Source organism: Marmota marmota, unplaced genomic scaffold (assembly GCF_001458135.2).
Source record: "Marmota marmota marmota unplaced genomic scaffold, marMar, whole genome shotgun sequence".
NCBI lineage: Eukaryota > Metazoa > Chordata > Mammalia > Rodentia > Sciuridae > Marmota > Marmota marmota.
The window spans coordinates 39,665,980-39,731,421 of NW_025999968.1; the positions used below are offsets into that span (position 1 = coordinate 39,665,980).

The 65,442-nt window shown below is 37.2% G+C and overlaps 1 pseudogene; it reads left to right on the forward strand.

The window, feature by feature from the left end:
* Positions 1-3,370: 3,370 nt before the first annotated feature.
* On the forward strand, positions 3,371-35,083 carry LOC107136105 (annotated as a pseudogene).
* Positions 35,084-65,442: the final 30,359 nt, after the last annotated feature.

Consider the following 65,442-nt stretch of genomic DNA (forward strand, 5'->3'; position numbering starts at 1 on the left):
TATATATATATTTGCTTTATAAACAATTCTTGATTATTAAAACTTTAATTATGCAAATAATTAAAGTATTAAAACATAATACTTTCATAATATCTTTTTTTAAATATTTTTTAGTCATTGATGGACCTTTATTTAATTTATTTATTTGTATGTGGTGCTGAGAATTGAACCCAGGGCCTCACATGTGCCAGGCAAGCACTCTACCTCTGAGCCACCCCTCATAATATCTTGATAATAAAATGGTATATTGGGGCTGGGGTTGTGGCTCAGTGGTAGAGCACTTGCCTAGCATGTGTGAAGCACTGGGTTCAATTCTCAACACCATATATATAAAATAAAATAAATGTCCAACAACTAAAAAATAAATAAAAATAAATTTTAAAAAAATGGTTTAGTTTTGAGGGATTTGATTTTAGTTTTGGGTTTGTTGTTGTCTGCAATGGGGATAAAACCCAGGTGTTCTCTACCACTGAGCTACATCCTCAGTCCTTTTAACTTTTTATTTTGAGACAGAATCTCACAAATTTGCCAACACTGGCCTCTAGCTTGCAATTCTCCTGCCTCGGCCTCTTGAGTTGCTAGGATTTTTTTTTTTCTTTTTTTTAAGTACCAGGGATTGAACCCAGGGGCACTTAACCACTGAGCCACATCCCCAGCCCTTTTTATTTTGAGACAGAGTCTCATTAAGTTGTTTAGGGACTCACTCAGTTGCTAAGGCTGGCTTTCAACTTGGGATCTTCCAGCCTCAGCCTCCCTAGCCACTGGGATTACAAGTGTGCACCATCTCTCCAGGCACTTTAGTCATTTCAAGTTTGTTGTGGTTGTTTTGCCTGGCAGTGTTGTGAAAAGATTATTAAGAAATGAATGTTGCTATGAACCAAAAAGAGCTTGGGAATCCCTGAACTTGCACAAAGTCTATTGATTTAAACTGTCATTGATAAACAATGTTATGTTTCACTCTGCACAGTGTTTGTTCATAGAAGCTTCCACTGCTCTCTCTAAAAGAATAATTTGTGAATAAAGTCAAAGGTAACAGACAAGCTGAAGTCTCCACTCCTAGGATAGGTGTCAAGTTGATGACTAGGATTTTCATAACTGAACCACCCAGCTAGAGAACACAAGGAGGTGAGTGCCCAGATAAGACAGGCAAATGATCAAAGTCCCCCAGGGGATAAGGACAGAGTCTGGAAACCTCCCAGTCTTTTGGAGAAATGGATCCTTGTGCTAATTGCCTAGCAGGATTGTGTCTCTGCTGATAAACAAACATGCTTATATAGATAAGTAGGCAGGGTTAGAAAATTATTCTGTGGAGAAAGTATTGAATGTAAGGGAGAAAATCCCAAATTTGGAGAGCAAAAACTTGGTTATTGACCTTGTAAAAATAATGCAATGTTTTTGGAAATATTACAAATTGGAATGCTTGGGGATGAGCTTCAAAAGAGAATACAGATAACAAGAAGAACCCTGTGATATTGCACAAGCCATGTAACTCAGTTTTCTCTTCCATAGAAAGCATGTGTTTACAGAGCAAGCAGCTTGCTATAAATCCTCCTCTGAACTTAGTTGAGGCCGTCCATGTCCTCAAGAGTGAATTTTGTACATAGAAAAAAAATCTAAATGGTTACTTACTGAGATTATTTAAATCTATTAAAGTTATAGGTGCAAAATACCTTCTTTTTAATATTAGGCTTTTAGGATCAACTTGTAAATATGATTTTCTTCTTTGTAAGTCTAGTGAGTCTCAAGGAACACTAAAGCATTCTTGAATTGTTTAATCCCACATATGCACTTGAATACGTAGCTTCAAATGTTTTCAACTGAATTAATAAATTTAATATATTCCCTGTCCTTTTAACATATTTCAGTAGTCTAACTTAGCAAAACTTTCCTGTTTATATTAGTTATCTGTTTATTAATAATGTAATTCTGAAGTTTCTTAAGTGTTACAATTACATAAAAATAAAAAGTGTTAGATTCTTTTTCAATACAAAATATTAATCATATGGCTTTGTTTCTCTTAAATGTTTCTATAGTTCATTTTCAAGCTTCTCAAGGCAAAGCTTCCCAATCACTAAATTTACCTACCCATTAGGGAAACATTTACAAACCCAGTTAACTGAGATTACTTGTGACTTCAAAGCTACAGTAATCTCAGCTGATCAGTAGACCTGGAGCTGCAGACAAACACAGCAAGTCTTCTCATCACATCAGTAGCATACCAACTCCCCCCCCCCTTTTTTGTAGCTGGACACAATACTATTTATTTATTTATTTTTATGTGGTGCTGAGGATCAAACCCAGGACCTCACACATGCTAGGCAAGTGCCCTACAGCTGAGCCACAACCCCAGCCCCATACCAAACCCTTTTTATATCACTGTCATGGGCTTTAGAACCTGAGGGCATGAAGCTTAAATAACACATGCCTTTAAGTATCTGTTATATCTTCCATACAGTCACCATGAAGATATTACAGTTGAAGATTTCACTGCAAAGCCCTCGGGTATAAGATTAGAAGTCTTGCTATCACCCTAGAGCACCAAATGGGAACAGGTTATGGAATCAGCCAAATTTCCAAATACCTCTCTCAGTCAGCCCGTTTCCACCTCAGCTAACCCTAGAAATCACTCTACTTCCTGCCCAATTCAGCTCCAAATTTAATTTCCAGCAAAGAAACCTGGATGGAGTAGTCTTCTGGATAACAGACAACTTTGGATCCAGCAATGCAAATCCAGGTGGGCTACCCTCTTAGAAGTGGACTAGGTAAAATCCTTTAAGCAATAAGAACTGATTACAAATTAATATCAACAAATTATTCTGCCACAGAAGCCATATATTTTGCCCAATAATGATGACTGCTCAAAACATTTCCTAGAATTGCTTTAAAATTATTTATTTATTTTTATGTGGTGCTGAGGATCAAACTCAGAACCTCATACATACTAGGCAAGTGCCCTACAGCTGAGCCACAACCCCAGCCCCATTCTTGAATTGTTTAATCCCCTAAGGGGAAGATAAGGCTCATTCCTATAAATCACACCCAGTAATGATAAGTACCCAGAATTGGCTGTGAGCCTTTTATAATAATACCTGTCAAATTAGGACAGTTTGTGGTTTATGAAGCATGTAAGTGTAAAAGTATAATGTGGTTAATATTTAGTAAATGTTACATTGGAAAGCATAGCTCATAATTATGATAGTTTAAGGTCACTTCAGTGAGTATTTAACTATAACAAAAATACTGACTAAAGCACATGAGGGGGGAATCCAGGATGGCAGGCTAGAGGGAGGCTGCATTCTGTTTTGTTCTGTGACCTGAGATTCAAGTAGTGGGAATACTGTTTCTCTGCAAGTGATTAGAGGAGCCCCCAATGCTGCTCCTGCACAGGAACAATGGCCACCTGCCTGAGCAGGTCTTCAGGCCTCAGTGGCAGAGCAAAATTTCCAGCCACTCATCCATGCAGAACTTCTGGGTGCCCGAGCAGGACCAGTGGCATCAGCACCTGCCCAGGACTCACGGCCGCCACTCCCAAGGCTGCCACTCCCATGTGGACTCCCATCTACCAAAGTGGGGATCCTCCAGTCACCTCCATCTTGGGGCACTGCCATAGTCCCCTACATATGGTAGCCTGCACCTGGGGACACTGCACTGGGTCTGGAGACAGCCACCAGCCACAACATGGCATGCCACCGAACTGAATCTCTGAACACGCCACCCAACGCCACCACCCAGCCCCATCTGACCTGATGCTCCATCGCTGAAAGCAGCTGCCTTCATCTTAGAATACCTTAGTCACCATCTTTAGTTGGGGCAACCCTCAGCTTGGAACACCAGCTGGGGCTTAGAAGTGATATCAAGGTATCTTTAGTCCCCAACTCCCCCATCTCCCAGCAGTCGCTAACCCAACACAGTGCTTGCAAATACTCAGCCAGTCTGTAGCTCACAAAACCTGGTTCTGAACTGCACAGTACAAAACAGCTCTCTGTGAAAGGTGCGTAGCCCCCAGAGTGCAGCCCACAACACCTCTGGAGGAAAAGGTTCCTGATTGGGAAAGTAGAAAGAGAGGGGGTAAGTGAGATACAGTTTAGAGATTAAATTAGAGACCAGGAACTGTGAGGTTTACAGATGATATAAGGAGATAAGTCCAGGCACCCATAATACACGAGTGGGCACCAAAGGAGGTCCCTGGGGTGCAGTCTCCCATCAGGGACCAGCAAGTGCTATACCCCACATTTAGGAGCTCTGCCCCTAAGACCAACCCTCCCACCCTAATAACCTTCACCATCCTAAGGGTGGAGATAGCAGCAAACAAGAGACACCCCCACCTATTGGATGAGAAGGGAAGCAGGAAAGCTACTGATCTCCAACAAAAACAATCCTTGTATCTTCCTTTAATTTTTGTTGTTGTTGTTGTTTTGTTTTTTCTCTCTCTCTTCTCCTGGTTTCACATCCCCAACATTTGTGAAACCAAGTACTTCTCATGAATTAGGCTACTGAGGACTGGGATGTCTGAATAGTATATTATAGTTGTGTTGTATATTCTTTTATCTCTTATTTTACATTTTTAATTTTTATTAATATTTGTTTGTTCATTTTTTGTAATCTATTGCCTTCCCACTTATTTGTCTCCCCAAAATCACTTTCTCTCTCTTCTCTTGCTACTAACCAACTCCATTAGATTCCTCTTTCACACTTTCTAAGATCTAAAAACTCTATATCCTCACCTCTTACCCCCTTAACATCTCATCCTATACCTCACCCCTGGTTCTTTGTCCACCAACAGAAACTGTAGACTCTTTTTCAAACCTACTGTTTATATTGTAGATAATAATTGAACTCAACATTTCTGTATTTTGTGACAAAACTGTAAACATCTTAATAGCAGCTATTTGGTTTAAGGTTGTATATGATTTGTATTGTGATCTGTTAATATTGTTCTCCCCCTTAAAGGAGAGGAATTGGAACCCTGCAGGGACACTATAAGCCTATATGGTAAAAACTGTAACGCCTTGGATCTGTAGTGCTAGAGGGAATACAAACAAACAACATGAAAAAACAAGGGCAGGAAGTGCCCCAAACAAACCAAGATACTACATTATTAGAATCCATGGCCAGCACAGCAGAAGAAATTACCAAGAGGGAGTTCAGGATGTACATAATTAAAATGTTCTGTGAATTAAAGGATGATATAAGACAGCAAATACAGGCAGCAAAAGATCATTTCAATAAAGATCAACATAAGCAAATACAGGAAGCAAAAGATTACTTCAATAAGGAGATAAGAGTTTTCTGAAAAAAAAGAAGAAGAAAAAGAAATCCTTGAAATGAAAGAAAAAATAAACCAAATTAAAAACTCAAAAAAAAGTGGCAAAAATTTAGTTAGATCACTTGGAAGAGAGGACCTCAGACAATGAAGACAAAATATATAATCTTGAAAGAATGTTGACCACACGGTGAAGATGGTAAGAAACCAGGAGCAGAAAATTCAAGCAGAACATTCAAGAATTATGAGATAACATCAAAAGACCAAATTTAAGAGTTACTGGGATAGAGGAAGGCATAGAGTTCCAAACCAAAGGAATGAACAATCTATTCAGTGAAATAATATCAGAAAATTTTCCAAACATGAAGAATGAATTGGAAAATCAAATACAAGAGGCTTACAAGACACCAAACATAGAAAATCACAACAGATTCACACCAAAGCACATTATAATGAAAATGCCTAGCATACAGAATAAGGAGAGAATTTTAAAAGAAAAGAGAAAGAAATCAGATTACACAGAGAGGTAAACCAATTAGGATAGCTGCAGATTTTTCAACCCAGATCCTGAGAGCTAAAAGATCCTGGAACAACACATACCAAGCTCTGAAGGAAAAATGGATACCAACCAAGAATCTTATATCCAGCAAAATTAAGTTTTAGATTTGATGATAAAATAAAAACCTTCCATGATAAATAAAAGTTAAAAGAATTTACAACTAGAAAGCCTGTACTATAGAACATCCTCAGCAAAATATTCCATAAGAAGGAAATGAAAATCAGCAAAATGAGGTATTACACTAAAGAAAAAACTAATCAAAGTAGAAATCAAGTCAAGTTAGAAACCAAAAATAAAGAAAAATGGCTGGGAATACAAATTATGTCTCAATAATAACCTTAAATGTTAATGGCCTAAACTCACCAATTAGAAGACATAGACTGGAAGGTTGAATTTTTAAAAGGACCCAACAATATGCTGCCTTCAAGAGACTCAACTCATAGGAACAGACATCCATAGACTGAAGGTGAAAGTTTGGGAAAAACATACTACTCACATGGACTGTGGAAACAAGCAGGGGTTTCCATCTTCATATCAAATAAAGTGGACTTCAAGCCAAAGTTAATCAAAAGGGATAAAGAAGGACATTCCATACTGCTCAAGGGAACCACACATCAACAGACATAACAATTATAAATATATGCCCCAAACAATGGAGCATCTATGTTCATCAAACAAACTCTTCTCAGGTTCAAGAGTCAAATAGACCACAACACAATAATTCTGGGTGACTTTAACATACCTCTTTCACCACTGGATAGATCCTCCAAAAAAAAGCAAAACAAAAACTATAAAACTCAATAATCCAAGCAATAACGTAGACTTAACAGACATATATAAAATATTTCATCCATGGATGAGTGAATACACTTTCTTCTCAGCAGCACAGGGATCCTTCTCTAAAATATACCATATGTTATGCCACAAAGCAACTCTTAGCAAATACAAAATAGTAGAGATACTACCCTGCATTTTATCAGATCATAATGGAATGAAATTAGAAATCAATGGTAAAATAAAAAATAGAAGCTACTCCAACACCTGGAGACTAAACAATATGCTACTCAATAAAAAATGAGTTGCAAAATACATCAAGGAGGAGATTAAAAAATTCTTAAAGGTAAATGAGAACACTGATACAACATATCAAAATCTCTGAGACACTATGAAGGCAGTAGGAAGAGGAAAGTTCATTGCAAGGAGTTCATTCCTTAAGAGAAGAAAAAGTCAACAAATAACCTAACATTACATCTCAAAGCCCTAGAAAAAAAAAAGAACAAGTCAACACCAAAAGCAGTACAAGAAAAAAAAAATTAAAATCAGAACTGAAATCAATAAAATTGAAACAAAAGAAACAATTTTAAAAATTAACAAAACAAAATGTCGGTTCTTTGAGGAAATAAATAAAAGTGATAAACTGTTAGCCATGTTAATAAAGAGAAGGAGAGAGAAAACTCAAATTACTGACATCCATGATGGAAAAGGAACTATCACGACGGACACTGCAGAAATACAGAAGATAATTAGAAGTTATTTTGAAAATTTGAATTCCAATAAAATAGAAAATATCAAAGGCATCAACAAATTTCTAGAGTCATATGATTTGCCCAAACTGAATCAGGATGATATACACAAGATAAACAGATCAATTTCAAGCGATGAAATAGATGCCTACCACCACAGGAAAGCCAGGACTGGATGGATACACAGCCGAGTTCTACAAGACCTTCAAAGAAAAACTAATACCAATACTCCTCCAATTATTTCATGCAATAGAAAAAGAAGAAACACTTCCAAACTCATTCTATGAGGCCAATATCACCCTAATTCCAAAACCAGACAAAGACATATCAGAGAAAGCAACCTTCAGACCAATATCTCCAATGAACATAGATGTAAAAATTCTCAATAAAATTCTGGCAAATCACATACAAAATCATATCAAAAAGATAGTGCACCATGATCAAGTAGGGTTCATCCTCGGGATGCAAGGTTGGTTCAACATACAGAAATCAATAAATGTAATTCATCGCATCAATAGACTTAAAGATTTAAGAATCATATAATCATCTCAATAGATGCAGAAAAAGCATTTTAAAAAATACAGCACCCCTTCATGTTCAAAACACTGGGAAAACAGGGACATATGCCAACATTGTAAAAGCTATCTATGCTAAGCCCCAGGCCAACATCATTCTAAATGGAGAAAAATTGAAAGCTTTCCTTCTGAAAACAGGAACAAGACAGGGAAGCCCTCTTTTACCACTTCTATTTAACACAGTTCTTGATACTCAAGCCAGAGCAATTACACAGAAGAAATAAATTAAAAGAATATAGATAGGAAAAGAAGAACTCAAACTATCACTATTTGCTGACAATATAATTCTGTACCTAGAAGATCCAAAAAATTCCACTGGAAAACTTCTAAAACTAATAAATGAATTTGGCAAAGTAGTAGGATATAAAATCAACACCAATAAATCAAAGGCATTCCTGTACATCAGTGATAAAGCCTCTGAAAGAGAAATTAGGAAAACTACCCCATTTAATAGCCTCAAAAAAAATGAAATATTTGGGAATCAATGAAAGAGGTGAAAGACCTCTACAATGAAAACTACAGAATGCCAAAGAAGGAAATTAAAGAAGACCTTAGAAGATGGAAAGATCTCCTTTGTTCTTGGATAGGCAGAATTAATATTGTTAAAATGGCTACACTACCAAAAGCACTATACAGATTTAATGCAATTCCAATCAAAATCCCAAAGACATTACTCATAGAAATAGAAAAAGCAGTCATGAAATTCATCTGGAAAAATAAGAGACCCAGAATAACTAAAGCAATCCTTAGCAAAAAAAGTAAAGCAGGTGGTATCACTATACCAGACCTTAAATTATACTACAGAGCTAAAGTAACAAAAATGGCATGTTATTGGCACCAAAATAGACTGGTAGACAAATGGTACAGAATAGAGGACACGGAGACAAACCCACATAAACACAGTTTTCTCATATTAGACAAAGTCGGCAAAAACATATATTGGAGAAAAGATAAGACTCTTCAACAAATAGTTCTGGGAAAACTGGAAATCCATATACAACAAAATGAAATTAAGTCCCTATCTCTCACCATGTACAAAAGTCAACTCAAAGTGAATTAAGGACCTAGGAATTAAACCAGAGACTCTGTACCTAATAGAAGCAAAAGTAGGCCCAAATCTTCATCATGTTGGATTAGGCCCCAATTTTCTTAATAAGACTCCTATAGTGCAAGAAATAAAATTAAGAATCAGTAAATGAGATGGATTCAAATTAAAAAATCTTCTTTTAAAAGTTTCTTTTAAAAGAAATTTAAATTTTCTTTTCTCAGGAAAAGAAACAATCTATGAGGTAAATAGAGAACCTACATAATGGGAGCAAATTTTTGCCACATGTACATGAAATAGAGCACTAATCTCTAGGATATATAAAGAACTCAAAAATCTTAACACTCCCTGTGGGAGGCCAACCTTACACGTGACTGGGTCACACTCCCCGGCTGGGTGCTGAGGCGCTCAGTCACAGAAATGTGGTCGGTGTCTCGTGCATGGGTGTGTCTTGCTTTATCCCCATGGGTGAAGCTATGCTCACCTGTCCCTTTGTAATATAACCCCTTGCCCTGTTTAGGATAGAATCTTCCATGGAAGTGCCTTGTGTGTGTCCCCTTCTCTTACTGTGCCTTTGGGTGTGGCCTACCCAGGTGTCAGTCAACCTGCTGACAGTGGACATCATGAAGATAGACTCAGCCCCCTGAAACCCCTTGCCTCATTTGAATAGCTTCCCTCAATAAAAGGGGTCAGCGTGTGCTCTTGCTCTCTCTCTCTTCCTGTGGACCGGTAAGGTCAGAGGAGCCGTCACAGCGACCCCAAAGAAAAAGGTTATTTGTGTCTCTTGTGTGGTTATTTCGTGCAGCCCAGTTAGCCCAGTTTAACTGGAGTGACCCCTGAGCCTTTCAGTCGCGAGAACAGAAACCCGGCAACCCCCCGCCCCCAAAAAACCAAATAACCCAATCAATAAATGGGCCAAGGAACTGAACAGACACTTCTCAGAAGATGATATACAATCAATCAACAAATATGTGAAAAACTGTTCACCATCTCTAGCAATTAGAGAAATGCAAATTCAAACTACTCTAAGATTTCATCTCACTCCTGTCAGAATAGCCTCAATAAAGAATACAAACAACAATAAGTGTTGGAGAGGATGTGGGGGAAAAGGCACATCATACATTGCTAGTGGGACTGAAAATTGGTGCAACCAATATGGAAAGCAGTATGGAGATTCCTTGGAAAACTTGGAATGGAACCATCATTTGACCCAGCTATCCCACTCCTCAGTTTATACCCAAAGAACTTAAAAACAGAATACTACAGTGACACAGTCACATCAATGTTTATAGCAGCACAATGCACAATAGCTAAATTGTGGAACCAACCTAGATGCCCTTCAGTAGATGAATGGATAAAGAAAATGTGGTACATATATACAATGGAATACTACTCAGCATTTAAAGAGAATAAAATCATGGCATTTGCAGGTAAATGGATGGAGCTGGAGAATATTATGCTAAATGAAGTGAGCCAATTCCAAAAGACCAAATGCTGAATGTTTTCTCTGATATGAGGAGGCTGATTCATAATGAGGATAGAGGTGGGGAGCGTGGGAGGAACGGAGGAACTTTAGATAGGGCAAAGGGGAGGGAGAGGAAGGAAGGGAACATGGGGGTAAGAAACACAGTGGAATGAGATGGACATGTATGAAGACATCATTGGTGTAACTCTACTTTGTGTACAACCAGAGACATGAAAAATTGTGCTGTATATGTGTACCATGAATTGAAATGCATTCTGCTGTCATGTATAACAAATTAGAATAAATAAATCAAGTTTTTAAAAAGCACATGATGATTTTATTATAAATGATGTTACCTTACTGTTCAGTATTAAAACTACCAAATCTATGAGTAAATTATTAGTTCAAAAGCCCAATTGCTATTGATAAAAATTTGCTAAGTTACATCGTCATTCAGTGGGAAATTCATAATAATTTTTTTATTTTATGAGGAAAATTATTAAATAAAGAAATGCGAGTATAAGAAAGAATAAACCTAAATATTATTGATTTCTAGTCTCTCTTATAGTTTTAGGAATCTTAGGTTGTTTGCTATATGATTGATCCTTTTACTTCCTAATAATTATTTAAGATAGACTGCAAAACTAAATAAATTTAATGAAGATGTCAAATTTATAAAATGAGATGGTTTAATGAAGTAAATCATTCAATATACAGTTAAATCCATGAACACTTATTGATAATAAACACAAAAATAAATAAATGAGGGTGAAAGAAAATGCTTCTTTAATCTGAATGATACCTAATAAACACTAAGGAAACATACAGACAGAAATCACTATTTTGCAACCACCATCATAATTGACTCATGTATGAATCATCTCAGAAATGATTAATGGATAAAAATTTGAGAATTCAAAGGGAGGTTATTTACAAAATTTCAAATGATTTCTCCACATACTGGATCTCTGCCCTGAGGATCCAAGAGATTAAGCCCAGGTAATTAGAACCCACAAATAGTGAGCCAGAATCTCAAAGGGGAGCAAGCTTGGGGAGACTAACCCCAATTCTGGTATGAGCCTATGCACATTGATGACTGGCCTCAAAACCACAACACACACACACACACACACACACACACACACACACACGTTCCAACTCCAAAAAGCTTACAGCTGAAGCTATGAAAAATCTCAAGACTTACTGTCAAGATTTTCACTGACAATTCCCACAGGTGGAACAGAGCTTGTATTTTGAGACCAATCAAATTAATTTCTTTTTACAACAAAAACATCAGTACTCTTTGAATGAATATAACTGAAGATAAATTCTTCATAATATAACACTCACAATGCCTGAATATAGATCAAAATTTCTTAACATGTGAAGAATCAGGATAAAATGATCACTTCTCAAGGGGAAAAAATTGAAAGCCTCAACCCTAAAATGATGTCATAATTATGAAAGACTTTAAATAACTATTACAGCTATGCTTGATGAAGTAAAGGAAAAGATACTGTAAATTGAAGAAAGGAAAGGAAATTTCAACAGAGAAATTGAAAATATTTTATAAATCAAGTGGCAATTTCAGAATTGAAAAACGTAATAATGTCTCCAATTACAAAAAAAATATATATAAATTTATTATTGAGAAATTTGGTGTTCACCACTTGAATCAAGTGATTCAATTTTACATCAAGAAGACAACAAACAAATACCATGTGAATTCTAATAAGACACACTGAGAATGACACAGTATTTGATTCCATGATATTCCTGCCAAAAATGTGTGACACAAATTTAATTCTGGGGAAATATATCAAGGAATTCTATTTATACCCTTCAATGTAATGAAAGACTAAGACAGGTTCTTTCAGATTAAAACCATGATAGACATCCTCTAAAATTGACTCAATAATCTCTGGCTCCTGATATTTTCACCCTCTCACAGTTCCCTTCCCTGAAGTGTGGGCTGGAACTAGTGACTCAATTCTGATGGAGAGACTACAGCAATAGTAATAAATGCCCCTTTCAATATTAGTTTTCAAAAAGACTCTATTTTTGTCTTGCTCAGAGTCTTACTCTCAGTCTGATGGAAGTCAGATACCATGTGCCAGCTGCTTACCATACAAGGTACCCTAGGTACATGTGGCAAGGACCTGAGAAAGGCTTCCAACCAACAGCCAAGGAAAAACTGAGGCCCTCAGGTTAGCAGCCCATAAAGAACTGAATGCTGCCAAAAGTTCCAAGTGATTTTGGAACTGGATCTTTCCCCAGTCAAGCCTTCAGATGAGACTGATCCCTACCTAACCCTTTAGTTGCAACCACTGAAGGATCTTAAACAGAGGCACCAAGGTAAACAGCATGTGGGTTCCTGTCCAACAAAAACTGTGAGTCAGGGTTAGAATTGTTGCACAGTGGTAGAGCCCTCCCCTAGCACGCATAAGACCTCGGGTTCAATTCCTAGCCTTGGGAAAAAAAAAATCTGTGAGACAACAAATGTCTGTTATTATGATCTTTAGCTTTGGAGTAATTCTGATGTCATAATAGATAACTAATACAGAGTATAACAGTGACATAAAAAACTAAATATAATATGTGACCCTGGGTTGGACATTGGAGGTAGTTGGGGGTGCTGTAAAAAAACCCAGAAGTTTGTTAGGCAATGATATTAAACTTCCTGAATGAAATATTGGATTGTGGTTATTTATATAAGACCAAGTTCTATTCATTAAGAAATACACATTGAAGAATTTAGAAATAAAAAGACATGATAACTGCAACTCTTACATGGTGCAGGAAAAATTAATAATACATATTGTAAGTGAAGGAAATGATACAAGCAGAGGTTGCAAATTGTTAGACTGTGGATCTGGAAAAATGGTAAACAAGGATTATTTCTAATATCTATAACTTTGACAGTTTTTCTTTTTTAGGTGGTTTAAAGGAGCCATTGCACATATATGGTTAAACCAAAAATAGATTGTTGTAGCATTCTAAAGTTTAATAAGATTCACATTTCTTTAGTAGGAAAGAAAAGCTTTAAAGTTTTTTTTTTTTTTTTTTTTAAGTAATGCTGATCCTTCCCTCGTGGTTGCGTTTAAAACCAAATACCAGCATAAAATATTATTGCATATTATATTTGTCAGGAAGGCAAACTTAGATTAAAATTTTACTAATAATCTTTTTCATTTAAATCCTATACTTATTCTGAAGTGGAGTATTTGATCAAGAAAGAAGACTCATGAGAACAAATTGAAGGGTTAGCCTTCATACTCTAAGGCCTATCTTGTGCAAAAGTCAACACTTGACATTTAGTGCCTTCTTGACCTTCTATATTGTCCATGCTTCCTGTTGACTTAAGTTGCCACCATCCTCATCCTCTTTTCTGTGCTACTTCAAGGATATTTTCTGGTTAAAAAGTTTCTATGTTACTTAAAATTTTTTCCACATTTTAAAGTCACGTGTTGTGAAAACTAATATATCCCTATCTCTTTCATCAATCTCCTTATCTTCTACTCCCTTGCCATTCTACTCTTTTTTTTTAACCTTCTTTGACTCTCTTGCTTCATTTTCTCTCCCATATCCTTCTTTATCTCTTTTGACACATTTTTTCCTGCTCCTCCATACTAACTCCACCTTAATCCCAGCTTTTATCATCTCATGTTTGGGTCATGGCTATCACCTCAGAACTGGCCCTCTGCCTCCAGGCTCTCCCATCCACCCTACACGTTATAGAAACCTCCACCTTTAGAAGATCAGGCTTGTCTATCATGTCCAGCTTAAACATTCCAGGTCTCTACTGGAATTTCCTGACCTCCAAGAGTCCAAGCCAGTTTGTTTAATCCTTTGACCAATTTGTGCTACTGTCCCTCTCCCCATTTGGGGCTACCTATCCCTAGTGTATTTTGGAAGAGGGCACACATGAAAAGTCATCACAGTTTGCTGTTGGGCTCCCTCTGCTACTCAATCTTCACACTTTGCTAGGGCTCATCCGGTCAGAAGGAACCTGGACCCTATTCTCTTGCATCTCATCTGTCACTCCTCTCCCACCCAACTTCATGCATTTTTGAGAGGAGAGATGATAAGGGAAAACATCAAACATAAAAAAAGAAATTTGAAACCATTCTCTACTGCATACGACTTTCCCCAGAGTCCAAGTAAATGACTTCTAAGGAATTAAGCTTTTTGTAGGGAGTTTCTCTGTGAACATAAGGAACAGCCATATTTAGAAAGAGATTACTCATAGTGGTACAACCTTAGTTACACAAAGATCTAGCCACGGGTTTTAAAAGCACTGCTTCTGAGGAAAGAGCTTGGGAATATTCTCCCAGGAATGTAGCTTTTCTTGTGGACACTTTCTCTCTATTACCAATTCAAATTTATAAATATATATATATATATATATATATATATATAATTTTATATAAATTTATTGATATAAATTTATTGATATAAAATTATATAATTTTATATATATATAATTTATTCAATATATATTGATATATATATATGTGTGTGTGTGTGTGTGTGTGTATATATATATATATATATATATATATACACATGCATGTTTATATATTTCTCAATAATGTCCTTAGTAGCAATATTTTTCCCATCCAAGACCACACATTACATTTTGTTGCCTGTCAGGTGTCCTTAGTCCTTTTTTCACCAGGAACAGTTCCCTGTTCTGTCTTTGTCTTTCATAGCGTTGTCATATTTATAAAGTATCGGTCATTTGTTTTATAGAATGGCTCTTGCCTTGGGTTTGTCTGATAATTTCCTCATGCTTAACCACAGATCATGCATTTTGGCAGGAATAGTACAGGAATAACATCGTGCCCTTTTTGGTACATGCCGTCTGGTGTCCCATGATGTTAATTTGTGCTATTGTTAGCAATGCTAAACTTCTTCACTCCTACACTTGAAAGCATCTCTTTTTACTGTTGTGATTAATTAGTAATCTGATCTGTAGCAAGTTGGCTCATAATTGTCATAAAATGGAATCAATTCCAATGTCCTTCAGTGAATGGATAAACAAAGTGGTACATCCACACACTAGAATAGACTCAGTAATAAAAAGCTGTCAATAACCTCAAAAGCATTATGCTGAGTGTACAAAGACAGTCTCAAAAGATGACATATTGAATGACTCCATTTTTATGACATTTTTGTGAAGACACAATTGCAGAAATAGAGAACAGACCAATAGTTGTTAAGAATTAGGTGAGGTATGACTATCACCAGATGGTAAGGAAGAGTCTTGAGATAACAGTAATGTTCTGTATTCTGATTTTGGTGATGATACATGAATCTATACTGTGCTAAAACTCATAAAACTATATACCAGAAATAAGTAAATTTTTAAGGTATGTTACTTTTTAAAATAAAATTTTAAATAACATCTGTAGGAGATTCTTGGAGATGTGGAAACATCCCATTTCCTTAATAAACACAACAGTTTGTATATCATCCAATTCTTCCTTTCAGTCCCCACACGAGCCCACATCTCTACTTGTACACAAACCTGACAGCAGCATGAACATTTTATAGCTCTTGTAATTTTTTTGCTGTGGTGATTCAACTCCAATTATACAGATGGAAAATTTTTGTAGACAGGGACCATGTTTTGGTCACAACCTCTAGTATAGTGTTTTCTCATCTAGGCATACTTGGGGAACTCAAGAATGAGCGTGACTTGGCATGGTACCTCTTACGTCAGCACCCATACACCTAGACACTTCCTGAAGTCCTGGCACATTTTCTTAATCATTAAATTTTTAGTGCTTAAAATATAGTTACTTTACATATTAATTTCTTTGATCTAGTTAAAGAAATTAAAGTGCACATAACACAAAACATTACACTATGGACATGGCAGAGGCATTAATAATAGAGCACATTTCTCACTATAAATGGGAACTTCCTTTCTCATGATCCATGAAATCCGTCACCTTTACATCTGTTCCTGTCATTTACTGGTCACAGAATGTGAAAGAAATATCTCATGTTACATTAATGATCTGTGATGTGCAGATTTCTTTCTATTATTTTGAAATTTGATGCATTAAATTTTATAGAAGTGTGGAAAAACTCAATGGGGACCCTTCATGTTAATAGAATAAATTTAATTGTTAAAATGATAAGGCATGCATTGTGATCTGGAGAGGAAGCAGAGAAAAGGAAAAACTAATATTTACAGAGCACCTACCACTTGCCAGGCTCTGCCTTAGTTGCTTTATAAATATTTCCCCAATCCCCACCCAACCCTAAGACACAAGCCCCATTATGCTTATTATAGGGTGTAGCCCAGGTTAGTTCTACTCTGGTCAGAGGGTTAGTTCTACTCAGAAGGAGATGCCTCATATGCCCGGTTCCCATTCCCTAGCCCACCTGACATTAGTGCCCCTAATGTGGACAGCTGCATTCGTGGCAAGTTCATCACATCCAGTGGGCATTGTAGTGTCCCTTGGGGGAATTCTCCACCAACATGGAAACTTACAGAGCCTGAACAGGGGCACAGACTGAAGCATGGGGGAGTTAATAAGTAATTGGAGATGGACATCAGTGGACAAAGGCCCCAGTCTCCTTGTCCTTCAGTGGGGCAATTCTGAGACACAATCTATGTAGTTCTACCGATGACACCCAGAGCAAGTGGGCCTCATTTTTCCATGGTGGTTTCCAGCTGAAGAACACTTCCCTTATGGGCTTTCTCCCTTCCTTCCTTGTCTTGGTCTTCCTGATCTTTCACTTCTCCTGTCCAGGATCAATATCATCAGTTATCAGTTAAATGCAAAAAAAAAAAAAAAAAAACCTACCTAGATCCAAGTCCTTGCCTTAGGTTCTGCTTTGCAGGAAAGCAAACTAAGACATACAACCATATTCATTATTAAGCTCTTCTTTCAATAATGAACCCCTATGTTTTAGCTGTCCCCATGACCATTTAGTTATATACTACTTTTCTCCACCATCTTTGCAAACAGGTATGACTATGTTACTTTTTAAAATATATATATTTACTTTTAGTTGTAGTTGGACACAATAACTTTATTTATTTATTTTTTATGTGGTGCTGAGGATCGAACCCAGGGCCTCACAGTGCTAGGTGAGCACTCTACTGCTGAGCCACAACCCCAGCCCAAGACTATGTTACTTTTTGAAACTAGGATATAAGTGATCTTATATACCAAGTCTTGCCTTTAAAAAGAAGGTGAATGAGTATTTTTCTTATTTTTTTTTTTCATTCCCACTAGATGAGACACAGATGTGAAGGCAAGAGGTAGAGCAGCTATCATGGCCCAGAGGTAAAAGCTGTATCCTGAGATGGACTGACTTGTCCATCCACCATGTGCTGCTATAACAGTGTAGATTGTTACAGGAGACAGAAAAATAAAAAATCTTTTTCTTAAGCTACAGTATTGTTTAGATCTTTCTGTTAAAGTAGCTTAGACTGTATCCTTACTGAGGATAAGACACTAGACAAAGACACACAGCTTTCGAGAAAAGTATAGACAGAAGGTTTGTATCCAATTCTATACCCTTCACTTGAGTTGGGTACACTATATCCCTTCAAATGCTGGGTTAGCAAAAGATTGAGAAATGCTGCAACATCTACAATACCTCCCAGAAAGAAATGTTTCTGTTTTCCCTTTTTCTCATGGGAGAGAGAAAAATTGGTTCTTTTCTCATTCAAAAGACAAGTGAAAAATGAAGCTATGGAGAAAGCTTAAGTCTACTAAAGTCAGTACTGTCTTTTTCATAAGAATCAAGGGGAAATATTTAATTTATTTTATGAGCTGAGTTATGTCTCCCTCCCAAATTCATGTGTCAATGTCCTAACCACCCCCCAAGGACTTTCCTGCCACTGAAGGTAAGGTCATTGAAGAGGTAATTAAGTTAAACTAGTCATTAAAGTGAAACCTGATACATTCTAGCTACTTCCCTCATAAGAAAAGGAAATTGGGGCCAGGTGCAGTGGTGCAGGTCTGTAATCCCTGACTCAGGGGACTGAGGCAGGATGATCCCGAGTTCAAAGCCAGCCTCAGTAATTTTTCAAGGCCCAAAGCACCTTAATGAGGCTCTGCCTCAAAATAAAAATCAAAAAAGTCTGGGGATTAGCTCAGTGTTTAAGCATCCCTGGGTTTAATCCCTGGTACCAAAAAGGAAAAAAAAAAAAAAAAGAAAGAGAAAAAACAGAAGGAAATTGTACAGAGTCCCAAGGGGCGCCTACACAGAAGAAAAGAACATATGAAGAGGCACCAAGAGAATGACCATCTAATACAAGTAAAAAAAGAGTCCTCAGAAGAAACCAACCCTGCTGGCCCCTCCAGGACTGTGAGGAGTAGATTTCTGTTCATGAAGTCACACAATCTGTGTACTTTGTTATGTCAGCCTTACAAACTAATACAATCATATACTTCTCAACCAAGGGAGGCTATAACATCTGTTTCCACTGGGAAAATAACTATGTAAATGGAAAAAAAATAAATGATAGTGTCACGGTACTTGAAAACAATAAGACCATTTTGTTCTATAACATGCTATTCATTAAACAAATGTATTTCATTCAGCTTGACTAAGGGAAATGAATGGTAGCATAGCCCAGCTCAGAAAGAACACAGGAGTCTCTGTGAAATAGTCCAACTTTGCTAAATACAAAATGACCTAGGCCTGAATGCATCTGTAGCCAAGTCAAGAAATCTGAAATGATGAAACAGCAGAATTCAGAAGCCCAAGCTATATGGTTCCATGAATTTTCAAAACTGAAGGATTTCTTAAGTGAACCACTAAAATCTTTCCAAAAGCAGACGATAGTGGGAAACCAGAGGAAAATGAAGTTACACAATCCCTAAAAGAACAATGTCTCACATTTGAATTTTTTTCTCCTGATAATGGGGAACAAACCCAGGGTTTTGCACATGCCAGGTAAATGCTCTATCACTGAGCTACATCCCCAGCCCTTTTATAAAATTTTTATTTTTGACACAGGGTTTCGCTAAATTGCTAGTTTCAAACTCGCAATCCTCCTGCCTCACCCTCTCAAGTCCCTGTGATTGTAAGCCTGCACTGCTGCACACGGCTTCATGTTTGATCTTTAATGAAACACTTCCATGGTTATAGGAAACTTCCTGTAGTCCCATATAAAGCACCTTAAACACAAAATGCCCCCAAACTGAACATTTTTTTTCTTAAAATTGCTGTCTTACATATTCAGTTTGGTTTATTGGCACCATCATCTTCTTAGCCTGGTAGAATTTCATTTCTGAATAGGACTAAGACAAAGCTTTCTCTGCCATCTCTTTTTATAAAATATTATCCTGAGATCCCTAGGTAATCCATTTGAAAACTGTTACCATTTTCAACCACATATCTGGGTGAATCAAAATTATCTTGTACCATAGATACAACTCAGACATAAACGAATTGCAATGCTAAGGCTAACATGACAGCTGTCACTCCTAATCTGTGTATCAACTTTATATTCAAACAAAGGTCATGATTTCATTGTTTTAACTTATAAGGAAAATGTGTACAAATTAAATTTCCTCTTAACCTAACTTTTATGAGGTGTGCCATATCAGATTAAACTTGGAAAAAAAAAAAATATCTGTTGCCAAAAATCCCTTGGGAGAAGAAATCACTGATCTCAAGAAAAAAAGCAAGAGTCTTAACAAAAGGTATCACAAAATGACTCTATTTGCTTCATAGCTCCATCATTCACTACTCAGTCACACACAGATCCCTGGGAAGTCACCACATTTCTTACTCCATTCTTCCTTCTGCCAACCCCATCTGCAACACCCTCTCTCCTGTGCTTCATGAAGGGCTCACTCCCGCACATGCTTTAGGACTTACTTCAGACCTCCCCAAAGATACCTCACCCACCAGGACATGGCTACACATATCTCTTTTATACATTCCTTACAACATATGTTTTCAACTCTTATAATTACCTATTTTGTCCACTAAAATGAGTTCTGGCGAAGGGATTGTGTTGGAAAAAGCCTGACATATGGTAGGCATTCAGAAATATTTGATGACGAAGGAAAGGAAGGAGAGGGAAGAGAGGAGGAAGACAAGAGCGCATTTAAGGACGTAAGGAGGTTAGTGTTGCTGTTATGGTTGGATTTGAAGAAAACATTGGATGATATGTTCCTCAAAATTTCTTTACTATCCAACTTTCAAGCTAATTGAAAACCCCACCAAAAGAGACTCATCCGGTTAAAAATCAGGAGGCTGAGAGCAGCAATTCAAGTTGGAATACTCCTAAAATATGAAAGCAAGTCCTTAAATCTTTAGCCCAGGTTAACCAGAGGAGAGAAGGACCTGGGGAGACAGGACAGAAAAGCCGAGGATGACACCCTGTCCTGCCAGTTCCTAGGTGGGTGGAAAAGAAAGGGCAGAACAGTACCCGCCCCACAGCAACAACTCAGCACCCAACTATGACATGCTCCAACTCCCTGCCTTTTTCTGCATTTTTTAGCAACTCTGTGACATGGAAGGGTAGCAGACATTTCTTCATCTGGAGAAACTGAGCTCTTGAAAGATTAGATAGAGGCAAAACTGGCAACAGCAGCCAAACCTTTCAATAGCCTTTTCTCTCCCAGACCAGTGCCTCGAAGAAGGGAGAGAAACTGCATGGCCTCCCTAATGATAATGTGCTGATCCTGCTTGTTTAACTAAAACCACACCAGATTAGCAGACCATAATTACAGCTGAAATCCTTGTCTCTGATACAGTTGACAGAATGTCTGCTTCACGGAGCTGAACTCTGAGCAAAGGTTTTGCTCAAGGTTAAGCCAGGCTGCCTGAAAGCAATAGTGCCGTTTCAGTGCCCTCTGGATACCTTATCTGAGCAGTGGGATTTCCTAAGGCTTAGGTTTCAGATGGTTTACTTTGATTTCTTGGGGCGATAAACAAGTTTGCTCATCTTTAAATGGTATCCTTAGTGGCCACACCATAGTAAAACCTTAGGTTACTTTCCTTTGTGTCTAGGTGGGAAGAGATCCGCCTTTTTATTGTTCCCGGCTTAATTAGGGCTTCTTTTAGGAAACACATATACACACATAATCTCTCCTTGCCTTCAGGCTATGCAGAAAATAATGAAGTCTGCTGTTAATTGTCCTTCCTTCATCTGGTCAACTTTGAAGTTTATTCTTGATTCCTTGAGATTTAGAAATAACAATCAGTCAATGGTATTGGTCTGTACTGGATCAAGAAATGTTCTCACTATGTCTGGTCCCTTTTCCTATCTGCTTTGTAAATCATCAAGCAAATTATAAATCGAATGTAACTAAAATTTCAAGCATAAATGAAGACAGGGTCAATAAGCTGAAAGCAGGGCTGGGTGTAAGAGGAGCAACATCTCAACAGACCTGTTTCATGCCCTCCACATCCAGACAGCCAATCATCCCAGACTTCCCTTAAATAAAACCCACAGTTTGTGGGCTGTCTAATGAATAGTGGCCAAGGGGCAACCCCATATTGTAGGCATGTTATTACCTTTTTAACATTTTTTTTTCATTACCTCTCCTTAATTAGGGGCTTTGGAGGACGGTTGCTCATAGTCTCTGACAGTGTTCGGTTCCTGAGATGCAATGCCTGATCCCAGAGCTCTTTCCTAAAAAATCATCTGTTTTGTTGAAACAAAGTGGGTCTGTGACATTCTCTGCAACTGTAGAATGCAATGCGGGAGGAAGACCAGGACTGAGAGTCAACTGCGGTGCTTATGAAATCCTAAATCCTAAGGACCGCCCCTTCTAGGACTTATTTTATTGATAAGACAGGAAGATGAGCCAGATCCATCTACACTGGGCTTCATGGTGTGACTGAGACCTAGGAGAAAACACACTTTTACAAGACATGTAACTGGTTTTGGAGCACTTGCCTAATGTATCTACATGTCTGAGGTACTAGATTTGATCCCCGGGACAAAAAGAAAAAAAAAATTACCTGTACCAAACACAAACACAGAAAACAAACAAATAAACAAACAAACAAAAAACTTCATAAACCATACTTACGCCTACCACCTGCAATGCCTTTTACTTCCCATTCTATTTCATTGTTTAAATGCAAATCTCCACCCACTGAATTGATTCCCTCACACTAAGGAGTGGCAATCAGGGTCTGGAAAACACTCAAGGGGATGCCCTTTTATTTTTCTAACCCGGTAATTCAATATGGAGTGATTTGGAATTGAGGACAGGCTTGATGAGTTTGAGGTATGGAATAAAGGAATTGGTTCGTCTCTGAGTTCATTGTGTTTTTAAATCTTTCTCTGTGTGTTCATTCTCTTCGCTGCAGAGAGGACTCTATTATCTTTGCTCAAAGAGCAGACAGTGCTCTGGCTGTTTCCCCCTGTTTCTCTTTGATCCCTGCAGCTAGTCTCAGCCCTTCCCCCCAGCCTTCCCTGCCTGGCTGGCAAGGCGGTGGGGTCTCTGGGGTATTCTGGGCGGGGCCGTCTCCTCAGTTCCCACCTCCAACCTATTCTGCCAGGGACTGTGCTTTCCCGGATCTACCAAGCTAACGGGATTTCTGTACTTGTCTGATTATTAATGCTTCTGTTTCATACAGGATTTAACAATTGTTCATGGGGGCAATTTTTAGTTTGCTGTTTAGATGACAAAAGTGGATGAAGATTTTATTTTAGGCATAAGTGCCTGTCAGCTAGGATTTAGTGTGGGAGGATTTGGTCCACTCAAATTAATTACTTTTGGAGTTGACTTTAAAAAGAAAATTTTTAAACAGATTTAAGACAAATGCATTATATCTGTTGCTGCTGCTACTGTTGTTTTGGTGCTGGAGATGAGACCCAGGGTTTCACGTGTGCTAAGCATGAGCTCTTACCCCGGAGCTACACCCCAATCCCCTGGTGCAATGTATTTTACACCACAAGCCACATTTTCAAAATCATCATCATCAAATCAATACATGCAGCATTTTAGTTTAAAAAAAAAAACTTTTTTTTTGTTAGAAAGGTAAATGGATAGGCTGATTATGTCATTTATTTTACCCATAATACTCAAGAATATTTAATAAGCATCTGTTAGGTACAGAACATATTTCATGACCTCAAGGCCTCTAGACCTTCAGAAGGGAGATAAGAAATATGTGCAAATTTCTATCCTTTAAAATAAGAAGGTAGGAAAGAAATCCATGCAGGCAGGCCTGGTGGCACAGGCCTATAATCCTAGCCACTCCAGAGGCTGAGGCAGGAGGATAGAAAGTTTAAAGCCAGCCTCAGCAATTTAGCGAGGCCCTAAGCAACTCAGCAAGACCCTGTCTCTAAATAAAATTTTAAAATGGCTGGGGATGTGGCTCCTTGGTTGAGTGCCCCTGGGTTCAATCCCCAGTACAAAAAAAAAAAAAAAGATTTCAATAAGTGACTTAGTATACAGTGCAGTACCAAGCCTAATCATAGTATCTCTCCCTTTTCAAAACTCATAAGAATGAAAAAAAAAATCATTCATTCCTAGTACATCTGTCTTGCCAATATATAATTACCAAATTCCTCTAGCCTCCATTTGAATTGAATGCAGGATTGATGGATGGAACGAATGAATGAATGAATGAATACTGAGTGCCAACTTTGTGTCATGTGCTATAAAGATAACTAAATGTCCTTCGTATTGATCTTTTTCTAGTTTCTTGATGTTCTTCTCAAATGAATTGACTGCCCAAGCACAGGACTACACCAGGAGAGGGGGGGGGCGGGGGATAGAAAGACAGATGGAAGTGAGGCTATCAGGACTCAGTTCTTCCCTCCCCCCTCCGATTGTCTAGGTTACTATTATGCTATAGAAATACAAAGTGATAACAAAATATAGAAATTTATAGTAGCCACATTTGAAAAAGTCAAAAAAGAAAATAGATGAATTTATTTTAGCAATATATCTTACATAACCCAACATATCCAAAATATCATCATTATTACATGCAATCAATGTAAGAAAAATTAACAAGATAGTTTACATTCCTGAGTGGGGACTGTCATTTTCAAAATCTTGCATGTGTTTTCCACCTATAGCACAAAAGTTTTGACTATTTCTATTTCTATTGAACCCTATTTCTAGAGTTCAACACCACAGTTCATTGGGGGCCACTGTATTGAACAACACAGATCCCAACAAAGAAGCAGAAGTAAAGAAAAATCTAGTTGTTCATGGGTTTCCTTACCACTTACACAAAGGATTCTTCGGGGCAGGAGGACCCTAAAAATCATTTTTCCCTTCCTTTTGAGAGAGAAATGGGAGTTGCCAAGTCAAGAGCCTCTCCTTTCTCTTCTTCCAGCCTCAGACTCAGAACTTGAAGTGAAACCTCCCTAATTCTCCTGAGTTCCCCAAGACCAAGTATCTGCTCCAAAGAAAACAGAGATGACCTCACATTAATATCACGCCTGACCACTAATAAATGCTTTCACATAAGATGTCTCATTGAATCATTTTAATCATACCATGAGGTTGCCAGTGGAAGTATTATTATCCCCATTTTACAGATGAATGACCTGCAGTTCAGGAACATTAGATGATTTGCCCCAAAGTAGCCCAGTTAGTATCCAAGTATTTTGAAACTTAATCACTAAACCACAGCTGCCTGGTGAAAGGAAGTAAAGAAAATATTTATAGAAGTATGAATCTTTTCTTCTTCTTTGGCAAAACCCCATTTATGTTCCCAAACAATAAAAATAAGAAAAAACAACAACTGGTGATCACTTTACAAAGTATTATAAAATTAACTTTTTAGCCAATTAAGCCTTTAACTAGGGTTTTTGTTTTAGGTTGGATATTGTTGTCTAGTTTAACAATTTAGAGCATCTAATTTTTGAGAGAAAGTCAATACATTACAATCGTAGAGTTTTTGCATGGCCTTGCAATCATTTTGTCTGGGAAAATAAACAAAAGCAGATCAGCACAGTTGTTATATGAGATGCTGGCAGAGTTCCAGCCCCCAGGACATTGGCTTACCTACCAACAATACCTCCCTTTCAGGCAATGCCAGCTGTTTTATGAGAAGATCACAGTTCTCTGGAAGTGAGCTTTTGTGTTTTGCTTTAGTCAGCAGGATCTAACTTTACTACTGTCGTGTAGGGAATTACAGCAATTTGATCAACTTTTAATTCATCCTTCTTCTGACACTGTGTGAAAGACAGAGTCTAGAAACTGAGAGTCAGTCACTCCTTGAGAATAGGAATTCTGTCTTTTGAAAGGTCCCTAGAATAAAAGACATTTAATATGTTTCTCACTCTCAAGAACCACATTTTCATTGGTCTGTTTCAACTGCTCATGTTTTTTCTGTACCATCCAATTGTGTTCCTAGTTTTTATCCATTTCATTCTACTCTGGAGCCAGATTGCTCCCTGGTTAGCCCACCATTTAAAACAAGTAATTTTTCCCCCTTTCATTTTATATCATTTTCTTAATTCTTGGCTGTTACATTTTTTTGGTTAACCTTTGGCAAATCATAATGAAGTTAAGTTTAGCTGCCTGTAGAGAGCAAGAGTCACTATGGAAATTGGGATAGTCTAGAGGCAAATTAAAAATCATTGGGATAACCCTCAGAATGTGGACAAGTAGTGAGATATAGCTGAGTCAAAGTGTCCAGCTGGTCTTTTTCACAGCTAACCCTGTGGCATCTTTTATTGGCTCCACAATGATGCTAGTAATGGTGACTCCTTGGTTAAGTGCTGAGTAGTGAATCCTTTGCCCTAGTTCTTTTCCATGTATAGTGATTTCCTTAACAGCAAGCAAATATTGGAAGCACAAAAGGACACTATGGCCCACTAAAACCCTCTTATTGTCCAGTTTATCACTCCAATCTTTCCCTTCCTTCCTCTACTGGAAATGGAGATGAGTAATATCAAACTTGAAGAAAAATATTAAAATATCCAGACACTTGCGTAGTAATCAGCATCATTCTTAGTGGAGGTCAAAAGCACATAAAAAGGAATCTACCATCCTCAATTTCTATCTCCTCAGTAGCTTCTTCTTTAGAAATCCCACTCCCAGAACCTAGTTAATGGGCATTATAGCAAATTACTTGCTCTACTAGACCAATTTGAGTAGTTTATTAGATATCTTTCTTTAGACTTGCATTTTAAAATAATGATTAGCCCAACTGCAAATCGGGAAAGTAGGCAAACTTCATTGGTAGTTTAGAGTTAACATTATTTAAAAATCTGATCCAAGGGAGCACATGTTGGAGCAAACATACCTTTATTCCATAATCACCTGTGCAAATACGCACACCTACAAGACAGAACACATCTATGGCAGTGCCTATTTGTAGTGTAAATTCTACTCTGCATTAAAGGACCTCAAAGGATTCAGATAATACTAAGATATTTCACTGGTAAGATTTTGTTCTGTATTCAAAACTCAAATGGTTTCTTTTTCTAGACTACCTAGAAATTTTTTTGTTGGTTAAATGATGTGTTAACATATATCAAATTATGTGGCTGTAAAATTGGCCTATCTGACTCATATAGTCTTTCTCAATTTCTATACTACTAAGAAATTTCATCTTTTCAACAGGCAGATGCAGAAGTATCTTAAAGGGTATATTACTTGAGTTTAAATATGAGAGTACCTACAAACACCAATGCAGCTTGTAAAATACTTAGAAAATTAACAAGTACTGTGAGCTGATTGTCCTCGCATCTGCGTATTGGTGTTAGGACTTCTGCCTGAGTGTGTGTGTGTGTGTGTGTGTGCGCGCACACACACACACTCACAGTCCCGGGAGCTTTCATCCAGCTCTTCTTTTGTTGATTTACTAGATCACTTCTCAGAATCTCTCTCTCTCTCTCACACACACACACACACACAAAAAAAAAAAAAAAAAAAAAAAAAGAAAAAGAAAAAAAAGGAAAGGAAAGAAAGAAAGAAAAGAAAACCATTAAGTTATTGGTTCACTAGAATTGCCTAGGGAAATTGTGTCAGGACAGATGTCAAAATAGTAAAATTCTTACCTATGAACACTACTGGGCACTGGGGCTTACAAGAAGGCCCTGACTCTTTATACAGCTCTTCCATGCCCAAAACTACAAGGAAAAATGCAGCTCCCACAGGAAAAGGGAAGGAAGCTCTTACCTCATTTTTAATGAGAAGGGTTTAACATTATGAACAAGAGTGAAGTGATATGATAAAATCAACTATTTTTCAGGGAATAGTAAAATATTAGAATCCTAAAAGATCTGATGGGGACCTAGTCTTCCTTTCTTTATCTTTGTCAAGTGAATTGTATTTATTAAAAGTATAGAAAAATATGTAGAAATTATTATGATCCCCTGCAATTCCTCTCCTACACTTGTACATCTTTATAGACTATGTGTGTTAATCTCTCATTTGGAGATCATTTACGGATAGATGAAAAATAGATCTTTTCAGTCTGGTAGGTGATAATTTGTATTTCTCTATATTTGTGTGCTTTACTTTGGTATTAATAGTTTTTTTTAATGTTTGTTGACCATATGTAGTTTTATTTTTTAAATTCTCTTCGCCATTTTATTTCTTGATTTGTCACTTGCTAACTGAACTGTGAGAACACTGTTACATAGGTTACTAAAACTTTGTCAAAAGCATTACAAACATTTTCCCAAGGAAACACAGATTTCAAATGTATCCTAATTTAAAAGAAAGGAGCCCATTGTCCACATCTCTGCCTCTGTGTTTGTCCCAGGCCTTATGACTACCAAGACGCATGAACCCAGCCTGTCTTGATGCTCTTAAAGAATTCTCTCATGCAAAAAATCTTAGTGAACATATAAACATGAGCAGAGTTTTCAAAGAGAAGATGGAAAACAGGTTTTGCAAAATATACTCCATAGGAAAATCCCTGCTAGACTTGTCTGTTCTTATCCCTGGGGTTTGAGTAAGGAGTTTCTTGCAAGATTCAGTTCTTCTCTCTAAATTGCTTCCTCAAACTTGCCTTGATGCTCAGCCAAACAAAGGGCCCTCTGGTTCCAGAAAGTGCCCTCCTTAGAAGATAGTTAAGCAATCATCTTCACTTGTTTTGAACATGCCCTTTGGGGTATCATGCCCATTGCTGGCAGAGTATTGCTTCAGATCCTTTGGTGTTAAATCCCCCAAGAGAGTTAACATTTTGCATCTAATTTCTGAACATTTCTTATCAACTTTACTTCAATGTATTCTGTCTTCTTTTTGCATTTTCTTTACTTCTCTGTTTTTATTAATATGTTATATCAGTTACCTGCAAATAATGATAGTTGTTAGGACTTAGATATGAGGTTTCCCTCCAAAGCTCATGTGTGAGCCCAAGAATTTTCAGAGTTGAAATGACTAGATTATGAGAGCTGTAACCCAATCAGTGGATTAATCCACTGATCTGGATTAACTGGATGGTAACTGTAGGCAGGTAGGGTATGGTTGCAGGAAGTAGGTCACAGGGGGTGTGCCTTTGGGGTTTATTTCTAGTCCCTGGTGATCTCTCTCACTGCTTCCTGGTTGTCCTGTCTTGAGTGGCTTTTCTCTGCCACTCCCTTCCACCTTGGGGTTTTGCCTCACTCAAGCGCAGAGTTATGAAGTTGGCCAACCGTGGACTGAACTTCTGTGAGCCAAAATACATTTTTCCTCCTCTAAGTTGTTCTTGTCAGGTCTTTTGGTCAGAGTGACCACAAAGCTGACTAAAACTTGAGTCACTTAATGACATGGATATGTTCTGAGAAACGTGTCATTAGGTGATTTGCCATTCTTTAAACAACAGAATATATGCTCACAAACTAAGATGGCTTAGATGTCACAGGTGATATAATTTAATGGGATCACCATGTTATATGTGGTCTGTTGTTGACTAAATTAGGTGTAAATTAGGGCAGTATGTTTCCATTAATATTTCTTCTTTCTGATGTCTAATTACATTGGCTATATATTTCTAAACTAGGAGTACTATGCTAGTATTAATGATGGGGTTTCTTTGCCTTTAATCAAAAAACACTCCAAAGTTTCCATTAAAAGTAGTGTTGGCTTTTGTATATTATGTAAATATGCACATACATGTATAAAATTTTACTGTCAAAGGAGTTTACTTCTATTTTTCCTCACTGATGTTTTAAATTTCTTATATATATTTGCTTTTTTTTTTCTTAATTAGGAAATAATGTAGGTTTTGGCAAAGGCCTTTTAAAGATACCAGTCAACTGATTCATAGTAAATTAAATTATCACCTTTTAAAAACACATAAATATTCTTACATATGTTTGTGGGATTTTAATTCTCTTGAACTGATTTACAAGCATTTCTAACACCAGTGCTATACAAGTCTATTTATTGAACATTTTAGCAAGTCATAATCACTAGCAATACAAGTCCCTTTATCTTTGATTTTTTTACTATTTTCTTGGTTAATACATCTTATTAACCTAATCATTATATGTAGAACTACCATGTAGATACCAAGATTAACAAAACAAAATAATAAAAATAAATTGGAACACTTTGATTTAAAAAACAAAATAAATTGCTGAACACAGTGGCGCACATACCTGTAATTCCAGCTTCTCAGGAGGCTGAGGCAGAACAATCACAAGTTCAAGACTTGGCAACTTGGTGAGACCCTGTCTCAAAATTTAAAAAGAAAAAGGACTGGGGGTATAGCTCAGTGGTAGAGCACCCCTGGGTTCAATCCCCATCAAATACATAAAAATTAAAATAAATCAGTACCATAAATGCTAGGGGAGAGAGGAATCAAAACGAGCTTAATGAATGATGAAAATTTTTTTTCCAGCTAAAGAAGATAAAAAACAGGAGGGGGAATTACAGAGAAATGAAATCATGCACACGATTAAGGGTGAAATATGTGTGTATAAGGAACCACCCTCTTTCTATTTATAAGAAGGATGTTTGTGAAGAAAAGCAATTTATTGGGGCTGGGTTTGTGGCTCAGTGGTAGACCGCTCGCCTTGCATGTGAGAGACTCTGGGTTCCATCCTCAGCACCACATAAAAATAAATAAACAAAATAAAGATATTCTTTCAATGTATAACTAAAAAATATTTTTTTAAAAAAGAAAAGCAATTTATTTAGCCAAATAATAATAGGAAATAAGAAATTATAATTTGGGATAAGAAGTGTAACCCTCGCACAATGATAATATTGGATTGAACAGGAATGAGAAAGAATTTTTGAAATCTTACCAGGTGAATAAGTTTCTCTAAACCAGAAAACTGTTGTAAGCATGTTTGAAGTCATTCTCTTTCCTGATGAGTTTATTACCATTTAATTTATTTAAATATAGCAATATACATTTCTGAAAACACCTAACTAATGTTATGGTGGTCCTTATAAAAGAAGAGAAGTTGAGCAACTCTATTAAGGTTTAGGGGGGAAAGGTAATTAGACAAGTAAAGTTCAAGTAAATCTCTTGGCATGATCTCCCTCCATAACTTCTCTATCTTATCATCCCAAACTGCCCACGTTACACTGATTTGTGCTTCACAGAGAACAGCACACCTTCCCTGTCATCCCACCCTCCAATTTCTACCGCACATTGCTTTGGATACCATACTTTCAGACACAGGATTGCTCTCAATTAAAATGTCTCACACTCCCTGGCATCTGATTTAACTTATCTGATTTGGCCGAGCAGTAGTATTTTTAAAGTTCCTCAGATTCTTCTAATATGCACCCAGAATTGAGAACAGCTAATCTTCTTCATTTTGCTGATGACACAAACATCAAGCCTCTTGGGTACACATGAAGGGGACACTCTGAAAACCACTGAGCTTACTGAACATGAATTTAGTCATCTTTCCATCAGATCATATGTAATTAACAAATTGTTTCTGGAACAATGAGTACATGGAATAAATCCTGCAAGGTCTAATGGAACAGGATGCTTCATTATAAAAGGGAAGATCAGGAAATCAAGAGGCCAGGAAGAACTGATTTACTTAGATGGCTACTATGAGTACATAAGCTCAATTGAAAGCAAAGTAACCAGAAGCTTCATGTGGTGGCACATGAAGTGGACATAATGTGAACATGAGAAATGTCTCCAACTGGTAAGCATGGAGGAAACAACCTGGCTGAAAACACAGAACTAGCTAAGACTGTTACCCGAACATTGAGATTTATTTCTAAATTAGACAAAGCTGAACTTTATAGCAACTCTACTTTTAGTTTCTAGGAAACTAAATCTTACACTGCTAGTGAGTGTTTATTTATAGCACTGTGCAAGACTTTTTCCTTGAGAAAAGAAATATAAAAACGACTTCCAGGTTCAAAGGAACTGAGAACAGAAGTTATATTAGTACAAGAGGTCAGATTTTTCTCAGATTTGTCTTGCAAAGTTGGAATATTTAAAAATTGTACTGAGGATGCCTTTCTCAATTGAAAGTGAATGATTATGATAAGGTTTTCATAAACATAGACAACTGGGTTCAAGACTCACCATCTTGAAGTAGAGTTACTTCTCAGTTCACTTGGGAAATTATGACTCTCCTTTCTTCTGTAGCTTCCTGGTCCATGACACTGGCTCAGATCACCAAGGACAACTCTGCCTTCCAGCTAGACCTTCCATGTGTAGAATGCAATGATTCCAATGTGGGAGAAAAGGTACACTCATACATTGCTGGTGGGACTGCGAATTGGTGCAGCCACAATGGAAAGCAGTATGGAGATACCTCAGAAAACTTGGAATGGATCCACCATTTGACCCAGCTATACCGCTCCTCTGTCTATACGCAAAGGACTTAAAATCACCATACTATAGTGATGCAGCCACATCAATATTTATAGCAGCTCAGTTCACAATAGCTAAACCATGGAACCAACCTAGATGCCCTTCAACAGATGAATGGATAAAGAAAATGTAGTGTGTGTGTGTGTGTGTGTGTGTGTATGATGGAATATTACTCATTCTTAAAGAAGAATGAAATTATAGCATTTGCAGGTAAATGGATGGAACTAGAGAATATCAGGCTAAGTTAAATAAGCCAATCCCCCTAAACCAAAAGCTGAATGTTTTCTCTGATAAGTGAATACTGATCCATAGTGGGGTTGGTGGGGGGGGGATAGGGAAGAATGAAGAAACTTTGGTTTGCGTAAAGGGGAGTCAGGGGAAGGGTGAGGCTCTGGGGATGGGAAAGATTGTAGAATGAAACATATATTATTACCCTATATACATGTATGATTACTACTGGAGTGACTCTGCGCCATGTATAGCCAGAGGAATGAGAAGTTGTGCTCCATTTGTGTACAATGTCAAAATGCATTCTACTATAAAAGAAAGAAAGAATGAATTAATTCAATGAGTTCACAAACTTGGAGTTCTACAAAAATCAACTATGGAGGCTGAGAAGGCCCATGACATGCCATCTGCAAGATGGAGAACCAGGAACACTGGTGGAATAATTCAATCTGGATTTGAAGGCCTGAGAACCAGGAGTGGAGGAGATAGGGACACTGATGTAAATTCCTGAGTCCTAAGACCACAGAAGCAGGAGCTCTGAAGTCATAAGGCAAGAGAAACTCATCCTTGCATTCTTCAACAGAATGTACTGAATATGATTTCATACTTTATATTGATGATTCAACACAATGAGGTGATACATTGCCAAGAAAGGGAATTCAATGAGAGTACACATAACAAAGTTCAGGAAAAAAATAAGAAGTGGAGATGATTTGCTTTCTAGTTACTCACTTCAGCCCTGAACTTTGGTATAGATACTGCATGTGCCATTCCAGGAAGCACATTGGCAAAGTGGAATATTCTAGAAGAAGTGTTCACTGGGACGCTAAATGATCTTGAAACAAGACTCAATGAGGGAAGTGACTCAAAATATTCAAAGTGAGGGCTGTCTCCAGCCTATGGCTGTAGTCCAACTTCCCAAGAACAAGCTGGGGTGTATGACTGGGCAGGAACCATCTCCCAGGATGAGATAACCAGACACTTCTGCGCTTCTAGCCTGGCAGGAGGGTCTCCCATGATCCTCAGATGAAATGGTTCCAGAGCTTATGGAATGGTACACAAGATCCATGATCCCCATAGTGGCCACTTTGTAGTTCTCAAGAACATGTCAGTGCCAGATAGAAGAGGAGTTGGAGGAGGACTCTCCATCAGCACAGATGTTAGGGTAGTCTTGCTGAGGTGGGTAGAGGCTTTTTAGAGAACCAGTGTTATCCAGCTGTGGACATCTGGGCTATCGCCTGAGCTGAATGAAAGATCAAAGTGACCCTGGTGCTTAAGTCTGTAGACCGAGACCTAAGGACACATCTGGACAAGATACTCCCACCAGAATTGCCAGCAGAGACTGTCAAGAATCTGATGAGCCAGTTTCCAACTGAATCTCTTTCATTGCATCATTCACTAAGACCTAAAGCCTAAGAACATTCCAGTGACAAGAGGCAGGACAGTTGTCAGGCAGGCAGACTGTGGGTTAGCCAGAATCTACAGCTACCAGATGTCACATAACCCTGTGGTTGTTACTCTGGTATCATGCTCCTGAATTTCTCCTGCAGTCCACATATACATCACCAGTAGGTGTGTGGCACGTCAGGTATGCCTTTGCCAGATACTTGACAAAAGCTCTCTTCTGCGGAAACAGTGAAGTTGACCGGCTAGGCAAGATCTTTGACCTGATTCTCCTGATTGCCTCTGGAGAATGCCTGGCCTGAACGTGTTTGTGCCCTTAGGACCCTTCCTCCCCACCCCCAGGGCTCATTCAGTGTAATTAATGCTGCCCTAGATAGAGGAGGGAACCCAGCTGCTGCTGGAAATTGGGATTTCTCAATCCAGGAAAGCCCATATCTGCCCTCTCAGCCCTGCAGCACTTTTACCTACATAGGGAAAGAGGCAATTCCCAAAGACCAATAGAGCAGCTGCCACAGAAGGAAGAGAAGTTGCCACATCCCCCTCTTAGGATGCCCAAGTGGAGAGAAGCTCAGTGAGAAGGCAACCTCAGCCTTCCTCTCAGAGGCCAGGGAGACTCCTCCTCCAGCTTTTCCCCACCCCCATCTCTGTGTAGACTGAGAGCTTTGTCCCTTCTTCTCCTCTTCCCTACCATGATATCCGGGTCCTTTTTTAGTACAGGAAAATAAAATGAGACAAAGAAATATGAAAAAAAATTTTTAAAGAATTAGGCTTAACTGAGAGAAAATTTACAAAGAAGATTTAAATATTAAATGGTTAGATATTTAGAGATATCAATATCTAAACATTGAAAGTATTGTCTTATGAAGATGCTCTGCATATTAATCTGTAAATATCGACAGCAGCAAACCAGGATCAGTGGATAATTACAGAGAAGCAGATTTGGTTCAATATAAAAGGAACTCTTTGTAAATTCATTTCAGTTCACAATTTAGGTAGGAGATCCTACTCGTTTTGCCCTTAATAGAATGATGCGCAAATAGAAAATGTTTCAGCCTTTAAAAAAAAAAAAAAAAAAAAAGACAAGGCCCTACTGCAGTTGGAATTGAGACTGCAATGTGAGGAACAAAGAAAGTTGAAAAGCTCGGTGGAAATAGATCACAGAGCACTGGGAAGGTAAGTCTGGGATACTGAATTATTTTAAACAGGCAATTAGGGGTAATAATGCATTTTAAGATCCTTTATAACTCAAATTTGAATTTAAAAAATGATCGTTATATAAGTAAAGTTTGTTGTTTAAAATTCAAATATATATATATACACACACATACATACACATAAAGTGAAGTTACACACCAACCTCAATTCCCAGAGGTATCCATAAGCCTTTACCTAACCTTCTCATTTCTCAGGTGTCTCATCTATTAAATGAGGTTAATAATAGCATCAACTTCATGGACTTTTTATAAGAATCAAGTAAATTTTTGCCAGTTCCATGGAGGCAGGGATTTTGTCTGATTCGGAGTTTCTCAATATCTGAGTTTCTCAACATCTATTAACATTTTAGGCTAAAAATTCTTGGGTCTGAGTGAGAGCTACTGTTCTGTGCATAGTAGGATGTGTAGCACCATCCCTGGCTTCTACCCACTAGATGTCAGGAGTAAATGCTTTGTACACACACACCATAACAACAAAAAATGTCCCCTGTGGGGTAAAACCACCTTGGGTTGAGAACCACTGATCTGATTTACTTCTGAATACCTATCACCTAGCACAGCATTCAATCAATATTCGTTGAACTGAATAAATTTAATGAATTAATACACACAGAGCTCCTTACATGCATAGGCAGCTGTCAGTACAGTGAGCAGAGTTAGTCATTTTTATTGTACTATTTTCCTATTAGACTATACACCATATAACTATTTCCCACATAAATGGGATCAAATTGTGTATACTTCACTGCAGTTAGCAATTTTTTTACTAACAGTCTATCTCAGACACTTCTTTATGTCACCATCACCATTTTATATAGTTCTACCATAATCAATTTTGAAGGCATAACAATATTGTACCTTATGGGATATGACCTGTTATAATTCATTTATTCAATTTACTATTAATATGCATTTAGGCAAATCTCCATTTGTTTTGCTTTTGCTTTTTGTTGTTGTTGTTGTTTTTTGGTACTGGAGATTGAACTCAGGGGCACTCAACCACTGAGCCACATCCCCAGCCGTATTTTGTATTTTATTTTAGACACAGTGTCTCACTGAGTTGCTTAGCACCTCTCCATTGTTGAGGCTGGCTTTGAACTCGTGATCCTCCTGTTTCAGCTTCCTGAGCCACTGGGATACCTTTGTTTTGCTATTATTGATAGTGATATAAAGAATATTTTCCATCAAGAATTATTAGTAATGACATAATCAGAGCTATGCAATGTTTCATGTCCTGATTTGCAAAAGGATTCTGTATTAACCAGGGTTTTCCAGAAAAACAGAAGCCATGGGGTACACACACACACACACACACACACACACACACACATTTATTTATTTATTTTAAGAAATTGACTCACATGATTATGGAAGCTGCCGAATCTCAAATCTGCAGAGTGGACCAGCAGGCTGAAGACTCAGGCAAGATGTTGCAGTTCAAGGATGAAGGTCATTTGCCACAAATTTTTTTCATGCTCAGGAGAGGTCAGTTTTGTTCTCTTTAGACCTTCAACTGATTGGACAAGGCCACATTAGAGGGGCAATCTGGTTACTCAAAATCCAATGATTTAAATGTTAATCTCATCCAAAATGACCCTCACTAAAACATCCAGAATAATGTACAGATATTTGGGTACCATGGCCCAGCTAAATTGACACATAAAATCAATCATCAGGCTGGGTGCAATGGTACACGCCTGTAATCCCAGTGGCTCAGGAGACTGAGACAGGAGGATCATGAGTTCAAAGCCAGCCTCAGCAATGGCAAGGTGCTAAAGAAACTCAGTGAGACCCTGTCTCTAAATAAAGATACAAAATAGGGCTGGTGATATGGCTCAGTGGTTGAGGGTCCCTGAGTTCAATCCCCAGTACAAAAAAAAAAAAAAAAGTCAATCCTCAGGGTTTCCTTGTGAACTCTAGAGAATTTCATCCCTGTCAACCCATAAACAGAGGCTGTCAGGCTACCCGAGAAGAACTGTCGAGACAAATCACATGTTGACTGGGGTGCTGCACTAGACTTGACTCACATGGGGGTCTAAGAATTCTGGCGATGTGTTCTGGAAATGGGGGTCTGTGGCACTCTCCCGTCCCTCTGACTGTGACTGCAGACTAGAGTGTTCTTGTGGTTTATATGCCTCCTCTTTCCAACTACTTATGGTGCTGCCAAGCAGTCAAATGCCACTTCTTGGTACTATTGCTGTGTCTGCCTTGAACAATGAATAATGGATGTGAAAACCCTTTGTATAACAGTTAATGCCAAAAAAAAAAAAAAAAAAAAATGTGCAGCTATGTGCTGCTCTGGTTTCCTAGGACCTGAATAAACCCTGATAACCAAGCTTATTATGTCTACAGTTGAACAAATAATGAGTGAGGGCCTGAGTGGTTTTACTATGGTTGACAGTCCTGACTGACTTAATGCCTGAATCCTGTAGCATCTATTTATATGCACTGAGATTTGGGAATCATTCTAGTTTCCCATCAAGGTCCTAGATATGTCAGATAGCAGGGTAGGAGAGTTTTGCAAAGGTTTGGTATTTTCCTAAGGTTACCTATCATTTCTGTCTAAATTGTTTGTGGAGTAAGGCACCAAAATACAAATAAAATAGGATAAATAAGCAAACAGACAAGTAATTCTCTAATCTCTGTGCATCCAGGCTCATAAAATCAGCACGAGATTCCTTTACTTTTAAAATCAGATTTCTGTTTGTGAAATCAGGTTAGACATCCAGCAGAGGGAAGAAATCTACTATTTAAAAATATACCACCACATTTTATTTTTAGCTACCACTATCCAGCACCTAGGCATTAAAATCCATAATGAGAAGGGTCTAAGTGCAATCTAAGTCATCATTCACTCATCCCAAGGCCCCTCATTAACCTTTCCATTAGTTCTATATATTTTAGATCTTCCTAAATCAACACCTATGCTAAGTTACTGCTCAAATTAAACCCTACATCTGCGCTCTTTCTGTTCTAGTCTGTAAAACATAACAGGCTTTTCTGTCTAGGCCTCATTTCTGCCTCACTTCAGAAACTGGCTTGAAGCCCTGGACTTTACAAAAATGTTCTCATACCCGGCTGCTGGCAAGCGAGTCTTCGTAACAGACAGCTCTCTCACATGTCTATGTATTAAAAATAGCTAATAATGACTCACTAACACGGCACAGTTACTCACACTAGAGGACAGCTCCTGAGGGCCCCGGGTATAGAAAGAGGAGGGCAGTATATGAAGAGAAGCACCAACACTCAGAAGCATTTTCTTGTAAAAAAAAAATTATTATAAAAATATTTGTTTCAGTACTGAGGACTTAACCCAGGGCATTGTGCAAAAGAGAGAGAAAAACAAAGAACTTTTATTTTTAATTGACGCATACTAATTGTACACATGGATAGGGTACATACAATGACATTCAGGGCACATGTACAATGTGTAATGACCAAATCAAGGTACTCTGCATATTTCTCATCTCACTATACATCATTTCTTTTGTTTTTCTAACATTCAAAATCCTCTGTACTAGCTGTTCTGAAATATTCACTTGGTTGTTGTCAAACAGAAATGATTTTCTATCTTCATTAAATGATAAATTCATCCCTGGTATTTCCATCAGGAAATATGTCTTCAAGAGATTTTATGTAGAACTGTCCTTTCTGATTGCCTGGGGAGGCACATTTTAAGTGGCTGGTATGGCTCATATAGCACTGTCGTGCTTCTTCCTTCCATTTAGTATAATTAGGTAACAACCATTTAGAGTAATCCTGGTTTCAAAAAAGCCTTTGTCAAATTCTTCTGCCTTAATTTACTTCCTTCCTTCAAACAATTATTGAATGTCACCTTCTTTGGAGGCAGGGCTGCTGTGTCCCCACCTGGAGAGGGTGCCATTCTCAGCAGTCTCTGGGGTTGAGCTCTGAAGGCTGAGTTTCATGAAGTTGTTTATTTAACAAAGGGGTTAGAAGGGCAGATGTGACATGGTCCCCTACGCTATGCCACCCAGGGAGTGATTAATAAGCATTTTTTCAAAAGAAGGAGATGATTGTGCATGTGTTCTTCATTCATACCTGCTGGTTATTCATTAGTGAATAGGCCAGGCTTATTTTTTTTCTTGGCCTCCATCTAGTGGCTTTCTCAATGTCTCTCTGTCCCTGACATGAAAGTACACTTAGCAATCAAATGTAAACACAGAACAGGTAGAGATTCAAAACCAGCTACGACCTAGGCAATAAAAAAATACTGACTTTCGTATTAGGTTTCTGTCTTGTAAATGTGGATAACTCTTATCAACCAGAGGAATAAAGTCCAACACAGCAAACTATATAAAAAAAATTGTTTCTCTTTAATACCATCAAGCCAGGCAAGTCATAATGTCTAGTTGCCAGAGGTATATTTACTATCATTTACAAAAATGTTCTCGTTTCCATAATAAAAGTTTTCCTCAAATAAGTAACAAATTTTTGTCATAAAACTTTTCACCCTGTCAATCCTTTCTAAGACTTGACATAATTACTTAATATTAGTTGAGTGAAAAACATGTGATCAGGTAGAACTAATTCCCCAGAGGAATTTATATAACTGACTTTGAACATCTATTAAGCAACTTTTTATGTTGGGTCTACTTGTAATGTGTACTAATGTCAACTTGTAGGAGGAAATGACTTTCGGCATTTTCACTAGTTTATAATTAGAAATCACTATTTCAAATAACCTTCACTAAATACTCCTCTGTATGAGCCCTGCACAGAGGGTGGTGTACAAAGATGAAGACGGCTCTATGAACGCTCTCTACATGTGTATACCTGGTGTCTGAAACCAACATCTACTCAAAGAACATGACCAAAAAGCAAACAGGTCAGGAGCTATGGCACACACCTGTAATCCCCGCAACTTCAGAATCTGAGAAGCAGGAGGATCGCAAGTTCCAGACCGTAGTCTGCAAAACACTGAGACCCTGTCTCAAAAAATAAAATGGTCTGGGAGATGTAGCTCAGTGGTAGAGCACCCCTAGGTTCAATCCCCAGTGCCAAAAGAATAAATAAATAAGTTAAATTTAAAAATGTATAAAGCAAACTAGCAAGAAACTAGCAAGGGTTATAACTGTGGATTAAACTGAGTGCCTTGAGAATACAGGAAAGATGAATTCCAACTGGGGGATTTGCCAGTGTGTATAGCAACCACGTGGGGATGTCAGAGGAATGGGAAAACAAGGAGATTAAGGGATGAAGAGAGACTTGAAAATTTTAAGAATGGAAGTCTGTTTTGAAGAATTCAGACTTTAATTCCTGAACTCCTGAACTTGGAAGTAACATGCTTAGACTTTTCTTAGCCAGGTCTTACGTGTTCTTCCTGCTTCATACAGGATGCAATCTAAAATATATTATTTAAGGTCTACAGAAATTTCCCCATAATCTGTCTTCTGTTGCTGATCCTCTTAACCATTCATACCGTAAGTGGGCACTTCATTTCCAAGTGGACCTTCTCTCTGACCTCCCAGGGGTCTTCAGCTCCATCAGCTCTGTTGTTTCCCTCAAGTCCTGCCACCACCTTAAATGCAAGGAATGCAATAGTGAGCATTCACTCCTCTTCAGACTGAGGCACTGATTGTCCCAACAACTGGGCAACGGTGCCTGATGAGGGTTTGCCCCAACAGAGCCACTTTCCTCAGGGGCAACCCACATCTAATAACTACTCAGTGGATAAATGGTGAGTGGAAAGATGGGGCCTAATCCTCTTGCCCAGCTCCAGAACTCTCTGTGAAACGGGCTGAGGACTTTGTTGTAAATGTATTACTTCTTTTCAATACTAATTTCTTCACTCCTCAATAAACTTTTTATATGCAAGTGTCCATCTCAGGATCCTCCAGAACAATGGACTTAAGGCAATGGGGTATATAATCTTGGATACACAACAACAAAACAAAGGACAACCCATAAGAGTAGGATATTGCTATGGTGTGAACATAGGTAGTGTTCCCTAAAGGTCCCCAGGGTGATACCAGGAGAGGTACTAGAACCTTTAGGAGGTAGAGCTCAGTGGAAGATCCTTAGGTTACTGAGGGAGTACCCTTGAAAGGGAATGTGGGACCCCATCCATCCTCTTTTCTCACTCTGTTCGTGGCTCCAGATGCGACTGCTCATTCTGTCACTTGTCATACACTATTTTCATCAGAGACCGAAAGGTTGCCCATTTTAAGACTTGAATCTCAAAAACTGTGAGCCTGTGAGCTAAATAAAACTCTCATTACTTCCTAGGTAGCCTGCATCAGGTATTTTGCTATAGTGACAAAAAACTGACCAATATAGACATATAACTGATTAAGCCAAACATACATACACACACACACACATACACACACACAAATCAATAATAGCATCAAGGCATAAAACAATGAGACAGGAAAAAAATTAGATCTGGAGAAAACCTTTAATTTCATGTTAAGGAATTTATATTTTAACCTCTGGATAGAGGTTTCCAAGGTGGAATGGCCAAAATGAGGCTTAGGGGTATAGGAAGAGAATTATTATTATTATTCTGCTTTTATAGACCTTTTTATTTTTTATTTTTTAGTTTACTTTTTTATTTTTTCAGTATGTTTTTCATAATATATATGTTAGTAAAATAGGACATCTCTATAATTTTATATGTATACATGTAGAAACTTTGTCATGTGTTCTAAAATATTTTCTTTTTAACCAATAGATATGTGCAGTTAAAATTGGGAACTATACTGCAGACAATGGAAGAGTCAGTGAGGTCTTTTTTGTGAAGAAGGGTACGCTCAGAATATAAATTAGAATAGTGGTCCTCGCCCAGCCACTCAGGACAACCTCCTGGGAACTAATAGAAAACACTGATAACCAGATAACTTCCCAAACCAATGATATCACCTCTCTGGGATAGGAACTGGCACCAGTATTTTTCTTTTTCTTTGTTAATTCTAACATGCCATGTTTAAGACCACCATATTAGTGTTATAATCAAGGGCGATCTGAAGTGGTAAATGAACTATTTTAATTATTAATTAATTATTGATTACTTCAAAGGGTACAAGAAATAAAAGCTAAAACTTCAAGAAGTACTAAGTGTTAAATATGAAAAATAATGAGATTTTCTCTCTACTATTTGTTTTTATTTCCTCATGAAGCCTAGGAGTCATGTGACCTCCAGGTGCTGTCCCTGGGAAGTAAGCCACTTTCTTATCTGCAGGAACTTGAGTGAGCTCCCTTCGCCTCTCAGCTTGTTTCCCCAAGTTTACACAATAATAAAATACCCACAATAACCCTCTTACAATTCTTTTACCAGCTTTTACTTAGTACTGATTAGCTTTGAAATGCAAATAGCCCTATCAAATAGCAGCTCCTTGCCTTCACCCGGGTTTAAGCTACCTTGGAGTGAAAGTCAAAACCATTTTATGCAAAGACAAATAGTCTGTCCAAAGGCCCTTAGAAGATCTTCAATATTTTCAGGATTATATTCAGGATATGAAAATCTCTGTACTGACTAACAGATTATCTCTTGGGCTAAATTCTTGTTTCCAAACTCTCGGTCTGGGTCTGCTTCAGCATACTATTAACCCTTTACCAACTATTAGCTGAATTTTCAAACCAAACATAATGCTTTTAGCATTTGTACGTATATCACAATAGGTACAAATGCTGTCAGTCAGTCAGCGTGAGAGGGAGTTTTAATAGAAGAATCTTATCTAGTCTATTATATTGGTACCATTATTTGCTGTTTCTAAGCATACAAATTTAGAGCTACAAATACCTTTAATTTTACCTAATCCACTGTCTTCGACTCACAGATAAGTGCAGAGGCCAAGCATGACTTAGTAAAGGTCAGTTGGACTGGAGCAAACAGGGTTGGGTTGCTGAATAGCAAATTCCTGGTGGGGTAGAAACTGAGCTGGCATTGGCAGGCGGGTATCATACTAACTGGAGTCCTGGGCCTGAAATTCAAGGCTTGAAAGGAGTCAGAGGCTGAACAGGACTTAGGCAAGATTCCAAAATTAGGGCTGATTTCTCAAAAGCAGCAAGACTCTGTGAGGCTGTGGTCAGGCCCTCTGGCCCAGACAGGATATACCAAGGACTCTGGAGTTGCTGGGTGCTGGCTGCTCCCAGGTAAGCTGTCAAACTGGGTGCCCCTCCTCAAAGTCCATGCAGAGAAGCTGGATTAAAATCTCAGTAGAATAGTCTGAAAAATGACACAGATCTGGAGCAGAAATCCAATGCTTGCTACCAGCTATGGAAATACCATCCTATTTCCTCTGTCCTTAAAAATAACTGCCATTAAGCCAAGCAAGATGATGTGCCCCTGTAGAAGCAGGAGGACCATTTGAGCCCAGGATTTCAAAATCATCCTGGACAACATAGCAAGACCCAGTCTCAAAACACATACACACACACACACACACACTCACACACACACAAGAGGTTAAAATGGTATATTTTATCTTATAAACATATATTTTACAACAAAAGTCTGCCATTGGTTTTGTTAATCCAAAGATCTTGAGACCAAGGATTCTCTGAAATAAAAGGGTTAATTGAAATATACTAGTAAGTAAAGAACCAGATCCTGAAACATATTCCACCATTACCAGCAGCAAGACTGATTAGCAGTTGAAAATACGTCCACCAGACCTAAGAGGCAAGAGCATTTTTATACTAAAAACTGGGGAGAGGATGTGTGTAAGTTGTTGACGTTGAACTTACATTGGCTATGGATGGGAGGGGCAGGAAAACATGGAGCAAGGGAGTCTGTCTTAGACTCTGGTCTCAGCCTTCTGAGCTGCTGGAATTAAAGGTGTGTACCACCGCACCCAGCTGAGCAAAATTGTATAAAATTTTGTCAGAAGCAGTTGGTACTCAACAAACACAGCAGTAAATTTCAGAGAACCTAATTTTCTCACAACTCCAAATAAAAATGTTCATTCCCAGGACTAAGTTCTCCAAATAGCAAATATCATAAAAACAAATAATTTTCTCCCTTTGTTTAAAAAGTGTGCAAAAAAATATCATTTAATTGCCATTTTGCAGCCAAGAAAATGGAGAACTTTAAAAGTTAATTGTTTTGGGGCTGGGGATGTGGCTCAAGCTGTAGCGCGCTTGCCTGCCATGCGTGCGGCCAGGGTTCGATCCTCAGCACCACATACAAACAAAGATGTTGTGTCCGCCGAAAACTAAAAAATAAATATTAAAAAATTAAAAAAAAAAAAAAAAAGTTAATTGTTTTGCTCAAGGTCACACAGTTTGTCTTATATTGGAATCTAGTGCTATCAGACTCCAAATTCTCATTGTTAACAATTTACTATTCATATGTAAATGTGTGTGTGTGTTTTTTTGATTTTTTTTTTTTTTTTTTGCTTCCAGCTACGTGATAATTATAAATAATGATGCTGGGATCCAGGTAAGCTAATGATATTGAGAAATGTCCCCAAGTAACCGTGAAGTAAATTGCTTCTAAACAGTGGGAGAGAGTGCTCATAAAGCTCTCTGCCTTGGAACTTCCCTCCAATAGCTGGTAATCAAAAATACCCTCCCACTATAGGAGGGAGAACCAAATAAAAGATACTTTATGGAGGGCAGAGGGAGAATCATACCATGCATACAGAACTAAATGTAGCAAATAGAAACAGAAATACCTTGAATAAGTAGCATGGGAAAGAAGTTCAGTCTGAACCTTGAACAACTGTGAACAGAGACTAAGAATTATATAGTTTCAATATTCAGCTTTGTTAAAGGAGAAAATTATAACAACTTAAAGATCTTAATTGGCTATGTTTTTCATTCTAGAATTGGGAGAATTGGGAGACACTGCTGCTATAAAATAGAATAAATGTTCTAAGAAGCTGAACAGAGGAGGTTGATTTTTAGACAGAAAAGGACTGAAGAAAGCAGAAACAAACTATAGCAGAGTGGTCACTGTAGATAGGACAATGGAAAAACAATAAGTTGGTTAAAATCAGGTAAATTTAGGCTATCTTTTTTTGTTAAAGGATTAAGACAGTGGGAAATAAATTATGCCAATCGAAACTGGCCTGTTTGGGTTATTTGGCTGTTACCCATCTCTCCTGATTTCAAGGAAGTTCAGATAAACAGCATAATTTTATCTTGGTGATGTGTAATTTTAATGTAACTAACTCCATTTTTATTTTCAGCTTATTTTCTTTTTTCGCTTTCTAAAACAATGTCCTCCTGTAATTTTTATTTAATAGCCCGATGCCAGGATATTCCCAGCCTGGTATGAAGCTGGTATGGCACAGTCCACGGTAGATTGGCATGAGTTTCAAAGGGATTGGAGCCAGGACAGGAAAGAAAACAAGTACAGATCTGTTTATCTTACTTTGACTACAGGTTTATTCCAAGACCTTACCGAGAAACTGTTATGAATCAATACCCTCATGGTCATGTACAGCATAAATATCTTGGTTTTCATGTGTTCTGAGAAACTGCACATAGAGACATATTTACACTCAGGAAAGCCAGGCCTGGGACAAAACTATGAGAAAAGACAGCCCTAGATCTGCTCCTTCTATTCTTTGGGAACTCCCATTTTCTCGTATTCTTTCAAAATCATTCTAGGAGAGACTGAAGAACATTTTCCATGAGCAGCTTGGTCTAGTTCTTGGAGCCCTGTGAGTCCCTCTCCTCCTCCAACTCACGGCAGTTATTAGATGGGACTGGTCACTTCAATCTGAAAAGCGATAACTGTGATGCCAGTGTCTGCTGAAGATGCCTGTTGAGCATGCAGCGGTGTGCCCCTGTCTGATGAAGCAGATGACGTGTCCTTTACCTGACATTTGGAGTTGGAGAGCTAGAGTTCAAAGTACAACTTTGTCATTCATTAGGTATATTGATAGTGACAAACATTTGTGTCACTCTCGGTGCTCCATGTAACAAATTGCTTTGCCAGTTTTCACTTCGTCTTTCATTGCAGTACCTCCCTTTAAAATCTAGACTAGCCTCGAAAAACACCAATGACAGATACTGAACTACACTTGAAAACAGTCTTCTGCACAGACATATATGTGAACCACGTGGAACTTTACTGGTATCCAGAAAATGTAATAATTTTTACCTGGTTCATTAGTTACATAATTCCAGTTCATTGTTCACTTTTGGTCTTCAAGTACCAATTAAAAATTAACAGAGCCAAACATAGTTGCCCACGCCTAGCAGCTTGGGAGGCTGAGGCAAGGAGGATCGTAAGTTCAAAGCCAGCCTCAGCAATGTAGTAAGGCCCTAAGCTACTCAGCAAGATCCTGTCTCTAAATAAAATATTTTTAAAAGGTCTGGGGATGTGGCTCAGTGATTAAGCATCTCTGGGTTCAATCCCTAGTACCAAAACAAACAAACAAAAACAAAAAAAAGCAAACAATCTTATCTGTGAAAAGAAACATAATATTCAGACACTTTTATGAATTGTTACGGAGGAGCCCCAATATGCCAAACCCCACTAAAATGTGAATTTCACAGTCTCAAAAGAAGATAAAGAAGTACTTTTTTCTGAGTAGTGCCTGGTGAGTCACACCAAACTTACATTAATAATTTCATGAATCCTTCCTTGAAACTTGTTCTATTAACTCATGCACACATATACACAAATAGCTGTATGAACAAAGATGCTTATTGCAGCAGTGTTTACACGTGCATAAAAAGAAATAAGCTGGGCACAGTGGCACATGCCTATGATCCCAGGAACTCAGGAGGCTGAGACAAGAGGAATGCAATATCAAGGCCAGCCTGGGCAATTTATTGAGACCCTGTCTCAAAGCAAAATATAAAGAAGGCCTGGGGAGTAGCTCAGTGGTAGAGCACTCCTCAGTTCAATCTGAGTACCACTAAAGAAAATAAATACAGAAAAAATTTTCTGTAGAGAACTGTAACTAAATTATGATACTTTCGGGCTGGGGATTTAGCTTAGTTGGTAAAGTGCTTGCCTCACATGCACAAGGCCCTGGGTTCAATCCCCAGCACACACACCCCCCCCCCCAAAAAATGATACTTCTGGAAAAAAATCAAATTCAATCTGAGTTTTATATGTAAACATTTCCAATATTAGTAAATAAAAGTAGGTATAAAAAGTGGCTCTAGTCCTCGTTTATGTAAATCTGTATTTTAAAATATGATATGTATCAATTCCAGAACTATGTATTAAAAATTACCAATGAAGAAGTCAGTGGGCAATAACAGTTTCAGATGTTTTAGAAAACCTTGTTGACTTTGTTTTTCATAATTTTATGAATGGTCTCAAAATAGGCAAAAACCAAATTAATAATTTCTGTGATATTTAGGAATCAAAATGACACTCTAAGTCCCTCCCTCCTGATGGTTTTGCAATATTTAATTTTGAAAAAATTTCAAAGAAAGAATTGGAATACTCTCTAGGAGTTTTTGTAAAAAGGATCAATGATTGTATAATTTTAGGAAGAAAAGGAACTATAGATTAATTGTAATTTCTTTTTACTAAACCTGCATCAGGGTTGACTTTCCTGGATTCCTGGGGACATTTCACAATGGATAAGGCTACATGATTACCTGCTAGGAGGGAAGAGAAAAAGAAGCACTTCTATTTCAGAGGTCTCAGACCTAGGGGACTTGAAAGTTGCAGAGTTATTCAATATTATTGCATGTTCTCCATTTGGTTATTATGATCCAATCCTACTAGAAGATATTTAGGGCCATCTATTATAAATAAAATAATAAAAGAAAATGTCTAATGATGTTTTACACTAAAAATGGCTTAATGAAAACATGAATTGAATAAATCAAGAAGTCTCAGATAAAATAACCAAAGAATGATATTTTAGAAAAAGATAATTATTGCAGTCCTAAAGGAATAAAAAATGACAACTAAAACAACACAAGTATATAACCAACGAATTGATAGTAAATGGTAAGGAATATAATAAACACAGATTAGAAACTGTCACTGAAAGAGATAATCATATTTAAAGCAGAATGAAGAAGACAAAAATCAAAGCTACTAGAGAAGGGCTAACATATATGAAAGTTGATCTAAGAACAATTGGTGTTCTTGAAGAAGAGAATCCAAAAAATCAAGAAAATTTTATTTTCTTCAAAGATATAATGTAAGAAAGATCTCTGAGATGAACCCAAAACTAAATCTACATAATGAAATGTCACCTCCAAGAAAATTTGGTAAAAATATTCAACTCACAGACAAACTAATGAACCTCAAAAATATTTTCTTTCAGGCATTTAGGTGTTTTTTTTTTTTTTTTTTTAGTTGTTGTTTTTACATAAGTTACTACCAAAAGGAGAATACTCAGGCTGCTTCAAAGTGGATTTCAATGAATGCTTTCTGGCATTCATATTCTTGTATAGTTTCACAAGGTAGTCTCTGACCAACGGAATCCTGCAGAAATGACAGTATATCATTCTTTTTTTTATTATTATTGCTACACATCTTCATTTTAATCATACTCCAAAGAAAAGTGATGCAGAAAGATAAGATAATTGGCAAGGGTAGGTGACTGACCAGTATATCATTCTTTTTTTTTTTTTTTAAAGAGAGGGAGAGAATTTTAATATTTATTTTTTAGTTCTCGGCGGACACAACATCTTTGTATGTGGTGCTGAGGATCGAACTCGGGCCGCACGCATGCCAGGCGAGCATGCTACCACTTGAGCCACAGCCCCGTAGTATATCATTCTTAAGACTAGGTTATAAAAGAAACTGCTGCTTCTGTCCTGTGGCACTCTCATTTTCCCTTGGACCACTCAAGTCTGGGGTAAGCCTTTTGCTATGCAAAGGCTACTATGACAAGGAACTGAAGACTTTTGCCCACAACAAGGTGGAATTAACCTCCCAGCAGCAACAACATGAATGATCTATCTTGGAAATGGATCCTGCAGCCCTTCCCAGCTCTTGAGATGATTACAGACCTCACCCACAGCTGGAAGGCAATATCTTTGAAGAGATCCTGAGCAAGGCCAAGATGTGAAGCCACTCCCAGATTCCTGATCCTCAGAAACTATGTACAATAATAAAGGTTTGTTGGGTTAAGAGGCTAAAATTTCCCGTAATTTGTTTCACCCCAATAATTAAAACAATTCTCAAAAAGGGAAATAGAATGTGACCCAAAAATAATATACACTGTGACCCAAGAATAATATATTCAGACAAGATGTTATTCAAGAATAAAAGTAAGTACATATTTTCATAGATGAAAATTGTTGGGCAGTGCAAGATACATTTAAAATACTATTGTACTTGTTAAGGGAAAAGAGCCAATTAAGACATTCATGAAAACAAAGCATTCAGACATGAGAAACCCTGGTGAAAAAAACTGGTGATGAGCCTTGACTGCAGTTGAAGAGATGATACTCAGTTACTCTAGAAATTTTGATACAAAATAGAAAATAATTATTAAAATTATACAGTGTATTCATAATATTAATGATGTAATTAAAATCCAGAGCAACTGTGGGAGCTCTAAGGCCTTCAAGCTTTTTCTAAATGATGTTAATTGATATCAACTAAAATGCAATGATTTTATTTAAAAGTAAACACAACTTTAACCCTTTTATATTTTTCATCAATTCATTGTTAGCATAGAAGAAACCTTTTAGGAATTAGTGTCTCTTATGGTGATAATATATGTTGATTTCAAATTTCAAAAATTCTTTTAGTTTTACTTTTTTCTTTTCTTCTATTATAAATTTGAAGTAATGCTGTATTTAGGAGTAGGATTCATATGATGAACTGATTTGTGGAAAACTTTGCCTTTCATTTGTTTCTCTCCCTTCTAATAATGTCTTCAGCAAAGTTACCACTATGTTATTTCTTAATGATAGTAGGTATAAAAAAAATCAAAATAGTAGGTATATGAAAAATCAAGAATTTCTTGATTTTTTTTCATTTTCCTTTTTGCACCTTTCTGTATTATATAAATTCTTTGTAGCAAGCATATATTGTTTTCTATAATAATTGAGTAATTCTTAATAATAATTAAGAGAAAATGCTGGAAGCATTGCCTTGGGCTTTCTCTAAAATGGAGATAATAATTATTTATCCTATTGTAAGAATTAAATAAAACAATGTAAGTGAAACTTAGTAGTGCCAATGCAGGAGCTCAATATGAGTTAGTTATCTAATCACTACCATTGTTATTTATAAAACTCTGAATATACCTTGTGTATTTTCCATAAAACCCTCCTGGGAATGTTGTTGACAGATTTGTGGAACTGCAGACTATGATGGGTTCTGAGTGCTAAGAAAAATACTTCAACAAAAATGACATGCAGCAGATTCCACTTCCTGTTGTTTACATATCATGTATACCTCCTAAAGTTGTTATTTAGATTTGCCCCACTAAAATTCCTTTCCACTTTTTGCTGGTATTCACTTTAGAAAGGGAATTGTAGATAAGTGGGAAAGCCACAGAATACTTTTGGTAAGTCAAATTTTTAAAATTAATTTTATGTTAAAGTTCTGGTTAATGAGGACAAAACTGAGATTGTTTGAAATTACACACACACACACACACACACGAGAGAGAGAGAGAGAGAGAGAGAGAGAGAGAGAGAGAGAACTGAATATCCTTTTCTGGTTGGTGTTTGAATCACTAATAAAGTAGATGTATAATGAATTTATAAGTGATTTTGTATCGATCCTTTTCACTTCCTCATTGAAGTAAATTGCATTGCATAAATGTCATTGCTTTAATCAATATTTTCTCACAATTTGTGATCTATTTACAGTAATGATCTCAAGAATTAAAAAATCAAACATAATTGTTTTCAAAGTACAAAAAATTTTGATGATTACTTTCATCAAAATATGAAAATTAAAATATGAGCTAGATTTTTCAAAAAATGTCATTTTTCTTTTAAAAGACTTTTAAGTTAAAGGTAAAAATACAAATGAGAATGAAAGAATACCAATTTTAAATCAACTTTATTAGGTGCTGAATTTTAACTTTTTGGAAATTTAATTCTAACTCAATATTTTTAAAATTAAAATAAGCATAATTCTAGCACTCAGTGTTCCTCTAGTTGCCAACATAAAGAATAAAGATCCTATTTCAGTGTGTCCAGGCATATATATGCACCTTTATGACTAATAGAACTGTCCATCCTCATGTGGCACTGTTCCAAATACTATGTGATTCTTTGTTTTGTTTTTGAGACAGAGTTTCACGCTATAGCTCAGGTAGGTGTGGAACTGGTGGGCTCAATTGATTCTCCCACCTCGATGTCCCAAAGAGCTGGGACTACAGGTGTGCCCACCAGGCTGGGCCCCGAGATTCTGGAATACCTTCAGAGGTGCTCACGCTTGGGAACATGAAGACAACAGAGAAATGGAAACTCCTCACTCACTAGAAAATAGCACTTTTGTTAAACTAGGAAGGATTTGACCACTTATCCCATCTCTTAGACGCAGGCATTCCTGCCCTGCTCTCTCCCCACGTTCTGAGGCAGTGCATATTTCTGAGATTGGCAATGGCCTGCCTTCACCTCACATTTGGTTACAGTGGCCTTTTGTTTCAAGGACATTTGTGTGGAGAATCAGTCATTTCCCTGGGGTGTGGATAATGTTAGCCTTAGGAGGGACCATTTAAGGTAGCCATTCTGGGCCAGCATGCACATTAGAATGACAAAGGTGCCCATGTCCTTGAATATATTTGGAAACATATATATTTGTTTCTGTGATGTGTGTGGCTGACTCCAGTGTGAGACCCCAGGTCAGAGAGCAGAATGACCACAGGAAAGTCAGTATTTCAACTGTCTTCAAAGCCTTTGTCCAGAGCTCCCAAGCAGACGTTGTTATTGTTAGGGTTGCTGGCACCAAGCCCTTTAAAATGTGAAGTAGAGGAAGTACAGGTATTCTCTGAGACACCAGATTTTCAAGAAAGACCTCTAAGAGGCAGGCTCTACCTTTACAATAACAGCAACTCAGGGAGCAGGTGGCCCAGGACAGCTAATTCAGGAGTTGGCCTCAAGCCCTCCTTGCTCCCACATCTTCTTCCAGAGTGTCTGCTGCATGACTTGCAGCTGTGCCTTGGCCAGAATGACCCTGGTCAAACCTCAGGTGAAAAACTTGGGAAGCAGTTACCCAGAAACTTTGCCAGAAGCTTCTGGGTTCCTGGTAGTGGTTTCTTTCCACTTCTCCATTTAGGAACTGGCTTTTAACAAAATGGCTCTCTTTACTTTTGTGCCATTTTACCTCTATGAAAATGAATATAGGGGTTGGGGATGTGGCTCAAGCGGTAGCTCGCTCGCCTGGCATGTGTGCGGCCCGGGTTCGATCCTCAGCACCACATACAAACAAAGATGTTGTGCCCGCCGATAACTAAAAAATAAATATTAAAATTCTCTCTCTCTCTCTCTCTCTCTCTTTAAAAAAAAAGAAAATGAATATAAAATTTCTTATCACTTCCAGACAAAGAAGATAAAATTAATATTTTGCTAAAAGAAAACATAAGGTCAACATTCCATTACATATGTGCAGATACCAACCTCCTCAACAAGACCTCCAAAGTTCAAGAAATAAAACCAAGAATCAGTAAGTGCAATGCCTTCGTATTAGAAAGGTTCTGCATACCAAAAAAAATATTAGTAGAGTATAGAGGGAGCCTACAGATGGGAGAAAATCTTCGCCAGCTACTCCTCTGACAGAGGATTAATATCCAGAATATATAAAGAACACAGTGCCAAAAATAAATAAATAAATAACCCAATCAATAAGTGGGCAACAGAACTAAACAGAAATTGCTCAAAAGAAAAAATACAAATGACCAACAAATATACTAAAAATGTTCAATACCTCTAATAATCAGGGAAATACAAATCAAAACTACACAAAGATTTCATCTCAGTCCAGTCATAATAGCAATTATCAAGAACATGAATAATAATGAATTCTGGTGAGGATGAGGGGAAAGGTACACTCTTACATTGTTGGTGGGACTGGAAATTAGTACAACCACTCTGGATAGCAGTGTGGAGATTCCTCAAAAAATTAGAGATGGAACTACCATACAACCCAGCTATACTACTCCTCAGTATTCATCCAAAGGATCTAAAATGAGCATACTATCAATACAGCCAGTTTAGGGTTTATAGTAGCACAATTCAAAATAGCCAGATTTTGGAATCAACCCAGGTGTCTGATAATAGATCAAGAGTATGTGGTATAAATACACAGTGGAGTTCTACTCAGCCATAAAAGAAGAATGAAATAATAGTATTTGCTGGTAAATGGATGGAAATGGAGAAAATTATGCCAAGTGAAATAAGCCAGACTCAGAAAATCAAGGGTCTCACATGTGGAAGTTAGAACAAAATAAGGGAAAGAAGACAGTTGGGGCAGGGGAACAGATACCATAAAGCACAAAGATGTAGGGAAGATCAGTGAAATAGAAGGAAGAGAATGAGAGGGAGGGAGGGAGGGAAAGTGAAAGAAATATGGAATGAATCTAACAGAAGCATGTGTGTGTGTGTGTGTGTGTGTGTGTGTACACACCAAAGAGAGTTTCACCTTTAAGTATATGTAGAAAGTACCAATCAAAAATAAATAAAGGAGTGAAAGGAAGATCAGTAGAATAAGGAGAAACAAAAGAGGGAGAGAGGAGCAAAGAAAAGGAGGGAGAACTGAGGATTGAAATTAAATTCCTTGCACGTATAATTATGTCAAAAGGAACCTAAATACTATGTATATAATACTATGTATAATTATAATGTTCTAATTTTAAAAATCAGTATTTTAACTTCTTTTATATGCAGACAGATTATGTAAAAAGGAAATTTTATTGCTTCAGTTTGGCCTTCATGCAATCACACAATAGGAAACTTTAAGATTATATTTAGTATCTATAATATTTATTTATTTTCTGACTATAAGATTAATTAATACTCACTACAGACAACTTGGAAAATACAAAAATAAGGACAAACAGAAAAGTAAAATCATCCATATTTCTTCATTTGTAATTAAACCTGTTTACATTATGATTTAAGACCTACACTATTTTTTATCAGCACCTATAAATGTATATTATTTATTTCAAAAAATGGGTTCTAAAAACATTCAGTTTTATATTTTGATGTCTTCACTTAACCTTTGCAATTCTTCACATTATTCAATATTCTTTTTGGATATTCTAGTGGTTGAGGAAGAATATATCATATAAAACTATTTTGTTTAACCAAACTCCATTTTATATTATGTTTGTGTAAGGTATGGTGACACATGCCTATCCCAGCAATTCAGGAGGTTGACACAGGAGGATTGCAAGTTGGAGGCCATGCTCAACAACTAAGGAAAGCCATAAGCAACTTAGAGAGATCATATCTCAAAATAAAAAGTACTGGTGATGTGACTAAGCGCCCCTGGGGTACAATCCCCAGTACCCCCACAAAAAATAATTAATTAATTAAAAATGAATATATAAATAATTTCTGACAAAACGAAAAGTTGAGTCTTTGAAAAAATAAATAAAATAGATAAACCCCTGGCCATGATAATGAAGAGAAAACTCCAATTATTAAAACACAAGACAAAGAAGGAACTATCACAATGGACATATGTGAAATACAGAAGATAATTAGAAAATATTTTGAAAATTTATACTCCAATAAAATAGAAAATATCAAAGACATTGACAAATTTTTAGAGACATATGACCTACCCAAACTGAATGAGGAGGTCATACACGATTTAAACAGATCAATTTCAAGTAATGAAATAGAAAACACCAGCAAAAGCCTACCGACCAAGAAAAGCCCAGGACAGATGGATTCTACAAGACTTTCAAAGAAGAATTAACACCAATACTCCTGAAAGTATTCCATGAAATAGAAAAGGAGGGAACCCTTCCAAACTCATCCTATGAGACTAATATCACCCTGATACCAAAACCAGACAAAGACACATCAAGGAAAGAAAACTTCAGACCAATATTCCTGATGAACATAGATGCAAAAAATTCTCAATAAAATTCTGGCAAATTTCATACAAAACATGTTTAAAAGATAGTGCACCACGTTCAAGAGGGGTTCATCCCAGGGATGCAGGGTTGGTTCAACATATGGAAATGAATAAATGTAATTCATCATATTAATAGACTTAAAAACAAGAATCATATGATCATTCAATAGATGCAAAAGAGAATTTGACAAAATACAGCACACCTTCATGTTCAAAGCACTAGAAAATCTAGGGATCTTAGGAACATACCTCAACATTGTAAAAGCTATATATGCCAAACCCAAGGCCAGCATTATTCTAAATGGAGAAAAATTGAAAGCATTCCCTCTGCAAACTAGAACAAGACAAGAATGTCCTCTTTCACCACTTCTATTCAACATCATCTTGAAACTCTAGCCAGAGCAATTAGAAGAAAGAAATTAAAGGAATACAAAGGGTAAAGAAGAACTCAAATTATCACTATTTGCTGATGATATGATTCTATATCTGGAAAATCCAAAAATTCCACCAGAAAGCTTCTAGAACTAATAATGAATTCAGCAAAGTATCAGGATATAAAATCAACATCCATAAGTCAAATGCATCCCTATACATCAGCAACAAATCCACTGAAAGAGAAATTAGGAAAACTACCCCCTTCACAATAGCCTAAAAAAAAAAATCTGGGAATCAATCTAACAAAAGAAGTGAAAGAACTCTACAATGAAAACCACAAAACACTAAAGAAAGAAATTGAAGAAAACCTTAGAAGATAGAAAGATCTCCCATGCTCCTGGATAGGCAGAATTAATATTGTCAAAATGGCCATACTACCAAAAATATTATACAGATTTAATGCAATTACTATTAAATTTCCAATGATATTCTTCATAAATAGAAAAAGAAATCCTAAAAAAAATTGGAAAAATAAGAGATAGCCAAAGCAATCCTTAGCAAGAAAAGTGAAGCAGGAAACATCACAATACCAGACCTTAAACTATACTAAAGAGCTACAGTAACAAAACTTGTAAACCAATGGTACAGAATAGAGAACACAGAGACAAACCCATATAAATATGGTAATGTCATACTAGACAAAGGTGCCAAAAACACTGAAGAAAAGATAGCCTATTCAACAAATAGTGCTGCAAAACTGGAAATCCATATGTAGCAAAATGAAATTAAATCTCTATCTTTCACCCTGCACAAAAATCAACTCAAAGTGAATCAAAGACTTAGGCACTAGAACAAAGACCCTGTGCCTGCCTAATAGAAGGAAAAGTAGGCCCAAATCTTCACCATGTAGACCTAGAATCTGATTTCCTTAAATAGATTCCTAAAGCGCAAGAAGTAAAATCAAGGATCAATAAATGGAATGGATTCAAATTAAAAAGCTTCCTCTTAGCAAAGGAAACAATCAATAATGTGAGGAGAGAGTCTAGAGATTGGGAGAAAATCTTTACCACATGCACCTCCAATAAAGCATTAATCTCTAGAACATATAAAGAACTCAAAAAACTTAACACCAAAATAAATAAATAAATAAATAAATAAACCCAATCAATAATTGGGCTAAGGAACTGACCAAACACTTCACAGAAGAAGAAATACAGTTGATCAACAAATATATGAAAAAGGGTTCAACATCTCTAGCAATTAGAGAAATGCAAATCAAAACTACACAAAGATTTCATCTCACTCCTGTCAGAGTGGCAATCATCAAGAATACAGGCAGCAGGGCTGGGATGTGGCTCAAGCGGTACCGCACTCGCCTGGCATGTGTGCGGCCTGGGTTCGATCCTTAGCACCACATACAAACAAAGATGTTGTGTCCGCCAAAAGCTAAAAAAAAAAAAAAATATTAAAAAAATTCTCTCTCTCTCTCTCTCTTTAAAAAAAATGAATACAGGCAACAATAAATGTTGGTGAGGATGTGGGGGAAAAAGGTACCCTCATACATTTCTGGTGGGACTGAAAATTGGTGCAACCACTATGGAAATAAGTATGGAGATTCATCAGAAAACTTGTAATGGAACCACCATTTGACTCAGCTATTCCACTCCTTGGATTTATACTCAAAGGACTTAAAATCAGCATATTACAGTAATGCAGCCACACCGATATTTATAGCAGCTCAATTCACAATAGCTAAACTATGGAACCAACATAGATGTCCTTCAATAGATGAATGGATAAAGCAAATGTGGTATATACATTCAATGGAATATTTCTCAGCTTTAAAGAAAACTGAAATTATGGCATTTGCCAGTAAATGGATGTTGTTGAAATAAGCCAATCCCAAAAAACCCAAAGGCTGAATGTTTTCTCTAATATGCGGATGCTGATTCACAATAAGGCAGGGGACACTAGGGAAGAATAGAGTTACCTTAGATTAGGTAGAGGTAAGTGAAGAGAGGAAAGGAGAGGGAATGTGGGGATAGGAAGGATAGTAGAATGAAACAGACATTATTACTGTATGTATATATGTGACTATATGACCAATGGGATTCTACAACAGGTACACTCAGAAAAATGAGAAATTATATACATCTATGTATGATATATCAAAGTGCATAAGTACATTCTACTGTCATGTATAACTAATTAAAACAAATTAAAAAACATTTTTTTAAAAAAAGCACTGGCGATATGGCTAAGCACCCTGGTATAATCCTCAGTACCAAAAAAATAAAAAATAAAAATATAAATAATTTCTGGTTTACTATTGTTTATTCAAGCAAATTTCTAAAAGTAGAAATTTGGGCTAAAATATGTCTATATATGTTGCAGTTTCATGATACCTATTGCAAATTACTTGTACTCACCCCATGCTCCTTCTCACTTTCCACCCCACATTGATATTAAATAACTAGTTAATACCCCTACGAAAAAAGGCATACAAAAGCCTGATCCCAGCATCTTCTGTCATGGAGCATTATATGTTTTCAGTATTGTTAATTTTTGTAATTACTAGAGAAGGTTTTCTTTTTTATATCTGATCTCTTAGGTTGCTTTACCTATTTTTAACTTGGGTGTTCAACTTTCTTTATTATTTTTTTCCTTGAAAAAACTAAATCTTAAAGAATTATACTTTGTCATGTATGACAAATATTTTCCTAGTATGTCATTTCCCCCTGTATTTTATTTGACATTTTTTTGATACACAGATGTTTTAAATTGTTTATGTAGCAAAATTTATCAATCATTTTCTTTATTTTTTTTTCCTTTGGTTTTATGAAGTTACTTAGGAAAGTTCACTTGGTGAAAATTATCTACCACACTTGTGATTTGTACTCTTTTCCATATGTTTGCTTTATTTTAATAAAATTATAGAAAATAGTAAAGTCTTTTCTGGTTTATATGCATTCTTTCTATATTATTATTTTTTTTTCAGTGCTAGGAAATGAGCCCAGGGCCTTACGCAAATTCTCTACCATCAAGTTACATTCTTTTTTTAATATTTTTTAGTTATAGTTGGACACAATAGCTTTATTTTTTATTTTATGTGGTGCTGAGGATCGAACCCAGTGCCTCACACATGCTAGGTGAGCTCTCCACCTCTGAGCCACAACCCCAGTCCCAACTTGCATTCTTCAGGCCTCTTCTGATTACTTATTATTTTTTTAAATTGTTTAATACATTTGTTCATGTTGTTATAAATTGAGCCAACCAAATATATTTTTCCAAATTTGCCAAATAATTTTAGCAAAATCATTTGTCTCTGAATAATGGATATAGTAGCTGACCTCCTCCCTAACCTCAGCACTGACATTTCTAAATGAATAAGAGAGATTGATGTCTTGGCTCTTCTCTGTGTCCAAGGTTCTATGACTTAGTAACACAGATGTTAGAGAATAACCCATGGTGATTTAAAGCCATAAATAAGACACTGAACTAAATACACCCATCAGGCACTTCATCTAACAATTCTGAAAAGTCTTGAATAACAATGGTTGAGATCCTAAAAATGAAAAACTAAAAAGGAAAAGTAAGTGTTTCTTCCAGATGGCTTAGATAAATAGTCCAGAAAAGAAATGATCAGAAGCAGCCAGTATAGCCACATTAACAACACAGCAGCTCTTTATTTTATGGGTGAGCTGACAACATGATGCCACCTTCTCCTGCCATAGGTAATGGTATAGTCATTTGGTCCAACAATTCCTGCACATCTCTATATCCTTCCATCAGTTCTTGATATTGATCTTGGAAACACTGTAGATTCTGGAAATTGTACTGACATCACCATGTCACATGATTTGTCCCTGACCTAATTTATACTTAACATCTATAGAGTATCCATCACATATTTGTTGGAAAAATATTTTTAGTTCTTTATATTTTGAATAGATAATGCATGCTGTTACGGTTTGGATCTAGAATATTCCCCCACAGCACCATGTGGTATAGGATTGGTCCCCAGCTTGACATTATTGGGAGTTAGGCATGGTTGGAGGTTTTTAGGCCATGGGAGAGTGTCTTCTAAGAGAACAGGAACCTCAGCCCATTCCTCTTCCCTTCTCTTTTATTACGTAGCCATGAGGAGAGCAGTTTTGCCCTGCCTAGGCTTCCACCATGATGTCCTGCCTAGACACAGGAAAGCAGTGGGGCCAGTCAATCAAGGACTGCAGCCTCTAAAACTGTAAACCAAAAGAAGAAACCTTTTCCCTTTAGAAATTTATTAACTCAGGTATTTGTTATGGTGATGGAAAACTGACTTAACACACAGAAGAATACAAAACATAGTACAAAATTCAAAAGATATAAAAAGATGTATAGTGAAAATTGAGTTTTCTTCTCCCAGCCACCAAACTCCCTTTCTTTGAAGCAACCACTGTCATCAGCCTTTATCTGTATCTTTCCAGAAATAATCATATGCATTTAAGCATATACACATAGACATATTTAACACAAATCATGATATGTGATGGACATGTTTTTATATCTTGCTTTGTTTTCAACTCACGAAATACCTTGATATTGTTATTTCACAAAGAGAAAAATATTTATATTTCATTAAGTGCTTCCTCAATGAAAGAAAATTTTACCTTTTCACCCAGGTAGTATGTGAACTTAGTTAAGACTATTTCTGTCTTCCCTTGAGAATGCTGAAATTTATAAATATGATTTTTAACTGAACTTCTAAAAATAAGGGAGAGAAAATGAATCCAGAAATTCTCTATCCTCCTGGATTGGCATATACTCTATAATTCAAAAATTCTTCCAGAATGCCCTAGGTTTCAGATAGATTCCAGCAAAGTCCTTTCAAGATCAGCAAGTTGCTAAAAGAGAAAAGGCCTCTCTCTGAGATTGTGAGTGTTAAGTCCCCATATAGAAAATACCTACCCGAAGTAAAGCTGAACTGAGGAAAATAGCCTACAGAGCTGAGACATGAGGTGATTGTTTTAATTCCTGGATCCAGCTATGCCTGAAACTGGCTCAGGATGAAGGTAAGTGAATCACTTACCTCAGGAGCAAAATTCAAGGGGATAAAACAAAATTCAGTAATCAAGAAAATAATATTTCTTAAAATAAAAAATACATGCAAAAAAACCATGATAAAAATATCAAATTTTAAAATAAATCAAGGTCCCACTCTGCACTCATAGATCTCACTTCAGTTGCCTTTGTCTAACCCAGCTCCAAGACATCCCAGTTATTACAGGAGTAGATAAATTCTACACATTCTTTTTTTTTCACTCATGTTAACTTTCCTTAAGTCTCTCTCATTTGCATTTGAAAGAGTCCTACCTAATGTCTCACTTCGCAGTTACTCTAGGCATTCCATTATTTAATGCATGTGTAGTAAGTGCTGGGTGCACATGTGCGTTGTTTTCGGTTGCTGTTCTTCACTGAGACTTTGCTTTCTCTCGGCTACCTTCTGGAAACACTTGAAACTCCTACAAAAACTAATGTAAATATCTTCAAAATTGTAAAAACTGCCCTGTTTTCACAGGTGCCGTGGGATGATTCCAGAACTGAATTCACCGCAGCCTGGACACCCAGGTTAAGCTTCCCGCCCTGGACGGCTCTGAGCCAAGGATCAATTGTGGTGGGAAGACAAAGGCAGACCCGTTCCTAACCTGACGACCTTGGTTGACCCCTCCTGGGCCACGCCAAGACATTCTCAGCACTGCACTGTAGGCTAAGATGCCGCTTTCTTCCTCCCTCACTCCTTCCCAGGCTCAAACCAGATGTGTGACCTCAAGTGCTTTCAGCCTCCCCTGATCCCTCTCCATTTTTCCTCACCGGCATTTTCTGCAAGAAATTTCTCATACTTTGAATACTATCTTGACATCAATGACTTTTTTTTTTTTTAGTTTTCACTACTTTTCAATTTAAATGTTATTTATTTTTGACTTTTAATTCATTTTTAACTAGTACCTGAAAACATAAAAATTCTACATATCAATGGGTAGCATGATGTTTTGATATGTGTGCATTATATAATGTTTAAACATTATATTCTTAAGTCTTAGTCATTTCTTCATGGTGAAAACTTTCAAAATCCTTCTTTCTAGCTTTTAGAAACATGCAGTACATTATTTTTATCTATAGTCACTCTACTGTGCAACAGCATGCTGTAAGTTTTTACTATTATCTAACTATGAGTTTGCACCTGTTGATCAACTTTTCCCTACCCTCTCCACCACAGCCTCAGTAACCACCATTCTATTCAATTCTGAGATCAACTTTTTTTAGATGCCACCTGTGAGTGAGATCATAGGGTACTTGTCTTTCCATATCTGCCTTATAGCATTTATCATAATGATCTTCATTTCCATCCTTCTTGTCACAAATGACAGAACTTCAGTCTTTTTATGGCTGAATAGCATTCCATTGTGTGTGTATGTGTGTGTGTGTGTGTGTATATATATATATATATATATATATATATATATCTCACATTTTCTTTATCGGTTCGTCAGTTGATGGACACTTAGGTTGTTTTCATGACACCAACTTCTTGAAGGACCTGAACTAACACATGTCTATAATCTGTCTTGTCATTACTGTGTGCACATTTCTCCCTAAGTGACTAAGGCCAAGCAGAGATATCAAACTTGTTAAACATACACATACAAACACACACACACCCATACTCCAAACCAAAGGCCGAAACTGGCTGGTCATCAGGAAGATTTTAGGGACTGAGTGGCAATACTTAAAGGAAGTCAGGATGGTTAAAATAGATGACAAAGAACCACAAAGCACTGGCAGTTCATCAAAATGCTGAATCATGGACAATTATTCCTCCTTCTTCTTTGTGGGGGTTTGTGGCCACAATTTATTTAAACTAATCAAGAAGTAGTATTTTACACAACTGAGTATTTTATTTAATTTTCTGAAACACGCATATTTCTGGTACCCAAGAACTGGAACTTCTGGTGCACAAGTCATAGATCCTTTCTCCCATTCCTCAACTCTGGTGACTCAGTGGTGGCCTCATGCAGGCCAAACGCTTTGCCATCACTATTTTTCTCTGGAGCAACAGGTCCACTCAAAAAAAAAAAGGCACAAAATTCCCATGTCCTTATGGTGTCTACCCTGACTAGCTCCCAGTTAAGAGAAAGGCTCTCTCTAGGCAGTGAACCTGACTGCTGCCAGTCTAGCCTGCGGTGTATACCAGAAGCCAGGATCTTCACACACACAGACCTCACCAGAGGGTCACCAGACATTCTTCAAGGTGTAACCCAGCCACAGGAATGTACAGTGAAGCCTCACCCACCACAATAGAAAAAATGTTCATATCACAACATGCAAGAAAGAAACCAAAACCAACCAACCAAAAAACCTCCTTTGTCACCTGGAGTAAGCATCATGGATGTTCTTACTGGTTTTATCATGTTGCCTTTCTTCCATGGTCATGAAGGCACAGTAGCAATTGTGAATACTGTTTTAGTAATGGTTCATTTTCTTAGGTACAGGGACTATCACTCCCGCAGCCTTTCATGTCACCATGCTAGAAACTGGTAGCAGTTACTGCTTCTGAAGGAATTCTAGATGACTAGCAGTCAGGCATAAGGAAAAAAATTACTTGTATATCCTTTTGTGCCTACTGAAGTTGGAGTCATAACTGCAATACCTACTTAAACAAAATGCAAAATAAAATAGACTATTATGCTGTTCCTCCAGGACTGTTGGATGGCCACATCAGTATCAAATTAGGGTCTACCGTTCTCCTAATTTGGAAAGATATTATTTTTTAGTCTCTAGGTATCTCTCCGGCACAATACCTTTACAATGACATTCTGATGGTTTTGCATGCCCTATTAACACCTGACTTTTCCTCCTTCATATAACTGAGTTCTTCCAGGACTGCTATCAAGATCACGGTGTTTCCATATAACTACAGACTCTGTCATTCAGATCTCACAACACTTTCTTTCATAAGACCATCCAAGATTGATAATTCTCTAGCTGGTCCCAGCCATTTTGTATTTGTCTTACAACATGCTGAAAAGAGGTAAAAATATTCTATAAACCAGCATGAATTCCTAAAGATAGAGACTGTGGAACTTCAGGTGAAAATCTCAATAAATTGAATGCAAAATCAAACACATATCTGCATTTGCTATTTTTTCCAATGAGATCAATAACTTTGATTCGCTAAATCATTGAATCATTGATAATACACACACACACACACACACACAAATAAAAACCAACAAAAAAAAATGAAAAATTATGTAGTGAATACTATAGGTGCCTTTCCCATATTCATTCAGCATTTGCTGGCCCCACAGTTCCTACAGGTAAGCCCCAAAGGCTGACTGCCTGAGGGCTTTCTCCAGCGGCTGGAGTGCTAAACTCCTAAGGGACAGATGAGATATGCTTGGGAGTTAATGCCTCTTGGAACAGCCTTCAACTATTGGCAGATGGTGAATAAATATCTCAGCTACTTACCCCTCAAATAAGGAACTCCAAGACCAACTCTAACACATTAGTCTTTCCAGGTTCTCCCAATGGGACTGACCCAATAGTTAGCCTGCTCATAAACATATCCTCTATGACTTTATTCCATGGTTGTCTCACTTCCCAATTCCCCTGCCCATGTTTCCTGAGGTCACCTTCCAACCTGGACTTCAACATGTACTTCAGGGTCCACCTCTGGAGGAATTCAGCCCAAGTCAAACTACTATCCATTAGTTCTCTTATAGACAATCTATTCTGGCTATCAACTGGGTCATCCATAGTCAAACCTACCAATGCTAACGTCAGCTTGCCTGCGAAAAGGGACCAATTCTGTAGCCATCTTTGGATATATCCACGTTCATATTTCACTGATCTTTCCTCTAATGGGAAATAAGACCCTACTTTGGGTTCATACTTTCACCCAGCCACAGCACACTAGAGGTGGCTTAAGGAGAAAAAAAACATTGCTTTTCCTAATATTTTAATTTTTTATGTTCAATGTAGGTGCTTAAAAATGCCTCGAAGTTCCTTGGAGCCTTGTTGGTGTGTGTGTGTCGAATGAATAAAAATGAACTAGCTTGGGATATCATGGAGGCTAACTATTTAACTGATCTTATTTTGTTGAAGATCACAACATATTCTGGTTATTTTTTAATTTTTTTTTATCCTTCCTTCTTTCTGCCTTTGCTTGGCTCTCATCTTTCTTTGAGATTAATTGGAGTGTTAGTAACTGTTACAAGAAGCTGGACTTGAAACTATAGGCATGTTGTCCGGCAGATGGGTTTTTGCAGTTCTGCAGTCTAAGCCTAATTATCCATTTTGAGTTTTTATTTGAGTTGCCAATGTTTGTCCATTTGACTTTTCTCCTGTCCATTAAGCAATTTTACTGCATGATAGAACATCTACACAAAAAGAATGTCAGGAAACCAGCAGCCGAGTGTTGACAGCAATAGGAGATAGGATCACACTCTTCACCGGAAGTCCACCTCTCTCCTGAATCCAGCATGTAGGAAATGCATGATATTAGAATAAAGAATGCAAAAAAGATGGTCTAACACATCTATGGAACAGAGTCTGGAAAATTCCTATTGGGTTAGTAAAATCCAACATGTGCACTGAGTGCCTTTCTACTTGTTTAAGTCAAAGAGCATTTAATCTCCATCTGAATAACACAAAAACTAAGATGCTATAAATTGCAGCCACCAAAGTTTTTTTTTAATCAACGCATATTAAATATGTTTAAATGTTATTTCCTCATTTTTCTCAAGTTTCTACAAAGCACCAAAGGCCACACCTACCCAGTATCTCCTGCCAAATGGGAAGTTTATCTGACTCACTGACACAGCAGAAATTCATCTATCTCCCTTTAGTGACACCTCCTAGGAGATTCCTTCCTCCATTTTATCATTGCTCAACAATAGCATTGGGGAAAAAGGAAAACACACACAAAAAAAGAATAAATTCAACCATCTTATTTTTAAATACAATAAATTTCAAATTTTATACTAAAATGAAATCATGATGCTTAACATCAACACAAATGCTTTTTAATGATAAGGGAACTTCAACGTTTCAAGTACTTTTCCTTTTCTTTTCTTTCTTTTTTTTTTTTTTTTTTTTT